Genomic DNA, 72,089 nt, shown 5'->3' with positions numbered 1-72,089 from the left:
TCATTACATCCTTATATTAGTCTGCCTGTATAAAAGTAGCATCTTGTATTCATAAATTGCTGACCTTTAGAGGCAGAGCCCTGTCTGCTAAGTCTCTGACTTGCCAGTTAATAATCATTTGTAAGAGTTTGTCAGCAAAATTGTCAAATTAATGACCGATCCATGTTACCTTAATTTAAACATCCTCCTGTCTGTAAACTCCCTCATTTGTAATGAATTATTTGGGGAGTTAATGGGGAAAGTGAATCAGATATAGCTCAGTGATATGGAGAGTGTTATTCTACTGTCCAGGCCATTCTGTTTACAGTTCAAAAAAGGCTACATGGGTGGATGGGTGGGGGTGTATCAGTGGCATGGCATGAGGAAAAAGGGCAGGCTGATAAAGGATATATCAGTGCTAGGTTGAATCACAGTCACTGGTTTTAATAAAGAATATGAACCAGAAATCTGCCAAGTACTTGGGCAGCGTCTTCCCTGATATTTTCTCTGTTGTGCCTTCAGATTACTGAGCAGTAGCTAATCCAGCTCTTCAGACCATCAGGAGAAAGGACATCCTCTTGTCTGGGTGGTCAGTGCCCAAGACATTTTCTTAACAGATTAGGGTTTAGCCATGATGTGCAAAGGATCCTCTGAGCTCCAAACCTCCTTCCCATGTCACAACATTTTTCTGGAGTCTATAGAGGATGTTGTGAAGGGACAGAAATCCCTGACAAGGTCAGAGCCAAAGGGAATGAGAGAATGTTTCTTGTCACTGCTGTTGTACAAATAAAGAGCCCTGTAACTCCAGTGTCCTCATTAGTGGTGCAGAATATCAGAAGGATCCCAGCTGCTTCCTCATGAGCCTTGGCACTGCCCTCCTCAAATGACAGGGGATGTTTTCTCCTGTTGTTTATTTGTGAAAGGCCTCAGCTCTCTCTGCTGGATGGCAGCCTCGCTCTGTTTTGATGTTGTTTTTGTCATTACTTCTTTCTTCTTGGCAACCATTCCTGACACACAGACTCTGAGTGGTGCTAGGAAAAGAACATAGGTAAGACAGAGCAGAAATAAGACTCAATTTTTGATAATCAGGGGAAAATGGAAGAGGAGAGTCTATATTTTTGGTACCTCCTATGGGTTATATATGCTGACAGCATTTTTCATATGTTAACTAGTCTTTATAATAGTTATTATTTATCCCAATATTGTGAGCAAATAAGTACCATGGTAAGTACTTTGTCAATGAACTTACAACCCCAGGTCTTTCTGACTGTGAAGCCCCTACTTACTTACTGTTTCCTGCCATTTCTATGCTCATGTTTCATGCAATCTCAAGTAGAGGGATTCCCTGCCAGATTTGCAGGCAGCTTTGTGGTGGGAAGATTTGTGTTGTAGTGAGCAGCAGATGGGACCTAGAATTAGAAGACTTGGTTGGAATTCCAGCTCTGGCACTTACTAACTTTGTGGCATTGGATAAGATAAAGCAAGATAAATCTGAAAGCAATGGATGCATATAAGATAATCAGTAATTTAAAACAAGGTGCCTTGAATAAGTGAGTTAACATCCTTAGTTTCAGTACCATCACTTGGAAGTTTTATTCCTGAGCAAACTGAGGTTCAGAGATGCTCATGTACTCATGTACTCAGCCCTTAGCCTTCAGCAGAACTGTCCAGAGAGAAAAATTTAAAGTTGACTTTCTCATTCTCCTTCCTTAATGGTGACATGCTCCTAAGGACCCAAAGACTCTTGTCTTTCTTTTCTCTTACAAGATTTTAATTTTAGTTCTTTAATTTCCATTGAAATTTGACTTCTTCCAAGGATTATGTATTTTAAAAAGGGTTATTGTAAGGAAAGACCTTAGTCTTTAGTCAGCGGGGAAGATGCTGTTAGGAGCAGCAGGCCCTTCTTAGTTTCCCCAAATCATTCCAGGGAATTCAGTACAATGTGAAGACTGAATCTTAATGGCCACTATTTTGATGTCATGCTGAGAACCACTGTCAGCTGAATAATGATAGTATCTAACACTTTTGTGGTGCTCACCATGCACCAGGGATTATTCTTGTGTGACACGTGTGAACTCATTTAATTTGCAGACAGTCCCATGATATGGGTACCAGTATTTATTCTCATTTTACAGAAGATGAAACTTAAGAATAGATAGGTTTAATAACTTGCTTAAAGTTGTGGAGCTAACAAGGGACAGAGGTAGGACTTTACCCAAGTAGCCCCAGTGTATACTGTTCACTGTCTACTCCTCAGTCTTAGAATAAACCAGGATAAATCATTGTATTGCAGTGTTTTATTTTTTATTTTTATCATCAACAGATAATAGAGATAGAAGCATTGAAGAAAACGATACTTGAAGGTGGGTAATCTCCCTTGAAAGAAACTGTAATACAGTATTAATTTATCCCTTTGTTCAACATCCATTCCAAAGAATATTAAGAATAAATATGTGGGGCTTCCCTGGTGGCACAGTGGTTAAGAATCCGCCTGCCGATGCAGGAGACACGGGTTCAAGCCCTGGTCCAGGAAGATCCCACATGCCGTGGAGCAACTAAGCCCATGTGCCACAACTACTGAAGCCTGTGCTCTAGAGCCCACGAGCCACAACTACTGAGCCCGTGTGCCCCAACTACTGCAGCCCGCATGCCTAGAGCTCATGCTCCACAACAAGAGAGGCCACTGCAATGAGAAGCCTGCACACTGCTATGAAGAGTAGCCCCCAGTTGCCGCAACTAGAGGAAGCCCACGCACAGCAACGAAGACCCAATGAAGCCAAAAATAAATAAATAATAAATAAATAAATAAAATTTAAAAAGAAAGAATAAATATGTGGTCCACAATCTCTTATTCATGACGACAAAATCCAAAATACTCCCAAACCCCAAAGTTTTCTTAAATTTGTGACAAAATGGTTTGATAGCCAAACCAGACCTGAACTTTAATGTGACTATTCATAGTTTTTATACCACTTAGTGTAAATATGTATATGTTTCACTGTAGAAAAAATTAATATGTTTGATTATGAGTTACTGTCCCAAATCAAACTTGGTATACTATGTAATATATAGTATATACAAAATACTGTCTTTCTAAAATTGAAAAACAGCCTTTGAAACATAAGTGACCAAAGCTCTTCAGGAAAGGGCCAGTGGATTTGTATAATATAGCATAAAAAATACTGATTAACAGAGCTAATTTCTTCCTGTGTGGTGCGGAGGAGGTTACAGTGTATTTTGTCCTTGCCTACAATGGAATGGGCTGGCTTGGAATCCCTAACTAGCTCTGATTAGAGAATGATGCTTACTCTCTACCATACCCAAATTCCCTGCATACCACAGTTCTTTCACGGGGCTGCAGCTTGAGATGGTAGATTGAAAACTTTGATAGCATCTATAGTAAAGTTGGCAAGATTCCCCTTCTTTGTAGCATAAAGCCATCTGTAAATCATCTGTTCTAGAAATATACTAGGGGTTGATGTCCATCTTGAGAATGTATAATTTGGACTTTTCCTTTTTGAAAATTGCTACATTTACCTCTACTTCCTGAGTTATTTCCTCTTTATTACTTTCATTTTTCCTTACTCCCTCTTTGTGTCTTACCCCCTGCTTCCTACTCCTTCCTTCTCCCCACAATCTAGAAGGATGGGAAGAGATACTTGTCTCTAAGGAAGTCAGATAAAACCTGGAACACAAAGGTAAGGGGAGTCTAATGCCAGGACAGACCAGGGGCAGAAGGTAGGAGAAGAAGTTGCAACTAGGACATAAAAGGAGAGAGCATCATCCTTACCCCAGACTCCCTCTTAGCCTCCTATCATTTGAGCTTGTACCCCCATTCTCTTCCAGCAGAATGGAGACATAGACCTGGAATCACAGACACAGAAGCTGATCAGAGAAGTGGTATGAGCACAGGAGAGTTTGGCAGCTGCATGTTTGAGGGAAATTACTCACAGGTAATCATGGATGAAGAAACTTTCTGAATTTCCATGGAGAAAGAAGGATCCTGGTCAGAGGCAGAAAGCTGAGCACGATGCTTCTCTGGAATCCTCAAATCTGGTGTTCTTGAGGGGGCATATTCAACCCTTCCTCCACTGCCCTTCTTTATATTTCTGCATAAGCAACTTCCCAGAGAACCCCTCACTTATATGCATGTAGTTTCTTTATAGGTCTTGGTATACTTACTTCAATCATGTTGGCATTCAATGCCTTGCTTCATGCACAGGCAAGCATGTAGACATGTGTAGGTAAGTCTTGATTTTTATATCTGGCTTGTATAAAGCAGGGGCCACAGTTAGGAGAATGCATCTAGGTTATGAGCTCAGATATGCTTTTTCTGTGTAAGTTTGGGAAAAGTGAGTGGACTTTTTTTTGTTTTGTTTTTCAGGAGTACTCATGTGTTTAATGGCCTGTTTGCTTCATGTGTGGGTCTTCTTTTTGATAAGTACAACTTCTACTTAGGGATCATGGTCTGAAGAATGAGAGTGAGTAGTAAGCTAGAAATATGATATTTTAGTCTGTTTTTTTTTTTTCAGATGAACATGATAAGGAGACAGACAATGCCATAACATTATGGGTATAGATTGGCTTCCCTTATCAGCTGCAGTGATTTGGAAACCTGGATCCCAGGCTCTTAGCTGAAGTAACAGTACAAAAAAATATTTTGATATTTGCCATTTTACAATTCTTCAATTATTAATAAAGTTTTTCTTCTTTCAGTTTTATTTGTAAAATGGAAAAAGATATTTAACCTCCAAAAATTTGTTTTTCTTCTAATATTCTGAAATAAAGATCTTAGAACCTGATCTGTCAGTCATCTGGCAAGATTAGAACAAACCTCTACTCAATGTCTTCATCACTGTGGTGACCATATGCCTTGATTTGTTTGGGGGCAGTCCTGATTGATGTCTTTTGAGCTGGAATAATTATTAATTGATCCCCTTTTACTCTCCAAGAAGTCTCATTTTAAATGACAACTTACATGGTCATCCTACTGGTAGCAGACTTTGTTCCTAGTCAGACTCTTTTGTATTCTTCACAAATATTATTCCCTAAAAAAAGGCAAATTGTGGATGCTTTACTGAGTCCTATATCCAATTTGGCTCCCTTTTCCTTCCTGCCAAGACAGGTGATAAATAAAACAAATGGCCTCTCAGGATCTGTTGTCAACTTTGCTCCTATCCAGCCCCATTTTGAGGTATTTTTTTTATTCCTATCCCCATCACTCAGGCCTTGAAAGCTGATAGATTGCTGATTTCTTCCTTGAAACATGACATGATGAATAAGACTGCATACCGCAAGGGCCAAGGGAGAACTATAAGAAGGGACTGTCTTATACAATGGGAAATTATTTAACAAAGTTTGCATGAAGGAGAAATAGGGACCTTCATATAATATGATTTCAGAAGTTCAGGAAAATTATCTTCTCCACAGTTCTGATGGATGGATAGCTTTGAACATTTTTTTTTTTTTTCCGGTACGCGGGCCTCTCACTGTTGTGGCCTCTCCCGTTGCGGAGCACAGGCTCCGGACGCGCAGGCTCAGCGGCCATGTCTCACAGGCCTAGTCGCTCCGCGGCATGTGGGATCTTCCCGGACTGGGACACGAACTCGTGTCCCCTGCATCGGCAGGCGGACTCTCAACCACTGCGCCACCAAGGAAGCCCCATTTGAACATTTTTTGAACTGAGGACAAAACATTTACTTTGACAAAAAGAGAACTGGCTTAAATTATAAATGATTCTGTTGGAGAGAATTCAGTGACATCCAAATTGAACCTTTACCCACAGCAACCTAGGTCCCATAAACAGAAATAGAGGACTCATATCTGGGGAGGGCACAACTCCCCTGATAAAGAGACACATCTGAAGTATTGTGACCAACTCTGGGTTTATCATTATCCAGAAATACTAAAAATTCCAGCACAAATTTGGTACTGTTTAAAATATCATCTCTTTGTTAAGGTTTGTTTGTTTTAGTTTTCTAGTTTAGTAGTTAGGTTGCTTCCCTCTCATCACATAGCAGATCTCAGTAGAGTTTTGAAGCTCTTTCAGAGTTTTGAAGAAACAGTGAGAAGGTTTAGGGAAAGGAGGACTGAGAGAGGGTTGCCTCAGTTATGCTTTAGCGACAGATTTGGGTGGCCTAGGAGCAACAGTAGTGCCCAATCCAGTACACAGAACCTCCCACAATCACCTTGATGTGTTTTGCGTCTATCCACTTTTCTCTGTATTCTCAATCCTAATAATAAATTTATTGAGCATTTTACATGTAATAACATTTAATTCTCATAAAAACTCTAGGAGGGAAATTCTATCCACATTTTATAGATTATGAAAGTGAAGCTTGGACAGGTTAAGCAAATTGAGCAAGATCACACAGCTAGGGCTGGAGAGCCAGGATTCAAGCCCACGCTTATGCATTCCAAGTCCACACTCTTTTGTTTTTCTGCCTTTTGTTATTATTTATTTATTTTTCTATTAACTCTTTATTTTTACCTAGTTTCAGGCTTAAAAGTTGTAAGGAAAAAAATATCCTGTATGCCTTTCACCCAGGTTTCCCAAATGCTAACATTTTGGCATACCTATATTTGACTTACCATTTTTGTTCTCTCCATGTATTGCAGACATAATACCTCTTTTTCTAAATATTTTAGTGTGTTTTCTAAAAATAAGGAATTTGCTTATATAGCCATAGTACAATCATTAAAATCAGGACATTCATATTGTTACAATAATATTATCTAATCTGTAAACCTTACTCAGATTTTACTTTTTGTCTCAATAATGTCCTTTGTAGTTAAAGAAAATCCTGGATCATGTTTCACATTCAATTCTCGTATTTTTTCAGTTTCCTTTAATTTGGATCAGTTCCACAGTCTTTCTTTTTATTTCATGACATTAACTATTTAAAACTAATACAGGCCAGTTTATTTTGTAGAACGTCCTCCAATTTGGGTTTGTTTGATGTTTTCTCACAATTAAATTTAGGTTATGCATTTTGGACAGAAATAACACAGAAGTGATCTTGTGTTCTTAGTGTGTTACATCAGGAGACACCTGACATGGATCTGTCTTACCATTTTTGCCTGTATAATCAATAAATATCTTGTCAGAAGACACTTTGAGGCTCTAAAATTTTCTGACATTCCTCAAATTTCAATTGGGTAAAATTATTAGCATTCATTTATGAGTCTTGCCAGAATCAATTATTATCATGATGGATTCCAAATGTAAATTTTATAATTCCAGCATTCTTTCTAAATTTGTTAGTCATTCTACTATGAAAAGGAACCTTCTTTCACTTTCTCTTTCTTTTCTTCCCCTTCCTTTCTTCTGTCAGGGAGGAAGAAATTTTTCTTTATCCTTCTATGTTCTCTGGCTGGACCACAAGACATTAACAGGAGAAAAACAAATTTAATTTTGTATATATGGGACACCATAAGAATCTAAGGCTCAAAGGACAGTCAAGAAATTGAGGCTTATAAGCTCTTCTGAGTTTAGGAGAAGGGGGTGGGAGTCTAGAACTTCAAAGGGGACAAAAGATAATTCACAAGGAGATGAGGAAGCAAATGTTTGGTAAACAAATGTTTTCCATGCCATGTGGCGAGGTCCTTCTTATGTAAAACAAAGTTATATTTGGTAATAGCTCACTATCTGAATGCTTTTAGGCAGTTAAAGGGATGGTAAAAAGAAAAATTTCCCAAGTCTTCTGTCTCTTAAGAATAAGCAGCCTAAAATAATACTCATGCCAAAGAGACACATCTTTGGGTTGAAATTTTGTTCTCCTACACTTCCTTCTTCTCTTCTTTCCTCCCTTCTCTCCTTCCTTCCTTCCTTAATATTAAGATTATACTCATGAATTCTTATTTTATTTGAGTTACAATCCTTTTATATTCTTAAAAAAAATTTTGTTTGATGCTCAAATTGTCCCAGATTTGGTCAGAGCCCATTCAAGCCCATTCATAGTTTGTTGAAGCTCAGTGCAATGGAATAGGTGTTTTTGTCAAATCCCTATCCCTCTTTTGAGCACTTCCTTACTTTCAAGACATTCTAAGCTCATCTTGCATTTTCGCAGCCCCAGCCCTAAAATCTACCATTCTGCAGGAGGCCCTTGTTCTTATTGGAGAATGTATTTGAAACCTGTATTTGAGCATTAGGTTTGTAGAGTCTGGACTCATAACCATTGTGATGACTAAGCTCTCTTGTCTCTCTTCTATACTCTGATAGAACACTGAGGATGTCCTTGCCTCCACCCTACTCCACTCCAAGTTGTCTTACATGCTGTAGCATTAGTGTTGTTATTTTTGTTTTTTGGTCTTTTGTTTTGTTGTTTTCAAAATGCTGCTATGATCTTGTAAACTGTGTGCTTATAAGACCTTTTCATGGCATCCCATTGCAATGGAAACTTGAAAAATCCTTAACATGCCTCAGAAAACCAGCCTCTTCTCACACTGCTCTCTTCCTTACTGTCCATCTTTTAGGCTCTTTGTCTTTCTTTAAGTTCCCTGAAACTCCCATGTTACTTCCAGTTCAGGATTTGCCTGTGCTCATACCTCTGTCTGAAATGCTTCTACTCCCAACTCTCCACCTAATCTCTAGTCCTCAGATCCCAGCTTAACTGTCAGTTCTTGTGACTTCAGTCACTCACCAGGCCCTGTTTCTTTATCTCAGTTTGTAATTATGTGATTAATACTGTGATGCTTTAATTAAAATCTCTTCTCTACTCTCCATTGTAAACTCCATCCTTACCACTGCATCCCTAAACACTGGCACAGGGTCTGCCATGTAATAAGAGTTTCATATAAATTTGGTGATGAAGTATGTACTATCCACATAGAGGCATGGCTTGATTTAAGTATTTCTACATTGGAAATGCCCAAGTTTAGTTTATTTTTATTAATTTTTTGTAATTGTCTTGAAATAACCATGTAGCTGTTATAATGAGTAGTTTCAGAAATATTTAAAAAATGTAATTTTAAAATTAATAAATAGAGGGAAATCTGATGTTGTGTGTTTTCAGTAATAAGGCAAAAGGAATTTAGCTTAAACAGGCTTTTGATTTGAAAGAGATTAATATTTTAAGTAACAGATCTTTGAGGAAACAATGAGTGGTTCTAAAATAAGGTTTGTAACGGACATAACTTCTCTCTCTCTCTTTTTGAAACATAGTCGATGATACTACTTTATCTGTCATTGATATTAGATTTTCAGAATTATTGTTAGAAAGATCCTAGTATTATTTTAAATCAGTAGCACTGTAAAATGGTATAATATTCTAAGCAACATCAGTGTCCAAAAATCATTGTGATCTCTCTAGCTGAATCATTTTTCCAATGAAAAAATGGTTATCAAGCTATGTCCATACTCTAAGACTCATTTGTTCATTCAGTCTGCTACCTTGCCCAGCATTACGACACAGGGTTGCTGTCAGTTCAGTTTTACCTTAAAACTATAGGAAGGGTAGGTAGTATGTTTGCACTACACTTTAAAAGACTTTTTAAAAAACATCTTATTCCAACACTATCCCTTTCTAAGGCTTTTTAATTTTCTTCTAGGCTAATTTTTAATAGACTAGCAATTCACAGGTGAGAAATAAAAACCCATATAAGAAGTGATTAAAATACAACAGAACATTATTCATTTTCACAATTATCCTGAATTCCCACGGCAAATTACCAAATTTTACAGTTTTGAAAAAGAGAAATGGAGATGAAGTGAGTAAAGAAAAATTTGCATTAGTGATGAAAGTCATACATGTGCATAATATCCATAAGAAATATAATTACTGTAGCCTTACTCATTGGCCAGTGGACATTTGTCTGCTATGCACACAGGTTCTGTGAAAAACCTGGATCATTAGCCAAATGAGGACATTTTATGGATTAGGAGTGTGCTGAGGCATTTGTTTCTAGGCATTGTGACTTCAGTCTTTAAAAAAGTTGGAATAAATTCACCCTGGGACTTGGATCTTTGAAGGAAGCCCTAAAGCGAAGATGGGGATGAATGTGGATTTTACTCAGTTCCTGGCTTAGAATTACTGTTACTTTCAGACACTTTTAAAAGAATTGTAGCAAAACAGTATGTGCTATGCATAGTAAAGTCCATAAAGTACACTAATATTATGAATAAAGCTCAATGAATTTTTACATATATACACTCAGGTATCTATAACCAGAAGAAGATAAGGAACATTTCTAATGCCCCAGAAGGCTCTTCATGCTCCCTTCCTTTTAGTAGCCCTCTTACCCTACCCCATTCCTATCCATAACTACTACTTTTTTTTCATATAATAAAATCATGCATTATACATCTTTTGTGTCCAGCTTCTTTCATTCAGTACACTGCCTATAAAATTGATTCATGTTGTTGAATGTATCAGTTTTTTTATTGTTATACAATATTCCATTTTATGGAAATATTACCATTTGTCCATTTTCTTATTGATTGACATTTGTATAACTTCCTGGTTTTTGGTTATTTAAAATAAAGCTATTATGAACATTATTGTACATGCATTTTGGTGGCCAAATGTATTCATTTCTCTTGGATATATATCTAGGAGTAGAATTTCTATGACAAAGTATAAGTTAATATTTAGTTCAATAGATACTGAGGGTCTATAAAAATATATTTATACCATTTTACATACATGTAGACAATATGTGTAGTAATTCTAGTTACTACAATCCTTGACAGTATTTGGTATTGACAGTCATTTTAATTTTAGCCATTTGGTGTATAGATAAAGGGTTTTGGGGGGTAACTTTTGGCTTTGGATTTTAACATAGTCTATGACTCTCTCATTTTAATCCTCAGATGTAGCATATTATTTAGCTATCTTCATGTCTGGTCCTGGCCACCCTCTTTTATGGCAGTTTTCCTAATGTGCTCCAGTGTATGTTTATTTGGAACTTCATTCTACCTACAACACCACCCTGGCTTTATTTTTCTTATTATCTTTCTATGTACAAAAAGATTTTAGTTATTTGGATATACCTAAAAAATAAGGTAGGACAACTAAAATGTATAATAATCATAAACATTATCACTGCTCACTTCTTTAATTAAAAGGTCATGTAATTTTCATAGTTAAAAAACAGTCATTCCTCAGTATCTGTTGGTTCCATGATCCCCACAGATACCAAAATTAACAGATACTCAAGAACTTTATATAAAATGGCATAGTATTTGCATATCCTATGTGCAAAGTATAATTAAAGTATACGGGAGGATGTGCATAACCCGTGCACATCCTCCCGTATACTTTAAATCATTTCTAGATGATTTACTTATGATACCTAATACAATGTAAATAGTTGTAAATACAATGTAAATGCAAGTTAAATCATTGCTGAGGCACAGCAAGTTCAAGTTTTGCTTCTTGGAACTTTCTGGATTTTTAAAAAATATTTAAAATCCACAGCTGGTTAAATTCCCAGTTGCAGAACCTGTGGATATGGAGGGTCAACTGTGTACAGAAAAAACACATAGAGAAAAAAAAGTGCTGCTCCATGCCATTACCACCTGCTCTTGACATGGTCAATTTGAGACAACTAGTAAGAATTAGGCTGATATTATTTATGCAGAGCTAAGTGGAATAGGAGATGGTCCTGAGATGATGGCTAGGCTTTGTGTTACTGATCCAAATGCTTACCCCATGAAAGGAGGTGGGAATATTTGTTATTTTCAGCTTTGGTAGTCAAGTTAGAAAAAAAAATAGAAATTACAGTAAGAACTAAGTTAATTAGGATGTATAGGGAGTGGGAAATTTAATCAATTATAGTTCATGGGGAATCAAAAATTTTAACCAGATTAACACACTTTTGTCAAACTTTCCTGTGGGGCATTGCCTTTGTGTTCACATTTGTTTTCTGTCTCAGGAAGAAGAGCCTATTGAACGTGATTAATTTTGTCTCTGCAGACTGGGGAAATTAAAAGAGCCTTGGCGACATCTTAATGGCCATGAATTTTCAGTGTTCTGTACAAAAGATAGAGACAGAAAATGAAGAGTTCACACAGAATCTATAATGACTTGAGGATTTGCACTGGCTTTATGAAGTAAAATTGCTCCATTTGGTTTTCTTGCCTTCTGCTTCTTTCTCTAAACCTGCTGAATTGAAGAAAATACCAAGTCTGTTCACTCTGGTTATTACAGTTCTAATTAATTGAGGCTTTGCCATCACTTGCTAATAACTGTATTTTCCCAAAGTGGAAGGTAGACTGGAAAAAACATAGATGAAAATAATAAATATTACACACAAGAATACACAAAACTGCTACCTTATCATGACTTACTGAAGTTCACTTTATTAAGTAAAATCAACAAGTTTTGAACTAATCTTATCCTGGAACTAAAAGAATTGGTTTGACCAATGAAGTATATTGTTAAGAAAAAAAAAATAGATATAGCCTCATCCACCAGAAGGCAGACAGCAGAAGCAAGAAGAACTACAATCCTGCAGCCGGTGGAACAAAAACCACATTCACAGAAAGATAGAAAATGTGAAAATGCAGAGGGCTATGTACCAGATGAAGAAACAAGATAAAACCCCAGAGAAACAACTAAAGGAAGGGGAGATAGGCAACCTTCCAGAAAAAATAATTCAGAATAATGATAGTGAACATGATCCAGGACCTCGGAAAAAGAATGAAGGCAAAGATCGAGAAGATGGAAGAAATGATTCACAAAGACCTAGAAGAATTAAAGAACAAATAAACAGAGATGAACAATACAATAACTGAAATGAAAACTACACTAGAAGGAATCAATAGGAGAATAACTGAGGCAGAAGAACAAATAAGTGACCTGGAAGACAGAATGGTGGAATTCACTGCTACAAAACAGAATAAAGAAAAAAGAATGAAAAGAAATGAAGACAGCCTAAGAGATCTATGGGACAATATTAAACACAAGAACATTTGCATTATAGGGGTCCCAGAAGGAGAAGAGAGAGAGAAAGGACCCAAGAAAATATTTGAAGAGATTATAGTTGAAAACTTCCCTAAGATGGGAAAGGAAATAGCCACCCAAGTCCAGGAAGTACACAGAGTCCCATACAGGATAAACCCAAGGAGAAACACACTGAGACACATAGTAATCAAACTGGCAAAAATTAAAGACAAAGAAAAACTTTTAAAAGCAGCGAGGGAAAAATGACCAATAACATATAAGGGAACTCCCATAAGGTTAACAGCTGATTTCTCAGCAGAAATTATACAAGCCAGAATAGAGTGGTATGGTATACTTAAAGTGATGAAAGGGAAGAACCTACAACCAAGATTACTCTAACTGGCAAAGATCTCATTCAGATAAAATGGAGAAGTAAAAGTTTACAGACAAGCAAAAGCTAAGAGAATTCAACACCATGAAACCAGCTCTACAACAAATGCTAAAGGAACTTCTCTAAGTGGGAAACACAAGAGAAGAAAAGAACTGACAAAAACAAACCCAAAACAATTAAGAAAATGGTCATAGGAATATACATATCGATAATTACCCTAAACGTGAATGGATTAAATGCTCCAACCAAAGGACACAGGCTTGCTGAATGGATCCAAAAACAGGACCCATATATATGCTGTCTACAAGAGACCCACTTCAGACCTACGGACACATTCAGACTGAATGTGAGGGGATGGAAAAAGATATTCCATTCAAATGGAAATCAAAATAAAGCTGGAGTAGTAATACTCATATCAGATAAAATAGAGTTTAAAATAAAGAATGTTACAAGAGACAAGGAAGGACACTACATAATGATCAGGGGACAAATCCAAGAAAAATATATAACAATTATAAATATATATGCACCCAACATAAGAGCACCTCAGTACATAAGCCAATTGCTAACAGCTATAAAAGAGGAAATTAACAGTAACACAATAACAGTGGGGGACTTTAACACCTCACTTACACCAATGGACAGATCATCCAAGATGAAAATAAATAAGGAAACAGAAACTTTAAAGGACACAATAGACCAGATACATTTAATTGATATTTGTAGGACATTCCATCGAAAAACAGCAGATTACACTTTCTTCTCAAGTGTGCACGGAACATTCTCCAGGATAGATCACATCTTGATTCACAAATCAAGCCACAGTAAATTTAAGAAAATTGAAGTCATATCAAGTATCTTTTCTGATCACAATGCTATGAGATTAGAAATGAATTACAGGGGGAAAAAAACATAAAAAGCACAAACACATGGAGGCTAAACAATACATTACTAAATAACCAAGAGATCACTGAAGAAATCAAAGAGGAAATCAAAAATACCTAGAGATAAATGACAATGAAAAAACAATGATCCAAAACCTATGGGATGCAGCAAAAACAGTTCTAAGAGGGAAGTTTATAGCTATACAAGCCTACCTCAAGAAACAAGAAAAATCTCAAATAAACAATTTAACCTTACACCTAAAGGAACTAGAGTAAGAAGAACAAACAAAACCCAAAGTTAGTGAAAGAAATCATAAAGATCAGAGCAGAAATAAATGAAATAGAAACAAAGAAAACATTAGCAAAGATCAATAAAACTAAAAACTGGTTCATTGAGAAGATAAAATTGATAAACCATTAGCCAGACTCACCAAGAAAAAGACGGAGAAGACTCAAATCAATAAAATTAGAAATGAAAAAGGACAAGTTACAGCAGACACTGCAGAAATACAAAGCATCCTAAGAGACTATGACAAGCAACTCTATGCCAATAAAATGGACAACCTGGAAGAAATGGACTAATACTTAGAAAGGTATAAACTTCCAAGACTGAACAAGGAAGAAATAGAAAATATGAATAGGCCAATTACAAGCAATGAACTTGAAGCTATGATTAAAAATTTTCCAACAAACAAAAGTCCAGGACCAGATGGCTTCACAGGTGAATTCTATCAAACATTTAGAGAAGAGCTAACACCCATCCTTCTCAAACTCTTCCAAAAACTTGCAGAGGCCACCATCACCCTGCTACCAAAATCAAAGACTAAAAAAAAATGAAAATTACAGACCAATATCACTGATGAATATAGATGCCAAAATCCTCAACAGAATACTAGCAAACAGTATCCAACAACACATTAAAAGGATTATACACCATGATCAAGTGGGATTTATCCCAGGGATGCAAGGATTGTTCAATATATACAAATCAATCAATGTGATACACCATATTAACAGATTGAAGAATAGAAACCATATGATCATCTCAATAGATGCAGAAAAACTTTTGACCAAATTCAACACCCATTTATGATAAAAACTCTCTAGAAAGTGGGCATAGAGGGAACTTACCTCAACATAATAAAAGCCATATATGAAAAACCCACAGCATACATCATTCTCGATGGTGAAAAACTGAATGCATTTCCTCTAAGATCAGGACAAAGAAAAGGATGTTCACTCTCACCACTATTATTCAACATAGTTTTGGAAGTCTTAGCCATGGCAATCAAGAAAAAAAAGAAATAAAAGTAATACAAATTGGAAAAGAAGAAGTAAAACGTTCACTCTTTGTAGATGACATGATACTATACATAGAGAATCCTAAAAATGCCACCAGAAAACTACTAGAGCTAATCCATGAATTTGGTAAAATAGCAGGATACAAAATTAATGCACATAAATCTCTTGCATTCCTGTACACTAATGATGAAAAATCTGAAAGAGAAATTAAGGACACACTCCCATTTACCATTGCAACAAAAAGAATAAAATACCTAGGAATAAACCTACCTAGGGAGACAAAAGATCTGTATGCAGAAAACTATAAGACACTCATGAAATAAATTAAAGATCATACCAACAGATGGAGAGATATACCATGTTCTTGGATTGGAAGAATCAATATTGTGAAAATGACTATCCTACCCAAAGTAATCTATAGATTCAATGTAATCCCTATCAAATTACCAATGGCATATTTTATGGAAGTAGAACAAAAAAATCTTAAAATTTGTATGGAGACACAAAAGACCCCAAATATCCAAAGCAGTATTGAAGGAAAAAAATGGATGAGGAGGAATCAGACTCCAAGGCTCAGACTATACTATAAAGCTACAGCAATCAAAATAATATGGTACTGGCACAAAAACAGAATTTAGATCAATCGACCAAGATAGAAAGCCCAGAGATAAACCCATGCACCTATGGTCAACTAATCTATGACAAAGGAGGCAAGGATATACAATGGAGAAAAGACAGTCTCTTCAATAAGTGGTGCTAGGAAAACTGGACTGCTACATATAAAGAATGAAATTAAAACACTCCCTAACACCATACACAAAAATAAACTCAAAATGGATTAGAGACCTAAATGTAAGACTGGACACTGTAAAACTCTTAGAGGAAAACATAAGAAGGACACTCTTTGACATAAATCACAGCAAGATCCTTTTTGATCCACATCCTAGAGAAATTGAAATAGAAACAAAAATAAACAAATGAGACCTAATGAAACATCAAAGCTTTTGCACAGCAAAGGAAACCATAAACAAGATGAAAAGACAGCCCTCACAATGGGAGAAAATATTTGCAAATGAATCAATGGAAAAAGGATTAATCTCCAAAACATATAAACAGCTCATGCAGCTCAATATTAAGAAAAACAAACAACCCATTCCAAAAATGGGCAGAAGACCTAAATAGACATTTCTCCAAGAAGACATACAGATGGTCAAGAAGCACATGAAAAGCTGATCAACATCACTAATTATTAGAGAAAAGCAAATCAAAACTACAGTGAGGTATCACTGCACACCAGTTAGAATGGGCATTATCAGAAAATCTACAAACAACAAATGCTGGAGCATGTGTGGAGAAAAGGGAACCTTCTTGCACTGTTGGTAGGAATGTACATTGATACAGCCACTATCGAGAACAGTATGGAGGTTCCTTAAAAAAACTAAAAATAGAATTACCATATGATCCAGCAATCCCACTACTGGGCATATACCCAGAGAAAACCATAATTCATAAAGACACATGCACCACAATTTTTATTGCAACCCTATTTACAATAGCCAGGTCATGGAAGCAACCTAAATGCCCTTTGACAGACGAATGGATAAAACATATGTGGTACATATATGCAATGGAATATTACTCAGACAAAAAAAGGAACGAAAATGAGTCATTTGTTGAGACGTGGATGGATCTAGAGACTGTCATGCAGAGTGAAGTAAGTCAGAAAGAGAAAAACAAATATCGCATATTAACACATATATGTGGAACCTAGTAAAATGGTACAGATGAACTGGTTTGCAGGGCAGAAATTGAGACACAGACGTAGAGAACAAATGTATGGACACCAAACGGGGAAAGCGGCAGGGTGGTGGGAGTGGTGGTGTGATGAATTTGGTGATTGGGATTGACATGTATACACTGATGTGTATAAAATTGATGACTAATAAAAACCTGTTGTAAAAAAAAATAAAAAAAAATGATAAGTAAGTACTAGAGAGGTAATATACACCATGAGTAATATAATTAACACTGTTGTATGTTATATATGAAAGGTGTTAAGAGAGTAAATCCTAAGAGTTCTCATTACAAGGAAAACATTTTTTCTTTTTACTTTAGATGATGGAATGTTTACTAAACTTACTTTGGCAATAATTCCATGATGTATGTAAGTCAAATAATTATGCTGTGTAACTTAAACTTAAAACTTGTATGTCAATTATATCTCTATAAAAGTAGAAGGAAAAAAACAAATAAAAAACAAGAAGAAACAGGCAAAATCTCAAAAAAAAAAAAAAAAAGAGAAAATAACATGAGATTTGAAGTCCAAAAGTCAGAGTCCAAATTCCAGAATGTGACATTGAGTATGATATTAACTTGTTTTGTGAACCAGTTTCTTCAGCCTCAATATGAGAAATAGTAACAATACTACTTATTTTAAAGATTATTGTGATAATCAAATTGGACGATATACATAAAATTGTGTGTGACCTGTGAAACCCTATGACAACAAGAGACGTCATTATCGGGGTATAAAATGTAAAGAAACAGGAGTGCAAGTGGAGGTGGAATGGGATGGGGTTAGGGCACAGTGTCCTTACTGTGCTCATTTGACTGATCATATGTACAGAAATGAGATGATGTATCTTTTAGTAACTAGTGAGATGCTTAAAGTTTCCTTAAGCTATTTGATAGGAAGCAGTTGGGCTCATCTTCCCGATTTTATCCTAATTGTTTTTGTTATAATAAATAAACTGAAACTCACCAGTTTTATCTGATGAGGGAAATATTATCTTTAAGTTATCTGGTTAAATATAATTCAGGTGAGAAAAACTGTCCATCAGTGACTTGTTCCAAGGGCTGGGGGAAGTACCTCTATTATGCTTATAGCCTGAAACAGATTATCTGAGCTGTGCAGATTTCCAGAAGTAGAGAGAGGAGGATTTGGTTCACTGAGGAAAAAAACTGACCTGAAAGTCTCAAAATCTGGCCTCTCTTCTTTGGACCTCATTCTTATGTGTGAAATAGGTGGGTGGTCCTCACATTCTCCACCCTTGTTTACTCCCCCAGTACATAGCCCTTATGATGTCATTGCTCTCCATTAAAATCTTCCAAGAAGGAATTTAAAGCCATTCACACTAAGTTACAACTAACTGATGGGATTTCCCCTATAAAGGGGATGGAGGTTTTAAGCTTAAGGAATGAAGCACTAGCGGTAGATTTCCAGACATTAACCAAAAGGTGGGGGGATTATTTTGGAAGCTAAGAGGAACTTTCCAACATCTTACAATCATAACTTGTTGGTAGCTATGCTTTCTTCCTGTGTTGTCATGTGGCACAAGTGGAAAGACGAACAATAAGGTGGGAGAAGCAATGAGCCTGGGTAGCTAATCATAGTGTGCAGGACCTGTAGAGATGCCAAAAAAGGCAGATGAACACTAGGGAGAAAGAGCTCATCTTCCTGCCCTCCTTGTCTAGCTTGAGCCCCAAATCCCTCTCTATGCATTCCAGGATAGTTTATTTAGTCTAAATATCCCATATTTGAAGCTTACTGCACTTTGTAATTAAGCAGAATTATACAGTTCTGAAAGAGAAAAGGCTTGACTAAGTATGTTTAGTCTCTGGACCACTGGGGAGCTTGCTAGAAATGCAGAATCTCAGGCTCATTTCAGACCCACTGTATGAGAATCTGCATTTTAACAAGTTTCCTAGGTGATTTGTGTGGATATGAAGTCTTGAGGAAACACTGAATCCATATATTGTTACATTTATTCCCCAGTAATTAAAATTGCTGGTGTCATCAAAGGCTCTTTTCCCTAATTTAAGCGGTTCTTTTTGCAATGCTATTTTCATCCTCTAACTTCTAATATACAGTTGTCAGATCCCCCAGGCCTGCTCTGAATCTCTCTGGAGCCCAGCTATACATATTTAGTTCTTTTAATGTTTGCTTGTAAATCAAGCCCTGCATTCCCTTAATCAATCCAGCAACTCTCCCCTGAATTTGCAGCAATTTGTCAACATCTTTTGATATCTGAGGATCTCTAGACCTGAATGTAATTTTCTATGAGGGTACACAGATGTTTTTTACAGTATTTAAAAGTCCTTTAAGATATGTGACCAAGGCTAATAATCAAACAAAGTGAAGGCAGTGTATGTGCAAAGACTAAATCAATTAGAAACCCATTTGACAGTAGCATCATCATCATTATCATCATCGTCCTAACTACAACTCAAAAGATAGACAGTTCTTAAGCTCTTATCATGTGTATATTAGGTACTAAGGATATGAAGAGGTGTAAGACAGGAACCCATTCCATGGAAAGGTGTGAGTCTAGTTGGAGAAAAATATTTTTTCAATAAAATAAATAATAGAAATCTACAAAAGAGTATATACCATGTGCAAAATAAGTGGATGAGAAACAGTGGAGGAAGAGGAATTACTGTGCCCCAACACCCTTAGGAAACATTTCAGAGAGGCCTTAAGAACATGCAAATATCTAGATTAATGGAGAAAGGTAGAAAGGACAGCTGACAAGAGTAAATAAAGCAAAAGTATGATTCTAAACAAAACTTTGACTTTTTTTTTTTGTAGACTCTCCACTTGCTGTGTTCTGAGACTGAACATTTCTTTTCCTCTCTACATTTCCTGTATTCTCCAAGTGTTTTAGTAATCATATATTGTTTTAAAAGATAAAATAAATGATATGTATTTTATGAAGAAGAGGAGAAAATACATGGTTTATATTTCTTTACATCATACTATCTCTTTCATCCAAAAGAAGAAAAAAAACTCAGCAAAATAGTGTGCACAGAGGAAAAAATGAAGTCTCCTTAAGCTTCCCTTCCATCCTGTTCAGTCTGGCTGCAGGAAGGGAGAGGAGAACAAATGGCCTCCAATGATGTTTTCTAGTAAAAGAATTTGAAATAATATTCAGGATACCTCAGTTCTATAGCTGGTCCTGCTATGACCAAATTATATGATGTTACATGTCACTTACTCTCTCAGATGCCAAATGGGGGTTGCATTATGATTGTCCCATATTCCCTAAAGACCTTTTTTGGGTGATAAGACCTTCATATGGACTTCCAATATCCCTGATTTAAATCTGTGATATACTGTTATCAAATGACCATATAATTTATTGTTCAAATCCAGACACCTAAGAATGAAAGGGGCTTTTGTTAATATTTACACCAGAAAAACTGTTATCAACTGGGGCTGTACTGGCCCATCAAGCCTCTTAGTCACCCCAGCTGGTGCAGACCAGACCAGCACTAGAACTCTGTTTTGGGGGAAAGAGAAGGAATTCTTTGTCTACAAAGGAACAGATTGTTTGGCTTTGTGAAACAAATAATTTTATTCTCCAGTTTAAGCTCTTCTCTCCAAAAGCTGTGTTTTGTGTGAAAGACACATTAGTGCATGGAGTGAAACACGAGGATTTGCTAGATATAATGATTTTCTGGTCTCTCCTTCTCACCTCTGCTCTGGCAGGTTGAGTTAGAAATGTTCTCAAGGCCACCAAATAGATTGATGCATATTCTAATTCCTAATGCCTGCAGGGCAATAACTCAGGCCTTGTTCCTTCAGCTATAATAACAAGGTTTATTTTACTGCAGTTTGAAGGCTGTTCAGGACTGCAGTAGGAGAGCATGTCCCCTGACTCAAATAGGCTAAACATCTGTTAAGTTATTCCCCAACTTTCCCCTTAACTTTGCTTTATTGTTATTACCCTCAGGAGGCCACTAAGCAGGAATTTGTGAGAGGAAGAATGTGACATTTGTATCATTATTCACACATTTAGGCAGTTTATTATCTGGAATCTCATCACCCCACACTTCCCAAGGAACTTAATATGAAATAATATTAACATATTAAGCACATAATGTGAGGCTGCATTAATTAATATAATGTTCAGCTCTCCTGCAAATTGTGGTCCAACTGTGCTTCTTTTACTGAAATCAAACAGTATGAGAGGTAACATGGTTGTCCAGAGAGTGACTAGGCATAGAAGATGCCTAAAACAACCTTGCTCAGTGTGAAGAAAAACAGGAATGTGAAAGTTATCTTCTAGAATCAGAAATTCTCCCATGGAGAAAAGGAGTGCATTTGTATGAGTGATGATACAGAAGATAGAATGAAAGGAATATAAAACGTAACTTCCAGGCTAGTAGGCCTGAGGCCAGCCTATGCATATGGAGAGATGTTTCAGAAGAGGCTGTTTATTAGGATGTAGGAGTTTTGCACTGGGTTAGTGCAGATCTGTAAGGAATCTCTAAGTCTAGGATTCTGTAGTGATTTATATACTAACCTTAAGTTATCTAGTTCTCCTCAACTGGAAATGCACTTAAACCTATAGCACTTCCTTGTTACAATGTTAGGTTACTATTCTTACTCTCTACTGTGTAAAGTAGTACTTCATTTTAAATATTCAACAGTGATCCTTTTCAACTTTCAATAGTATTTCTTCTAGTTATAATTATAATGAGTTTTTGCTTGCCTCCAAAACATTCCTTTCCTTTTTCCTGAAAGAGATCTGATTTTACTCAGGTTTCTATCTCTTCTGTATTCAGCTATATTACTCAAGAAAATCTAACTCTACACTCTGTTTCAAAGATGAGCTCTGCTTAAAATAATCATGGTGATCTCTTGCCAGTCATTGGTCTAACAATGTACATATGACTCAGTTCTGGCCTGTGAGATTCAAGGAGAAAATGGTTGGAGACCTTTGTGAAGATTCTTGATCTTATGAGGAAGGAAAACAAGAGTTAGTTTCTCTCTCAGAAAGCAAATGAGGAAGCTTGGTCTCAGTGACTTCTGGCATCCATTATAAGGCCATGAAGAAATCTAGCTTGAAGAGAGTTCATATTGAGAGAAGGAAAGAATAACAGAAGTGCAGCTGAAGCCCCAGTTAGGCCAAATCAGAAGGCCACCTACCTCCGAACTTTCAGGAAGCCAATAAAGTTACTGTTTAAGCTAATTTCTACTGCTTGCATCTGAAAGCATCCTAACTGATAATCTGATCCTCTGGGATGAACAGTCGACCAGATCTTTTCCCTAGCTTCCCCTTCAGTAATCTCCCAAACAAACTGTGTGACCAAACTGTATGAACAAGATAGCATCTAGAGGAAGATTAGAGGAGTTGACAACAAGGCACACAAGCCTGCACACAGTGGGAGATGGTGATGACTCAGACATTCTATCTCAATGATTAACTGAGATGACCTCCCTTCTCTTCAAAAGTTTCGCAGTTGATCAGAATCTTCAGAGGTGTTTTTTTGGGGATGCTGAGTCCACCATCTCCCCAGACTGCTGGCATTCAGATTAAAGACACCTTTCTTTTCTACCATTTATGAGTATGATTTTGTAAGCAGTGAGCAACATGTCCCAATTCATTCAATAACATACAGACCTTATTTGAATTCTATCAGTTTTTTCACTAATGTCTGTTTTTCTGTTCCAGGATCTTACCCAAGATTACACACTTCATTTAGTTACAATTTTTCTTTAGTTTCTTCCAATCTTGAAGAGTTCTTTAGTCTCTTTGTCTTTTAATATCCTAACATTTTTGGAAAGTGGTGATATTTATTTTTCATGATCATTGATCAAAGCTCTACTCAGTCTTGCCATTTTTGGTGTATTCATGAATGTAAGTTGTTCAGTATTCTTGATGTCTTTAGTAGTAATCTCTCCTGGAAACATTTTTCTTTACAAAAGGATGGCAATCATCACAGTATAAGAGTTCACTTAGAGAATATTTTTAGTGTTATAAACAAAAGGGATGCTGTCTTAATTAATTTTTAAGTCTTATTTCCAATGGTCTTTTTGAAGGTTTTCAGGATTTTTTTTAAAATTTTAGGCCACAAATGTCACACTCAGAGAATATATCTTAAACATTTACTATGAGCAAGGAATTGTACTTTTTGTGAAGACACAAAGGTGGTATGACATAGTCTCTGCTCTCAAGAAAAACAAAACATTGGGCTACATCTTCAGAGGACAGTAAACAGTGATCCTTAGGTTCCTTTTATTTGTTGTGGTCAAACCTACAAACTATTTTCTTAATCAATATACATATCTGGGCCAGTTTTTTAGGGAAGAAATATTAGCTCAGAAAAGGGGAAGGGTGTCTTTCACCTCATTCTCGAAAAATATATAAAACAGAATAAGTATCTCCTGTGTCACCAGAACCAAGAAAAATTTGCCTATCATGGAAGATTTAAACAGATGAAAATTTCTCCATATATACTCTCCAAGGTTTGAAAAATGTAGTGTCTAATGGCTAGACTGTCAGATTTTCTTTAATGACCATTTACTATGTCATCCTCAAATTGTTGAAATAAGTATGGAATCAACATCATTATAGCCTTTGTAGAGCAAGATGTTAATGAAATATAACATGAAATAATGTTGAGCATTCTAATGAATTCTAATTAAAATGAATATGCTATTTTCCTAGAAATAATTGTCAGTTTCTGAAGTTCAAAAAATATTGTAGTTACAGAAATTATAATTTGTTATGAAATAGCAAAAAATGTGTGTTCTTAATCTATAATGCCTTGTAGCCAATGGAGACAGTTTGGGTTGCTGCCATTAATTAAATGTAGGAGCATAGCTGAAGCATTTAATCAATCATAAAGCCACTTTAATGCACTGTATCACTTCAAAGCTGGAGCAGTTAGAGAAGCTGCACTGTAGGCCAGAATACAAATGTGGAACAATAAAAGGAGAAGCAAAAAAGAATGACTTCTTTCTGTGTCAGAGTCTTCATGTTTCAAAATGTATGAAATGGATAAAATTTTACATGCATTATATGAATCATTTTGGCTGCACAGATGTGAAAAAACAACTATCACTTGCAATATGTAGAGCTATGGCCACACGTGTAAGTGAGCATAAACAAGTGTAGTAGTTTGAGATAGAAAATAATAATAATGGATTTTTGAAGAACATTATTTTTAATGAATATTTTATGGTATGTCACTTCTCTTGAAAGTTACTTAATTCTTGCCCAAATGAGCATTTCTAATATCACTAATGTCACAGCTACAGCAAAGGAAAGAAGCTAGTGCCAGAAGAAGAAGGAAGAGGAGGAAAAGAAAGGAAGGCAGGGAAGAGAAGGAAAGGAAGAGGAAGAGGAAGGACTGAGGTGCTATGTAATTGGTATTTCAGATTTGATGTAAGAAAATGGTCAGTCCTGTGAATCACCATGTGACATGGAATGATCTGGGACCAAGAGAAGTAATGATGACATAGAATCATATGACCAAAGAAGATAGAGGGTTCATCTATTTGGATAGCTGGATGAAGGCTTTTCTTGGTCCATTCTAAGGAAGAATTATAGTTAATGTCATAACCATGTGGTATGCATCAATGATACTTTGTATTACATACATATATAACGTTTGTCTCTCTATCTCTCTATCTTTCTATCTCTCTATATATAACTTTAGTTAAGAATTAAATTGTTTATATCACAATGTGTTCAATTAATTCCTTTGTCATCTTTGTAAAGTCTGGACCTACAAGAATCATTGAAGAGTTGCTGAGGAGACAATTTTGAAAGAGCTGGATCCAAATGACATCTGAAGTGGAAACTGTGGGTTCCAGAACTGGAAGAACAGGGAACTGTTACCCCTGATAATGGTCCCTTCTGTATCATCCTGCAGTATTTACTGCCAAAGTGTCTACCCATCTGTAGAACCAAACTGAAGGTAAGTCTGCGTTCTTAGTGCTTACGTGGAATCTTCTTACCTCCAGTTCTTCTTGCTCATCTTTTAGCCTTAGTGTTTTAGGATATATTTTAGTTCTTGATTAGTTTTAAACCACTTTATTGAGGTATTATTGACATACAAAAAGCTGTACATATACACGTATAAAACTTGATGAGTTTGGACAAAAGTACACATCTGTGAAACCATCACTACAATCTATTCCATAAACATACCCATCATCTCCAAAAGTTCCTTATTATTTTTCATGGATATTAGTTTCGATTGTTCAATGTTAGTCATAAAATAAGCACCTTTAAAATACTTAAAAAATCAACTCATCTGGTTTGAAGTTTTGAGCTGGTACTGAACATGATAAATGGCCACTGTTTTCAAGGAATTGATAGAAGGCAATGTTAATACATATGACATTACCTGATGTGAATGAATTGTGTAAGAGAGCATATAAGTGTAAATTGTGGGATAAAATTACTTTAACAGCTGAGAGAAGTTTGAAGGGAACATAGTCAATGAAACCTCAGGTGGTCAGGGGAAACTTCAGGGGAGAGGTAGGATTAAACCTGGGCCATCACGATTGGTTTGATTAATTAAAATAAATGGAAAGATTGACTGAGAGAATCCATAGAGATATCATGAGCTACAGAAGTTTCCCAAAGTTTCCTGTGAAACAACAGAGGGAATAGAGACTTTTAGGGGTGATAAGGAATGTTAAAGAAGATAATAATCTGAGCATAATTGCCACAGAGGCTACTCTTTTCTGAAAAATTTTAGATGAGTACTCATGGTATAGTGTCTGTTAATACATTTCTCTTGATGACACAGGGTAGTTATGCTGAAGAAAATTCCAACAGAATGGGACTGGGGGGACTGTTTTTTTAAGGCAAATTAAGGAATGGCTCTGAAGGCAAACAGTGTTTGAAGACAGTTGGGGTCACGGGGTTGGGCAAGGAGAAGGACTCAGACTGTAGAAGATGGACCCCTTCCTTTATGACAGGCTCTGGCCATCCACATGTATGTTGGCGATGGCTGTCTGTCTCCCAGTTTCTATCGTCTATCTTTTCCTTTTAGAATTAGAACCTCTAAATTTTAGCTGAATATGTGGCTGCCTAAATTAAAGACTAAAATTTCCAGATTTCCTTGCACTTAGGCATAGTCATTTGTATCAGTTTTGGACAACAAGTGTGAGAAAATTCACGTGTTAAATTTCTAGGTCATTCCCTTAATAGAGAGTGAGAGTAACCTCTATGTCCTCTTGTTCCCCTTTCCTATGGGCTGGAATGGGGTGTGATGATGAGCTCTCTTGGACCATGAGGACAAGGCAAAACCCTAGAAAGGGCAGAGCCACAAGGGTCTCCAACTATATTTTGGGGGTCTCTTTCACTTAGTGATTTCTGACAAGAAGTCTATATTTTGGTATGTGCTTACTAAAGACCTCTTGATTACTTGAGTAAATTAGAGAAAGATTTTTCAATATGCATGCATACATTGTGATCTGATCACATATTCTTGTGAAGAATTTGATTTTTTTCTTGGCCTCAGACATAATTCACTCTGCATGAAGGATGGCAGCTTCATGATTCCATTTATATTTTTACCTTATTTATTCATGTTGATAGTGGAATAAGGTACAATAAATATATGGCTTGCTGCTTCATAGTGTTGTGTGTCACTGCTGTAGTTACTAGAGGAATATAGCTGCTTATTTTATAATCCTTATTTTGGAAGTTCTTTTGAAATTGGGTGTTAAAACATAGAAACACATAACTTCTTTACAAGGGTTATCATGTCTCTACTTTGAACTTTCAAAAGACCAGGAGAAAAGAAGTAATCATTTGCCAGTAGCTGTTGTGTGAGGTCATTCAAGTCAGCCAGGTCATCACAAATGGAGACACAAAGGTTTGTTCTCTGTTGGGTTTCATAATTTAATTTCTCTGAATTCACTGACACCAAATAACTGATGAGCACAACATTTTACAAGCTGTGGCACTGAAGTCAGAGAAGTTACAGGCCAGGGGTTCTCAAGGGAAAAAAGTACTTCTCAAAAGTGAGTTAGTGTTCACTCCTGCTTGGTTTCTTCTGCTTCTGCCACACTCCAATTCCAGAGTCATTTCTGACTGAGGCAAAGGATTAGCAACGGTGCAACCGTGTCCTTCCAGGTCAGCAGGGAAAGATTTTATGACAGCCCTGGACTCTGCAGAAGAGAAGTGTGGTCTCACTCAGCCACATAAAACCACAGTCTTTGAGCTAGTCAGGAGAGAAGAATGTCTGAGAAGGCAGTTCCTGGGTCATCAAATTTTATCAGAAGCAAGAGAAATGGCTATAAAAATAGTTTAATATTTAAAAAAGCAAAATTTCTAGAGTAAAACATTTTTCTTTTCCACTTTCATTCACTGAGTTAATAAATACAATTCTGCTTCTGTTTATTCCTTAACCTTTCTTCCTTTTCTATCTTCCACCATTTCTTCTTCCTCTTTCTGGAGAAATAGCACTTTTAAGGTCATAAGGGTTAAAATAATATGATATGAAGAAATCTAAATTCAGTAACTCAAGAGTGCCGTGGGTTAGAGGAGATAGGCAAGCTTGTCCAGGGAGCAGCTATCCTTTTAGAAGCAGCCCTGCTCAGTCATGACACCAGCAAGATTCCCAGCAAATATTCAGTGACATGCAAATATATCAAGCAGATCTACTAATTTATGTCCATGGGATTTGCAAATTTCACTATAATGTATTCTGAAAATTTTGCATTCTTTCCACAAGATATATTGAACCTCAGGCCCTGGGCTGTGATTGCTCCTAATACTAGGGTAATATATTAGACTGTCACACAGTATCTGACAGGCTTTTATTATGCATTTTAAAAGGTTAGCATCCTGGATGAAAATCCTCAAAGGTCATTCCTGGAAAAATAATTTAGGCTTTGAAATTTGATGTGAAATTGAGAGTTGTTTCCACTCACAGTGTGGGAAATATCAAATACAAGGTGTTGGCTCCAGCTGTCTGCTTCAAGATTTGGGGTATCTGTTTGGAAAGAACTGCCCCAACTCAAGGTCATGAGATTCATTCCCAAGTGGGAGACATTGATTTTCTTATTCCTGATCTATAGTTTTAGAGTGCTTGTAACCTAGGCCAGCTTACTCCAAATAAATATCCTTGGAACCAAGAGGACTCCAGAGGAGTGTTGATATACCATATCACCATAGACATTCCTTTGAAAAATTAGGATGTCAGCAAAACTCTTAGATTTTCCCCATATTTCTACCCAATTCCTTCTTCTCTCAGGTCTTTATCAGATGTCCCAATCTTAGAAATTTCTGCAAAGGATACTGGTAATAACACAACTCTGACTGCTAATAGAGGTTTAATCAATGTCTTGAGGATTAAAAGTCCCAAACCTCAAAGGAATAAAACTGCAATGACTGAATAAAAGCTTATTTGGTTAATGTTTTGGGAGAGAAACCAGGACATGGGCCCCATAAATCAAATTGTTGACAGGCTTACATCTAGCCTGGTTGACCTATTTCCTCCCTTGGGGTAAAGAAAACAAAACACTGATAGAAGATTAAGAGTGCCAGCTGCATGAAGGGATATCCTATGTGTTAAAGTATACTTGGATGGCTATCCTGGGCCTCTTCTCAGAATAGTTGAGTTACTTTAGAAATAATATTTCCTTGTTGATTCAAAGGGGACATTAGGGTGGGTGATTTCATGTAGCACTTCAAAGTTGATCTTGTTTGCTTTGGTGTCCTATGGCATATAGAGAAATAAGTTTGGGAATGAGAATGATAGTAAACATAAAAGCCCTGGTGAACTTTCCCTAGTGTAAGCAACTGCATGAGAGAAAAGAAGATGTCTTATTCATGGATAGTTACAGGGAGATGTTGTCCACAACACGGTTGAAGTGATGACACTCTTCACTCAGTATTTTGGGCAGAGCTGATTCTAACTTTGTTCACTGGATATGGTTTTGTGGAACTGCTACGAAGTGTCATTCTTTGCAACAGACGACACTCCAGGTATATGGCAAAATTACACTGTTTTATTTGGGCATCATCCAAATTTTAGGAGGGTGAAATGAAATGATTTGGAAAAAATTAGATATTTTCCCCCACTCCATCAGGTACAAACTTATAAAAATAAAGTTGTTTGTTGGAAAATATATGTATCAGTGTCTTAGAATACTATTAGGAAACTTTTCAAATTATATATTGTCAACTTCAGTAAGAGAGAACTAACAGAAAACTAAGCAGCAATATTATCATTTCATCTAGAAGGGGAGAACGCCAGAGCCTACAGCTAGAGCTACCACTTTTAAGGTATAAAGGAAACCAGGCTCTCCTTCTGTGGTATGACATGAGAGGTGAAGGTAAGATCTCTTTTGGACCATAAGAATTTGTGAGTTACAGGATGTTAAGATTATAAGGATCCAACTGAGTTTCAATCATAGGATATTGGCATGACATTAAACACATGGAAATAAACCAGGAACACAGCTAGACACATTCAATCCATTTTTAACTTCCATTATTATTATTGTTACATCAACAAGATTTCTCTGTGCACATCTCATCCTTTGCAATTGCCATAATATTTTGTCATTATTTACTTATGTACCCTTCTCCTTACTTGACTGCAGATCCCTAAATGTAGGGACTGATCTTGAATAAGATAGCTCTTATCATTCTGTACTTATGTAAATTTGGATATTGGATATAAACAGGTAAGGCAAGTTTTATTTTGTATATGGAAATTTTCATCTGCAGATGTTTTTCTCCTTTCAGAGAAAGGTAGCAGTCATGGTAAACCTAATACTCCAGGTAAAATAGTAAGTAGGTTTTATCTCAAAACTAATCAAAACATCACTGCATACAGGTAAATGTGACTGTGGCAGCTCCTGAGATAGGTGCACCACTCCTTGTACCATGTGTTTCCTGAAGCTAAATGCTTCATTTGTTGGACTCCCTGTAGCTCAGATTGTTGTGATCTGATTCAGCCAAGCAGGTGCACATGGATGAATCCTGGAAGGCAGATGTAAGCATCAGAACACAATGATGTGCAATTTTTTGTAAAGTACATTGGTGGAGTCCCTCATTTTTCTTGTTGTTGTTGTTTGTTTGTTTTGCAGTAGTTGTAGTGGAGGTTCTAGAGTTTTGGGTGTTAAGCAGTAGGTGGCACTATCAGTGGGATTCTCACTGAATACCTCTGTGATGTGGATGGGTATCTCTTTTTATTAAATTAAGGTATGAATAGATTCTGTCACCTGAAAGTAAGAACACTGACTCACAGAGTAATTGGGACCAGAAGTGGTTGCAGACAGCAGATTTACAAAGGAAAGGCAGTCTGGAATGAGCTCTCTGATTTAGATGGGGAAGGAGCCAGTTACTGTTATAGGGTGGGGCACTAGTATTATTCTGTGTCACCCAGTACAAAGTGTTATACTTGTTATCATTTGTGGCCACCAGAAATAAAAGAATGATTTGAACAGATTGAAAGAACCCTGCAATAAAACATAATAGAGAGCACAATTATAGTGGAAAATACTGTCTACTTCTAACTACATTGAAGAGGTTCAAGAGAAAAAAATTGTAGATTCAAGGTTTAAAATTCTAGACCAGTTAGAGAATCAGGGCATTTAAAAGCCCTACTTAAAACAATCTCCTATAGTCCCAGGGCTGATGTGTGCAAAAACAGTCACAGAATCTTATCATGTGGGTTGCTGAATTAAAACATAGATTAAATTCACAACTTCACTAGATCCTCAGATAAAAGGTAAAGCATTGGTTGGTAAAGAGTTGGACCCTGAAGGACTGGAATTGGAACATTTGGGAGAATTTGAACACCTCTGACTCCTCCAAATAGACTAAGCTATCAGAAATATTCCCTCTCTTCTGTTAGGTGAGGCCAACTGTGGTGCATGAAGACATTGTGTTGACTTCAACAGAAAATGATGCCAGGTCTCCTCCCGCCCCACTGGACTGCTCCATGTGGCATCTGGAGTTAGGTCCCCGTATGCTCTTGGGGATCAATTAAAAATCTAACCTAGATGTTGACTTACACATTTCCATATTTTACATCCACAAAAAATCTTGGGATATACATATGGGAATTGGTCGCAAGGGTGTTAGACAAGGGAAGGAGCAAAGCATTTTAGATCACGTTGAATTTGTCAATTTTGGTGTACATACAAGAGATTATGGATTTAATATACTAGAACAGACTAGCTCAAGTAACTGAAAGTGGATTTAATTATTTTCTTGGACTGTTGACTAAAACTGGATTCAGTAGTAACCTAAGCCAAAAGAAGCAAAGATGCCAGAAATGCCTTGTTTTAATGTACAGCAAGGAATCCAAAATCTTAAGAAGTCATGAAATTTTGGAGTGGCTTTATCATGTATGACTGGTCATTCTTCCAAAACATGTCCTGCAAGACAGCCTACATGATGTTTGTTATTGATGAGGGACACACCAGAGACTTTAAAGTACTTCACTGGTTGTCCTCTGTAAACTGGGATAAAAGTGGAAAATACAACCATTTAAATGGATTCCTGATTTCAGTGAGAATTCTGGGTACTCAGAGTAGCAGAGGCAAATTATTAGCTATTAATACACGGGAGCAAGATTACCATTGAAAGCAGCAAGGCCATAATCAGTAATCAGAATAATTTGATCCATGTGGAATTTTGACAATGGCTAATTGATCATGGGTTTCCTAGAAATGAAACAGGTAGACATTCTACTTGATCTGTACACCTGAAAAAAATAGTTCAGGGCTTAATGAATAGAAGCCTGACTTGAATCACACTGTAGACAGTTGCAGCCCTTCAACCAGCTTACAAACATGATCTAACACCATTTTAGTGAAGGGGAAGCTGGACATGCTTAAAGAAGATTCCTGTATATACATTCCAAGTATTTACTTCAAATTTTTCTCCTAACCGTCCTCAAATAGACCTGTGGCAAATTCAAAGTTAACTATACCTTGACTAGGAAATACCTACTATTTGGTATTATTAACACTGGCTCTATGAAAATACTACTCTCTAGTAACTCTGAACTGTACTGTGGTCTGGAGGTCAGAGTTGAGACTTATGACTATCAGGTGGTAAATAGAACTTAGACCTGACATTATCCCAGAGTAGGCCCAGGGTGTCCACAAACCCAATGTGTCAGAATAGCCTTCCTGCCCTTCATCCCACTTTGTCACTTATCCATCTTGCTTCTCATGCATCGTGATAGTTTGTCTTCAGATCAAACAACTTTTCTTCTCAGAAGTTGCCAGTCTAACTTCATTGTCATCTTTCTTACACTTTGATCCTGTTACCCTTTGTTGCCTTGATTTCTGACCTTTATATAATTTACATCATAAAATTCCAGAATTCAGGGGATTAGGGAACTGAAGGAAGATACAAAGAAATGTTAAGCAGACAAAATCTGAATGATAAGATTATGAGACTATAGAGAATAATAATTTTTATCCTGAAACAATAGTCCTTTAAATATCTGAAGACAGCTTTCATTTTCCTGAGTCTTCTTTCCCCAGGTTGAACTGCCTCAATTGTTCCAAAGAGTCTTTGTAAGGCCAAGTTTTGATTTATTTTTATTAATCTATTACTCCTTTTGTGGGTGGGCACCCATTTTTTATGTGAACAAGTTTACCAGTTATGCTAACATCAGCATGGAAAAAAAAACAAGATTATTCTCTCCCTGTTCTAATCTCTATATTTTTATTGAGTGTCCAGCTTTTTTTTTTTTTTTTTTCGGTATGAGGGCCTCTCACTGTTGCAGCCTCTCCCATTGCAGGCTCCAGACGTGCAGGCCCAGCGGCCATGGCTTACGGGCCTAGCTGCTCCATGGCATGTGGGATCTTCCCGGACCGGGGCATGAACCCATGTCCCCTGCATCGGCAGGCGGACTCTCAACCATTGCGCCACCAGGGAAGCCTGAGAGTCCAGCTTTATATTACCTTTTCTTCTTTTTTTCAGTAATGTTACACTTTGTACCTATTTTGTCCAGATGAAACTTCTAATGCTTTTTTACCTATATCTTCCTTTAGCATCCTTGTGTGGTTTTGAATTCCTTCTGCCCAACTAATATTGTTATCATCCATAGTTTTGCTTTAATCTATGGGATATACCCTTTATCAGAGTTAGTGGTAAATTCCCCCTACTCTGACCTCTCCTCCAGTTCTGGAATTATACCATGATTACTGGTTTACAACCTGAACTTGGCTCAATCTTCTGTCCACACCTGTATGATTCTGCTTTGCCTCTCTTCTGTCTGCACTCTATCTGCAATCTTACTTTACACCTATATCTTGGTACTAACATATACTTATTTTAGTTTTCTTGGGAAGATGTTTAGTTCCTCCTGATCCTGTCTGAACACTAACAAGAGAGTTCCCTGCCTTTTTCACCCCATAACTTTCAGAGAGTTATTTCGACATTTGACAGCTATTATGTTGGTAGTGTGTTTCTTTTATTTCTTCCTTTGACTTAGGTAGAACTCTATAGAGCATTTGAGACCCCTGAATCAATGGTCCAGATCTTAATTTTTCACTAACCTTGACAACCGTCTCATATTTTCCCTTCCTCATCTGGCCCAGAGCTAACATGCTTCTCCTTTTGCTGGAACATGAGGAACCTTGGTATTCTGTAGGCTGACAAGGTGAGACAAAAGTGAATACAGTCTGGCCTGATAGGGATGTTGTCAGATGCAATCAGCCCCACTAGAAGTATATTTGCTCAGAGAAGTGTGGTCCTGAATGCTCCTCCAGCTGCTGTCTTTCAGTCCCACAGCTGTACACTGGCTGCTCCAGGCTGGTGGTAGGGCTAGCAGAGCTTGGCTGTCATGGATATCTCAAGATAATTCAGAGAAAAAGCCCAGCAATCATTTAGCAGAGGGTATTATACATGCAGACTTTCCCAACACCATAAAGCTGTAAACATAGTAGAAAATTAACAAATATGTATTGGAGGTCAGACAGGAGGCATTATGCCTTTGGAAAATTACCAAAATGTTGAATTATAGTTGCCCTATTTCTAAAAAAGGAGTGAGCAGTGTAAATGATTATTTATTTTGCAACATTATAACTTTAAAGCCCTTGTGTTGTGGAATCTGTGACTCACAGCTCCTTAAGGCCTATAGTATCAATGCTAAAATGGGAGACTATAAAATAATTGTACCAGTTAAACTTACCAGAATTTTCCAAATGCTCCAAAATATTTACTTCAGAAGACTACTCAACTATTTTAGAAAACATTGCTTAACATATCCAACTCCTAGTAAAATCAAAACAAAACAAAATAAAATTTTAGCAAGCATCACTCTACTCATGTCTTCAATGTCCACTCACCACCAAGTTTATAAGTTTACCAATTAAGGCACCTCCCAAGTTAGCCTCAACTCACCTTCCCTCTCTTACTCTTCACTAAGCAGTTTCAGCACAGCGAAGTTAACTCTAACACTGTAGAAAATGTAGAAGCAAAACCTAGTTCTGTCTCTCACTTTTCCATGGCCTTAGAAAAAGTGTCTCATATATTATCATCTATTAAACGGAGATACTGGTATTCTCCTGTTTCACCATTATAAGTATTAAATTTGATAATATGTAATATGTGTGGATTGACACAGTTGACTCCTAACAAGCGTTAGATCACTTTCTTGTGTATTCCTCATACAAATTTCTTACTTCTGCCATACTTACTGCTCCTAGTGTTTGGAACGTTCACCCATTTTCTCTCTGCGTACCAGATTCTAATCAATTTTCAAAGACTAATTTAAGTTAGACTTGCTATGTCCCCTCTGGCCAGAGAAGTCTCTATATATCTTTTATCTCTGACCAGAAAAGTCCTTATATCTCTTTAGCACTTGTAAAACTAATAATTTATTTGCCCTTCACTGACCCATGTTATTAAGTAAAAACAGAATTTCTCATATGTATTTATATTGCCTGTACTTTCTAGTAAGTTTTCATGCCTAAAGGGAGATAGTGCAGTGTAGGTGAAAGAGCAAGAGCTCTGGCATGCAACAGACCTGATTTCTAGCTACAAAGTTCCTGAAAGATGACATGTTTACAGAGATAGACAGGCAGATAGGTAGATAAATGTTCTGCTTCCCCTATTACATACATATCTGGTTATTAATTGTAGATATGCAGTTTTCTTTATGTGTATAGGTAAGATTGAATAAAGAAGGTTATAGGTAAATCAAAAAGTTCTTGTAAAAATCAAAAATGAACTAAGAAGAGGAAGTACTAGCTGCACCAGTAGTCCTTCAGAATAAGTGAGATGGTGTTTAATATGATGGATCAAACAAGAATCCCAAGAAAAGAACTGACTGCAGAAATTATTTCTTGAATCCTTTGGGTAGGTATCATCCTCTCCTGCCCTCACTCTTTGTATCTAATTCCACACCCAAAATATGTTCTAAATCTACTTTTCTCCATTTCCTCAGCCACCACTCTAAATGAAGCTGCTCCCTCAATCACCAGAATTATTGTGTAATCTCTTGTCTGATCTTTCCATTTCTATTCATTTCCCCATAGAATACATTTTCAACACAGTGACTTTTAAAAAATATAAATCAAATTGTGTCACTACCCTAATAAATGCCTAATGGCTTCCCTTTGAAATAAAATACTTTAATCCTTCCATACAAATCTTTTTTTTAATAAAAGATAGTACTGGATGTGGATGTCTGGCACATAATTCTCTGGTAGAACAGGTCAGTGCTTGCGATTTAAGACATGTCCAGGGGGACAGTGGGAGGTTAGCCGATACTGCATTTTGCATTAAAAAAGAAGTGACATTCTAGGCACTCAACATGGAGGAAATTTTGTTTGAACATAAGCCATATGTGAATAGTTACCAAACCAGAATGACAAAGGGATTTCCACAAGCAGCCCTTTAACTTGGATATCCTGTCTCAAGTCCTTCCCACTCTGTCCCTCAGTCATGACTAGAAAGAAAGAAGCTGAGATTTTATTTATGTCTCGAAAAGGCAGGAATGAAAAAATAATGCAGTTTAGTGAAACTTTCGGGGGAATGTGTATTGCTTTACCTTGTTTGTATAAAGCTTTCTATTAATTTCCCAGGGGAAAAGAAACCCTGTGAGAGCTGAAACCCTTTGGCTTGCTGAGTTTATAAATTGCTTTTATTTAACTTAAATAATCCCTGATAACATGCTAATGGTATCAGTTTGGATTCTGTGCACGCTTGTATCCCTCTCCCACTCTCCAAACAAGAAAAATCTTCTTTTTTAAATTTCATTTTTTAAATTTTTAACTTTTTATTTTAAATAATTTAAAAATGAGATGAAAATTTCAGTAACTATTCAGACAACTTCTATTTACCCTTTCTTTTTTTAATTTTTGAATTTTATTTAATTTATTTTTTTATACAGCAGGTTCTTATTAGTCATCAATTTTATACACATCAGTGTATACATGTCAATCCAAATCGCCCAAATCATCACACCACCAACACAAACCCCCAAGGCTTTCCCCCTTGGTGTCCATACATTTGTTCTCTACATCTGTGTCTCAACTTCTGCCCTGCAAACTGGTTCATCTGTAACATTTTTCTAGGTTCCACATACATGCATTAATATATATTTGTTTTTCTCTTTTTGACTTACTTCACTCTGTATGACAGTCTCTAGATCCATCCACGTCTCAACAAATGACCCAATTTCATTCCTTTTTATGGCTGAGTAATATTACATTGTATATATGTACCACAGCTTCTTTATCCATTCGTCTGTCAATGGGCATTTAGGTTGCTTCCATGACCTGGCTATTGTAAATAGTGCTGCAATGAACATAGCAGTGCATGTGTCTTTCTGAATTATGGTTTTCTCTGGGTATATGCCCAGTAGTAGGATTGCTGGATCATATGGTAATTCTATTATTATTTTTTTAAGGAACCTCCATACCGTTCTCCATAGTGGCTGTATCAATTTACATTCCTACCAACAGTGCAAGAGGGTTCCCTTTTCTCCACACCCTCTCCAGCATTTGTTGTTTGTAGATTTTCTGATGAGGCCCATTCTAACTGGTGTGAGGTGATACCTCACTGTAGTTTTGATTTACATTTCTCTAAGAGCAGCTTTTCATGTGCTTCTTGGCCATATGTATGTCTTCCTTGGAGAAATGTCTATTTAGGTCTTCTGCACATTTTTAGATTGGGCTGTTTGTTTCTTTAATACTGAAATGCATGTGCTGTTTATATATTTTAGAGATTAATCCTTTGTCCGTTGATTCATATGCAAACATTTTCTCCCATTGTGAGAGTTGTCTTTTCGTCTTGTTTATGGTTTCCTTTGCTGTGCAAAAGCTTTTAAGTTTCATTAGGTCCCATTTGTTTATTTTTGTTTTTATCTCCATTACTCTAGGAGGTGGATCAAAGAAGATCTTGCTGTGATTTATGTCAGAGAGTGTTCTTCCTATGTTTTCCTCTAAGAGTTTTATAGTGTCCAGTCTTACATTTAGGTCTCTAATCCATTTTGAGTTTATTTTTGTGTATGGTGTTAGGGAGTGTTCTAATTTCATTCTTTTACATGTAGCTGTCCAGTTTTCTGAACACCACTTATTGAAGAGGCTGTCTTTTCTCCATTGTATAACCATGCCTCCTTTGTCATAGATTAGTTGACCATAGGTCTGTGGTTTTATCTCTGGGCTTTCTATCTTGTTCCATTGATCTATGTTTCTGTTTTTGTGCCAGCACCATAATGTCTTGATTACTGTAGCTTTGTAGTATAGTCTGAAGTCAGGGATTCTGATTCCTCTAGCTCCATTTTTTCCCCTGCTTTGGCTATTCAGAGTCTTTTGTGTCTCCATACAAATTTTAAGATTATTTGTTCTAGTTCCGTAAAAAAATGCCATTGGTAATTTGATAAGGATTGCATTGAATCAGTAGATTGCTTTGGGTAGTATAGTCATTTTCACAATATTGATTCTTCCAATACAAGAACATGGTATATCTCTCCATCTTTTGGTATCATCTTTAATTTCTTTCATCAGTGTCTTTTAGTTTGCTGCATACAGGTCTTTTGTATCCCCAGGTAGGTTTATTCCTAGGTATTTTATTCTTTTTGTTGTGATGGTAAATGGGAGTGTTTCCCTAATTTCTCTTACAGATTTTTCATCATTAGTGTCTAGGAATGCAAGAGATTTCTGTGCATTAATTTTGTATCCTGAAACTTTATTAAATTCATTGATTAGCTCTAGTAGTTTTCTGGTGGCATCTTTAGGATTCTGTATGTATAGTATCATGTCATCTGCAAACGAACATATGTTTTGATTGTCTCCTTCATTTTTTGATGGGTGAGGCTGTGTTCCTGTCCTACTGGTTGTTTTGTCTGAGGTATCCAGCACTGGGGTTTGCAGGCAGTTGGGTAGAGCTGTGTCTTCGTGCCGAGATGTTAATCTCCAGGAGACCTCACTCCAATTAATATTCCCTGGTATCTGAAGTTCTCTGTTAGTCCAGTGGTTTCATCTTGGTGCTCCCACCACAGGAGCTCAGGCCTGACCCATGTCTGTGTACCTAAATCCCTCAAGCCGCACAGCAAGGCAAAAAAAAAAAAAAAAAAAAAGAGCCAAACAATAACAAAGAATAAAAAATAAAATAAAATTAGAAAAATAAAAATTATATTAGAAAAAATATAAATGAAACAAGAACAACAATAAAACAGAACCACAATAGCAAAGCAAAAAAAAAGGGCTGGAAAAGTCCTTGACTGTGTGAGACAGTTTTAGGTGGTGATGGGGCTTAAGTGGGGTCAGTGCCTGCGGGGGGGCAGGGCCTAGGCTCAGGATCCTTGCTGCTCGAAAATGCAGTGGGGAAGGACCTAGTCAAGGGCAAGTTTTAGGTGGTGAGGGTTGGCTAGGCTCAGGACTCAGGCAGGCAGATAAGGCCTTGGGGGTTGTCGGGCAGGGCTTTGGCTCAGAGTGGCCAAAGGGGGCCTCAGAGTTTGGAGCATCAGTCCCAGGACCCCAGCAGGTTCACTGGGACCTGAGTGGGTGGAAGAAATGCCGGCTGAGTTCCCTTCCGATCCTCTGATCCTCCAAAGGTCTCTTCCTGTCCCCGTTGATCCCCTAGTGGTGAGTGGGCCCCTCTGGGTGTGGGAAGCCCTCCCCTCCCCCAGTTTCCCCTCAGGGCCTCTGGTCCCATCTCTCCTCCACTTCTCCTCTGCACTCCTCCCCATGTCCTACCTGTTTCTTAGGGTTTCCTCCTGTCCCCTTAGGTGTCCGAGATCCCCCACCAGTGCCTGGTAGGTGTCCTAGTTGTGAGGATATGCGAACTCTGTGTCCTCCTAATCCCCAAAATTCTTTCCTTGACAGAAATCCAGAATTCTTGGGATCTCAGTGACCCAACAATCCTACCAGGTCCCTTTCTAGGCCTTATTATCATTCACATTTAAAAATGGCTTCTCTTCTAGCCAGAACCTGTAACTTGGAATATCAACACAATATTTTATGGATGCACTATAATAAATAATGAGGGGAAAATGCAAGCACAGAGCTACCCTTCAAAGACCACAGGGTATAGGTAAACAAGCTGACTTATAGAAAGAGAGAAAAATGGATATAAAAAGAGAGAATTTCTTAATGAAATGTGCTCATGAGACCAGAATCACCAACTATATATTATTGAATGAATCCAACATTTCCTAATTAATTGTGTATATCTTTTTAAAGAAGTATAATTAAGAAATGAAGCATGAAAATAGTGTAGAACTGTCACTGTTGAAATAATCTTCCTTTTAAAAAAATTACAGAATACTTTTGTACAATTTGTTTCATAAAGTTGACTAAATCATGTTGAAAGCAAAGCATATCAATAAATACTTTGAACTTGTATTATGTTTCCAATTCTGGGATAGAAAATAGAGTAAATAGAAGAGGAATAAAGGTATTTTCTTTGCTTTGCAGGAATTTGTTGTCTTGGAAAGAAAATATGTCTATAAAACAAGACAGGGTAGCATCAAATGCTAGAGTTTTCAGAATAGCCTTCAAATGCTCAGCATTTTACATTTGTTGGGAGTCATATTTATCTCAAATAACTTTCAAGGTCTTAGAAAAACACTAAGGTAGGAATGATGTTACTGTGGTGTTGTATCAAAATGTACCAGTCTGCTTCTGTTCAAGGACAGGTACAGTATGGCTCCTACAGCTATGGGTCCAGGCTCCTAAAAGGATCACACAGTTCCTTTCCACCATTTGCATCTAAAAGTATCTGTTCTGAAATATGTTGATTTGGAAGATTTATGCAATCATCTGATTTAAAAAATTGCAAATGTTTTTCATTTTCAGTGGGCTTTTAAAAAAGAATGTCAACTGAAAATTATTTTCATCCTATCTCCAGCAATTTTACTCACTATATCTAACTCTGATGGGAACCCCCAAGATGTGGTGTGAATGAAAACTTGACCTAGTTACATTATCATCTGTCTTTATGTCCCTTGTTCAGAAAAAGAAGGGATTTATAGCAGACAATATCTAAATTCCCTTCCTAATCCAAATTCCTCTCTTAAAATATCACATATTTGGGGCTTTCTCCAAATGTCTTAATGTTTTTTCATGTTTTTTTCATCCATTAATGTATTTTATAGTTATGGATATTCTCATCATTCCCTGTCTCTTAGACATAAAATTCTGAAAGATTCAGAAGATAGCAAGTGTGGTAACAAACTAACCATTCAGAGTTCAAAATAACACTAAAACATAAATCCAAATTCAAAACTCAAAAGGACTCTGTTTTTTAAATGAATAAGATAGAATCAATCAACCTATCATCTATCTATCTATCTATCTATCCACCTATATGACATACATACATATATCTTATGATTCTTACTTGCCTATATAAGAAAATTAACATTTTAAAAAATCTGAAGCAATTTGTCATTAAATATTTGGCTCCCCATCCCCCAATTTTCTGGTCATCTGTCTTCTTAACCTTCTCCCATATTTTTCAGCACATATACTCATTTCCTTAAATTTTTCCTTTCACTTAATGACATCATGCATGATCTACCAGTCTTTCATGCTAGAAATGTTCTAGCTTACTTTGATTACTTACTTTCTTGTTCAATTGCCATCAGATTCCACTGATTTTAGATCAGATCATCATTATCAGTGAAATCTTCTATATTCATAAGTAAATTCCACTACTAAGTAGTTCTAGGCCTTGCAAAATTGCTTAACTTCTCAGTGCACTGGCTTCCTCACTCTAAAATGTGGAAGGTTTTAGTATCTGTTCCATTAGATTAGGATGAAGAAAAGATGAGATGATGCAATAATATAGTTAGCAATGTCTCTGGCACATATTAAGGTCAATGCTAGCTATGATCATGTTACCATCATTTGCTGGACTATTTAAAATACCTTCCTTTATCATCTTCTTGGGATCAATGTTTGAATTGCAACTTTTCTTCCTGAGGGAAACCAGAATTATCTTTGTAAAATCAGTTTCTAATCAGCTACTATGATTTAAAATATTCAGCACTTTTCATTGTGTATAGAATAAACACTACACTCCTCACCAAGGTGTGGAGACTAATGGAAATGATGTAAACTAATGTTCCAGCATTACCTTCAGGTAAGGCTTTGCACCATAGATGATGCTGACTTGGACACATGACAGGCAAGACTCATAGTCTCTAAGGAACCCACACTCTGTGCTGTGACAGCACTGAGTCCTGATGTACCTTCTTGCCTCTGCTTTTTGCTCAGTCTTCCTTCTTCTTGTAACATCCACTTGCCTCCTTTGCATGTCTAGTGAATGTGAACTTGTCCTTCTAATGAGTTCCACTTATTCCATCCTTCCTTCTTTCCACCTATGCATGTGACCTCTTCATTTTGAAGCCTTTCCTATGATCCAAGTGTATGCAGTCTTTTGCCTATTAATGTTCCCACAGCACTTTATGTAGGTTTCTAATATGACACCGAACACACTGAAATGTTCTTGGTTGGTTATTTATGCATATGCTCTCCACCCTCCACTCGGCATTATAAAGTCACTGAGAACAATGGTATTGGCTAAGAGTGGGGTGAGAGTTGGGAGGGGATGGATCTAGGCTAAATACTGTTCCAAGTGTTTTACTTATGCTCTCATTTAATCCTTACCATGAGGCTATAAGGATTAATGAGCCTGAAGTAACTTTAGGAGGCAAAGTTACTTGTCACAATTATGGACTTTAAAAATGCAACATAGCTCTCAACTGAGGGTAATTGTGCTTTCAAAATCACTGAATGTACTAAACAAGTAAATATAGCTGTCTTTTGTTTTAATACTGATAATTTTGTTTATTTCTTATCTATTTTTTCCAGTCTTATTGAGATATAATTGGCATTCCATCTATAGATTCAATACAATTCTATAAAAATTCCAATGATATTTTTTACAGAAACTGAAAAAAATTCTAAAATTTGTATGAAACAACAAAAGACCCTGAATAGCCAGAGCAATCCTGAGAAAGAAGAGCTGGAGGCTTCATGTGTTCTGATTTCAAACTATATTACAAAGCTATAGTCATAAAAATATAGTCTATTTTTATGGTACTGGCATAAAAATAGACACACAGATCAATGGCACAGAATCAAGAGCCCAGAAAAAACCCTCACATATGTGGTCAATTAATATTTGATAAGGGAGCCAAGATTATTCAAATAAGAAAGGGTAGTCTCCAATAAATGGTGTTGGGAGAACTGAATAGAAAAGCCTTTTGGATGATTCACATCCCTATTTGTCTCCACCAAGAATTGGCCTCTTTATCCTGATGATGAAAACTTACATTTAGAGTAACCCTCTGAACAGGGCAATGTTTCTCTATATCATCCCCAGAGGTCCAAGATTGCATATATCTTGGCTCTGGGCTACTTTGGAGGAAGACGTTAAAAATCTTTTATCATTAACCCCCTTTAACCAGAGAAGTTATACTTTTGTTTGTCATATGGATTGAGGTTCCTTGGGATTTAAAAAATAAACAAACTAAGCAGCTTAAAATGTTTTAAATTTGCTGATCTACAGCATCTTTAAACCCTAACATATTCCCCAGAGTAAACTTTCACCAAAAGCCTCCCACAAATAAGCAGTAGTTCAATTTTTACTTTAGCTCAAATTTAATTTGTCATGCCAAACTATTGTGAAAAGCAGAGAGGATAAAATCAAAGTGTTGCAGGATGAAGAACTTTTCCGAATTCCAGTTTCACTGCAGGTTGGCCTTGGAGCTCTGAAAACAATATCTGCAGGGCTGAGAGGAAGAAAACCCATTCACCCAGACCACAATTTTGATTTGAGAGATAACTGCATCTCAAACCCCATGACTTTCTCCTAAGTGGGGCCACAACTGAATGCAGCCCTTGTAGCTTTCATGATGAAGAGGACCCACTCTCTGGGTCTATTTTTATGGTTTCCACTCCCTTTGCTGTGGAAAGTTTTTCTTCTTAATAAATCTGAATAAGTGTGCTATTTCCCATCCTAGATCTGAGGCTTGGTTCAGAAAGGAATTTTACCTGTCTATGGGGCTGAGTTGCCCTGCAGACAGTGTCAGTAGGAAATGTCACCTGCTGATACCCTGCTGAGAAGCTAGTTCAGGCCAAAATGTGTTCAGCCCCTCCTCAGGGGCAGAGACATTGAAGTTAAAAGCTACAGCTGTGAAGAGATGGCGGTGAGCATGTTGGGCTTTCAAAAGAGCTCTGGCTGGGGATGAAAATCCTGCCTATGGTGACAGAATTTATTTTCTGAGCAAAAGGAGTTTTTAAGGACAAATAGAAAAGGAAATTGGAGTTGAAACTCCCCTGCCTCTATAATCCAACCCTATCTTACATGTCTAACCTTATTTTTCTTAATGTGTATCCTCATCTCTGATCTTTGCCCTGAGAGTCTGTATACATTTCATTCCTGTTTGAAGGGCCCCCACTCTTCCAACCTTTCTACCAGTAAGCTAAAGACTTGGTGGATATTTGTGCCTTGATTTTGTTGTTGGTGTTGTTTAGTTTAGTTTTTTTTTTTTTTTTTTTTGCTTTCAGAGGCAAGGTTATTGATTTGTTCTGCTTTTAAACATCTACCGTCTTCAGGTCTTTCCTTTATTATTAATATTATTGTTTATGTTTTAATGTGAATGTTTATGGAGTCACATGGCCTAGGAGATATGAAACTACACAGTTCATGAAATTCATATTGTAGGACCCACTAGGTCCCTAAGTTGAAAATATAGCTGATAATGCACAATTGCTTGTTTGTTCCAGAGAACTGGTAGTTTATAGAATCTTCTTGTCAGCGTGGAAGAGACAGTTATTATTTTTCCAACTCCCTGAGATGATTAATGAATAAACTCTTTTGTATTTAAAAAAAGACTATCTTCACTTTATTAATGGGTGCAGATTTTGCTATTTTTTATGGCTGCATAATCTTCCATTGTGTATGTATACTACAATTTCTTTATTCATTCATCCACTGATAGACACATATGTTGTTCCCATATCTTGGCTATTGTAAGCAATGCTGCAATGAACGTGGGGGTTCATATATCTTTTAGAGTTAGTGTCTTTGCTTTATTCAAATAAATGCTCAGAAGTGGAATTGCTGGATCATATGGTAGTTTTAGTCTTACTTATTTGAGGAACTTCCATATTGTCTTCCATAGTTACTGCACCAATTACATTTCCACCAACAGTGCACAAGGGTTCTCTTTCCTCTACATCTTCACCAACACTTGTTATCTCTTATCTATTTGATACTAGTCATTCTAATAGATGTGAGGAGATATCTCATTGTGGTTTGATTTGTATTTATCCGATGATTAACTATGTAGAGCATCTTTTCTTGTACCTGTTGGCCATCTGTATATCTTCTTTGGAAAAATGTCTATTCAGATCCTCTGCATATTTTTAAATTGGTTTGTTTGGTTTTTGCTATTAAGTTGCATGAGTTCTTTCTATATTTTGGATATTACCCTCTTATCAGATATACAAAAATTCTCCCATTCAGTAGGTTTCCTTTTCATTTTGTTGATGGTTTTCTTCGCAGTGCAGAAGCTATTTAGTTTGATGTAGTTCTACTTGTTTATTTTTGTTTTTGCAGATTTGAGTTGATTTTCTAATAATGGAGATGGTTAAATGTCTTTTAAGGAAGACTCAGTCTCTCACCCAGTTCTTTTTGTAATCAATACCTTAAATTTAACTGAGTGACTGGAATTTGCCAAAAAATGGGCAAAAGTAGAGAGGGGTATAGTGATGAATCTGAACCAATCTTGGTTAGGGTTCCAACAGTAAACATTCAGAGAAAGTCTCCACAGATAAATAGTGAGTACCAAGGACTTTGAGGAGCATGCAACACGGACTTAGTCAGAATGATTGGTGTTGCCAGCAGGACTCATGTTCTTGGAAGAAGGCATGAGAACAAGGATGGGATCCAGTTCCAAAGAAGTGAGGGTACATTTAGGGCCTCACAATAAGTACATATGCCCAGGGTAATGAAACAGAGACACATTTTTTAGGGCTAAAGTATAAGAAAGATTGTCATCACGTTAGGAGTTTCCACATACTCACTACTTCTTCGTATGTTGGCATTGTACAGTCCTAGAGAATACATGGTACAGTGACATATTTAATCTCACAAAAAAGAAAAATATTACAATTTGACTTTGATTAAACTAGTATTTCCTAGACTCATCTTTAGCCATGGATGCTGTGTGTGTGTGTGTGTGTGTGTGTGTGTGTATGAGATATAAATATTAACAGCTCATAAAATTAATATGCAACTGAGTATATTATGGAAATGCTGATCTAGAAGATCTGTGTTTTACCTGCATTGTGGTCTGGACCTAAAATTCTCGCCCCTTAAGGGGATCTGAAAGTCTTCAGCTATTGCAGTGCTCAAGGGGCAAGAGACTTGTTACATAATTTGAGTTAAAGTTCAGAGATTGCAGTGTTCAAGGGGCAAGAGACTTGTTACATAACTTGAGTTAAAGTTCACATACAAGGTATTGACATACACTGAGAAAATATGAATAAGGGAATTAAAGGGTGATGGAGAGAAGGCAATATTTCTCTATTAATACATTGAATGGGGAAAGTTAGCAATTATAGTTGGATGTTGTAGGAAAGAGGAAACATGATTTTGAGCATGGAATGATGAGTATAAAATTGTACCACTTGTAATGCCACATAGGATGGACTGGAAGAATAGGAGGTGGTAGGTTGAGCAGCCAAATGATACACTATTGCACTTATGAAGCATGGGATGATATTGGTCTAAACTTGGGTGATCATATTGTGAGTGGAACTGAATATAAGAAGGAATGAATATAAGACCGGATATTTTATCTATCATGACAGTTGAAAGAAAAAGAGAAATTAAAGACTATTTTGAGATATGGAGCCCCAGTGCTGGGAGAATTGTGGAGGTTTTCTAACAGAAATGATACTGTTCAATGGGCTCCCAGGACATGAAAAGTCATATGTAAGGGATAAAAGGGCTGGTGGTGGAAACTTCTGTAAGAAGATCAGCAGAGATAAATAAGAATCTTATTAAATAAGTTCAGCATCACAAGCAAAATTAAATGTGTGTGCCATCTATATAAAAGTCACTTATAAATGATATTTGTTGGTTTAGATTTTTCAAGTTTATTTTTTTCTATGAGAAATTATTTGTGTTGGCCACATGTCTATATCATGGAGTGAGAACTTAATCAGCTTCTTCTTTTGTATTTTAAAGTAAATATCTTTTTCTTTTATATCTTGGTAAAGGCCAAAGAAGAAATTTGGAAATTGTTTTCAGAAATTCCTTCTACTTTTCTGGGGGTATGGTTTCAAATATTTTAAAGGAATGTGCCATCTTACAGATCTTTAAACAACTAATGATTTTTTAATATAATTACATCCTACTTGCATAATTAATAAACTTAAAACTTATGAATATAACAAATTAGATTTTCCCAAATATTCAAACATTAATTGAGAACATAATTGTTCCAAATCTTAGTACATCAGATTTTCTTAAATGCTTTAAACTGCTTAAAATATTAAAAAAATGACTAGATAAAATATTTGAAAACCAATTTTAGAGGTGATAATGGAAATATAGCCATTTGATTTATTTGTCACAGAGTTTTGACAAGAGGGGCATCTATCAGATGAGTGGGGATTCTGTTCTACTGAAATACGTAGGGGCTTCCCAGGCACTGGCCAGAAAATCTGCACTCCAATGTCTTCTCCACACTGATAGTAGGCTCCAGAGGATATATTAAGTGAAATTTGTGCTATAAGAAGTCCCAAAAGTAGGGTGAAGATTTTTTTTTTGAATTGAATTTAGTCAAATAATTGGCTAGTTAAGAGTTAACTTTTTCTGAACTGCTAAATATCTGATTATTTGCAGGTATACAGGTATTTCATTTTTTGTTAAAAGCAAATGGTCATTTGATTCACTGTTATTTAATTTATTTTTTTCCAGTTTTATTAAGATATAATTGACATATAGCACTATATAAATTTAAGGTGTACAGCATGATTTGGCTTATGTACATCATGAAATGATTATCACAATAAGTTTAGTGACCATCCTTCGTCTCATATAGATATAAAATTAAGGAAATAGAAAAAATATGTTTTCCTTGTGAGGAGAATTCTTAGGATTTATTCTCTTAACTTTCACATATAACATACACCAGTGTTAATTATATATCATGTTTCACATTACATTCCTAGTACTTTTTTATCTTGTAACTGGAAGTTTGTACCTTTTGACTACCTTCCTTCAAGTCCCCCTACCCCCACCTCTGGTAACCACAAATCTGATCTCTATTTTTTTTTTTAATATATCTTTACTGGAGTATAATTGCTTTACAAAGTTGTGTTAGTTTCTGCTGTACAACAAAGTGAATCAGCTATATGGATACATATATCCTCATATCCTCTCCCTCTTAAGCCTTCCTATCCCACACCTCTAGGTTGTCACAAAGCATCGAGTTGATCTCCCTGTGCTATGCAGCAGCTTCCTACTAGCCATCCATTTTATATTTGGTAGTGCATATATGTCAATGTTACTCTCTCAGTTCTTCCAGATTCCGCTTCCCCGCTGTGTCCTTGAGTCCATTCTCTACGTCTGCGTCTTTATTCCTGCCCTGACACTAGGTTAATCAGTACCATTTTTTTAGATTCCACATATATGCGTTGACATACGGTATTTGTTTTTCTCTTTCCAACTTACTTCACTCTGTATGACAGATTCTAGGTCCATCCACCTCATTACAAATAACTCAATTTTGCCCTTATTATGACTGAGTAATATTCCATTGTATATATGTGCCACATCTTCTTTATCCATTCATCTGTTGATGGATAGTTAGGTTGCTTCTATGTACTGGCTATTGTAAATAGTGCTGCAAGGAACATTGTGGTACATGTCTTTTTTTGAAATATGTTTTTCTCAGGGTATATGCCCGGTAGTGGGATTGCTGGGTCATATGGTAGTTCTATTTTTAGTTTTTTATGGAACCTCCATACTGTTCTCCATAGTGGCTGTATCAATGTATATTCCCACCAACAGTGCAGGAGGGTTCCCTTTTCTTCACAGCCCCTCCAGCATTTATAGTTTCTAGATTTTTTGATGATGGCCATTCTGACTGGTGTGAGGTGATACCTCAGTGTGGTTTTGAATTGCATTTTTCTAATGATTATTGATGCTGAGCACCTTTTCTTGTGCCTCTTGGACATCAGTATGTCTTCTTTGGAGAAATGTCTATTTAGGTCTTCTACCCATTTCTTAACTGGATTGTTTGGGTTCTTTTGATATTGAACTTCATGAGCTGCTTGTATATTTGGAGATAAATCCTTTGTGAGTTGATTCATTTGCAAATATTTTCTCCCATTCTGAGGGTTGTCTTTTCATCTTGTTTATCATTTCCTTTGCTGTGCAAAAGCTTTTAAGTTTCATTAGGTCCCATATGTTTATTTTTGTTTTTAATTCCATTACTCTAGGAGGTGGGTCAGAAAGGATTTTGCTATGATTTATGTCATAGAGTGTTCTGCCTATGTTTTCCTGTAAGACTTTTATAATGTCTGGCCTTACATTTAGGTCTTTAAACCATTTTGAGTTTATTTTCATGTATGGTGTTCGGTGGTGTTCTAATTTCATTGTTTTACATGTAGCTATCCAGTTTTCCAAGCACCACTTATTGAAGAGGCTGTCTTTTCTCCATTGTACATTCTTGCCTCCTTTGTCAAAGATAAGGTGGCCATATGTGGGTGGGTTTATCTGTGGGCTTTCTATCCTGTTCCACTGATCTATATTTCTGTTTTTGTACCAGTACCATACTGTCTTGATTACTGTAGCTTTGTGGTGTGGTCTGAAGACAGGGAGCCTGATTCCTCCAGCTCTGTTTTTCTTGCTCAAGATTGCTTTGACTCTTAGGGGTCTTTTGTGTTTCCATACAAATTGTAAAATATTTTGTTCTAGTTCTGTAAAAAATGTCATTGGTAATTTGATAGGGATTTCATTGACTCTGTAGGTTGCATTGGGTAGTATAGTCATTTTCACAATGTTGATTTTTCCAATCCAAGAACATGGTATATCTCTCCATCTGTTTGTATCATCTTTGATTTCTTTCATCAGTGTCTTATAATTTTCTGCATACAGGTCTTTTGTCTCCTTAGGTAGGTTTATTCCTAGGTATTTTATTCTTTTTGTTGCAATGGTAAATGGGAGTATTTCCTTAATTTCTCTTTCAGATTTTTCATCATTAGTGTATAGGAATGAAAGAAATTTCTGTGCATTAATTTTGTATCCTGCTACTTTACCAAATTCATTGATTAACTCTACTAGTTTTATGGTGACATCTTTAGGATTTTCTATGTATAGTATCATGTTATCTGTAAACAGTGACAGTTTTACTTCTTCTTTTCCAGTTCGGAATCTTTTCTTTCTTTTTCTTCTCTGATTGCCATGGCTAAAACTTCCAAAACTATGTTGAATAATAGTGATGAGGGTGGGCACCCTTTTCTTCTTCCTGATTTTAGAGGAAATACTTTCAGTTTTTCACCATGGAGAATAATGTTTGCTGTGGGTTTCTCATATATGGCTTTTATTATGTTGGAGTAGGTTCCCTCTATAGCCACTTTCTGGAGGGTTTTTTATCATAAATGGGTGTTGAATTTTGTCAAAAGCTTTTCTACATCTATTGAGATTATCAAATGGTTTTTATTCTTCAATTTGTTAATATGATGTATCACATTGATTGATTTGCATTTATTGAAGAATCCTTGCATTCCTAGGATAAACCCCACTTGATCATGGTGTATGATCTGTTTAATGTGCTGTTGGATTCTGTTTGCTAGTATTTTTTTGAGGGTTTTTGCATCTATGTTCATGAGTGATATTGGCCTGTAGTTTTATTTCTTTGTCACATCTTTGTCTGGTTTTGATATCAGGGTGATGCTGGCCTTGTAGAATGTGTTTGGGAGTGTTCCTCCCTCTGCTATATTTTGGAAGAGTTTGAGTAGGATAGGTGTTAGCTCTTCTCTAAATGTTTGATAGAATTTGCCTATGAAGCCATCTGACTCTGGGCTTTTGTTTGTTGGAAGATTTTTAATCGCAGTTTCAACTTCAGTACTTGTGATTAGTCTGTTCATATTTTCTATTCCTTCCTGGTTCAGTCTTGGAAGGTTGTACTTTTCTAAGAAGTTGTCCATTTCTTCCAGGTTGTCCATTTTATTAGCATATAATTGCTTGTAGTAGTCTCTCATGATCATTTGTATTTCTGTGGTGTCAGTTGTTTCTTCTCCTTTTTCATTTCTAAACCTGTTGGTTTGAGTCTCCTCCCTTTTTTTCCTGATGAGTCTGGCTAATGGTTTATCAATTTTGCTTATCTCTTCAAAGAACCAGCTTTTAGTTTTATTCATCTTTGCTATTGTTTTCTTCATTACTTTTCATTTATTTCTTATCTAATCTTCAAGATTTCTTTTCTTCTGTTAACTTTGGGGTGTTTTTGGTTCTTCTTTCTCTAATTGCTTTAGGTATAAGGTTAGTTTGTTTATTTGATATTTTTCTTGTTTCTTAAGGTAGGATTTTATTGCTATAAACTTCCCTCTGAGAACTGCTTTTTTTGCATCCACTAGGTTTGGGGTCATCGTGTTTTCATTGTCATTTGTTTCTAGGTATTTTCGATTTCCTCTTTGATTTCTTCAATGATCTCTTGGTTGTTTAGTAGCATATTGTTTAGCCTCCATGTGGTTGTATTTTTTACAGTTTTTTTTTTCTGTAATTGATATCTAGTCTCATAGTGTTGTCAGAAAAGACACTTGATATGATTTCAATTTTCTTTAATTTACTTAGGATTGATTTGTGACCCTAGATTGGTCTATCCTGGAGAATATTCCATGGGTACTTGAGCAGAATGTGTATTCTGTTGTTTTGGGATGGAATGTCTTATAAATATCAGTTAGATCCATCTGGTCTAATGTGTCATTTAAAGCTTGTGTTTCTTTATTTATTTTCCACTTGGATGATCTGTCCATTGGTGTAAGTGGGATGTTAAAGTTGCCTACTATTTTTGTGTTACTTTTGATTTCTCCTTTTTTGGCTGTTAGCATTTACCTTATGTGTTGAGGTACCGCTATGTTGGGTCAATAGATATTGACAATTGTTTTATCTTCTTCTGGGATCGATCCCTTGATCATTATGTAGTGTTCTTCCTTGCCTCTTGTAATAGTCTTTATTTTAAAGTCTATTTTGTCTGATATGAGTATTGCTACTCCAATTTTCTTTTGATTTCCATTTGCATGGAATACCTTTTTCCATCCCCTCACTTTCAGTCTGTATGTGTCCCTAGGTCTGAAGTGCATCTCTTGTAGACAGCATATATATGGGTCTTGTTTTTATATCCATTCAGGCAGTTTGTGTCTTTTGGTTTGAACAATTAATCCATTTACATTCAATGTAATTATCAATATGTATGTTCCTATGACAATTTTCTTAATTGTTTTGGGTTGTTTTTGTAGGTGTTTTCTCCTAGTGTTTCCTGCCTAGCAAATTTCCTGTAGCATTTGTTGTAAAGCTGGTTTGGTGGTGCTGAATTCTCTTAGCTTTTGCTTGTCTGTAAAGTTTTGGATTTCCTTGTCGAACATGAATGAGATCCTTGCTGAGTAGAGTGGTCTTGGTTGTAGGTTTTTCCCTTTTTTCACTTTAAATATATATTGTCATTCCCTTCTGGCCTGTAGAGTTATTGCTGAAAGATCAGTTGTTAACCTTATGGGGATTCCTTTGTATGTTAGTTGTTGCTTTTCCCTTGCTGCTTTTAACAATTTTTTCTCTGTGTTTTATTTTTGTTAGTTTGATTAATATGTGTCTTGGCATGTTTCTCCTTGGCTTTATGCTGTATGGGACTCTCTCTTCTTCCTGGACATGATTGTTTCCTTTCCCATGTTGGGGAAGTTTTCAACTATAATCTCTTGAAATATTTTCTCAGACCCTCTCTTTTTTTCTTCTTCTTCTTGAGTGCCTATAATTTGAATGTTGGTGCACTTAGTGTTGTCCCAGAGTTATCTGAGACTGTCCTCCATTCTTTTCATTCTTTTTTCTTTATTCTGCTCTGTGGCAGTTATTTCCACCATTCTATCTTCCAGCTCACTTATCTGTTCTTCTGCCTCAGTCATTCTGCTATTGATTCCTTCTAGAGTAGTTTTAATTTCAGTTATTATGTTGTTCATTACTGTTTGTTTGCTCTTTAGTTCTTCTGTGTCCTTGTTAAACATTTCTTGTATTTATTCTATTTCTGAGATTTTGGATCATTTTTACTGTAATTACTCTGAATTCTTTTTCAGGTAGTTTGCCTATTTCCTCTTCATTTATTTGGTCTTGTGGGGTTTTATCCTGCTCCTTTGCCTGTAAGATATTTCTCTCTCTTTTCATTTTGTCTAATTTTCCGTATTTGTGGCCTCCTTTCCCCAGGCTGCATTGTCGTAGTTCTTCTTGCTTCTGTTCTTTACCACTGGTGGTGCGGTTGGTCCAGTGGCTTGTGTAGGCTTCCTGATGGGTGGTACTAGTGCCTGGCTTCTGGTAGGTGGAGCTGAGTCTTTTCCTGTTGAGCAGGGCCATGTTGAGTGGTATGTTTTGGGTTGTCTGTGAGCTTAGTAAGACTTTAAGTAGTCTGTGTGCTGATGGGTGGGTTTGTGTTCCTGTCTTGTTTGTTGTTTTGTGTGAGGCATCCAGCACAGGGAGCTGCTGGGAGTTGGGTGGAGCCAAGCCTTGGATTCAGATTGAGGTCTCCATGAGAGCCCTAAGTGATTAATCTTCCCTGATGCTAGGAATTCTCCAGTGGTCCAGAGTCCTGGACTTGGTGCTCACACCCCAGAACCTCAGGCCTGGCTTTCCACTGAGGACCCAAGACCCCCAAGTCTCTCATCTCAGCAGTAAAAGGGATTAAGAAAAATAAACTAACAAAACCCCAGCCAAATGGTAAAAATTTAAATAAAACAAACACAAACAGAAACAACGAAACACACACACACACAGCAAAGAAGCAAAAACAGAACCAAATAAAAAAGCAAGAGAACAACCACACAAACAAAAGAACCCAAGAACAAAATTTAAAAGAAAACTGACAAAGCCAAAATGCAAAACAAATGAGAGTGCCAACTGAAGAATGGAGCAAAGAAACAAAATAAAACAACAAAAATGATAAAAAGAAAAGAAAAAGAATAAGCAGAAAGAAGATAGAACAGAAAAGCAATATAGAAATAGACATAAAAAATAAAATAGAAAATATATTAAAGAAAAGGCAAAACTCCAGAGAAATGGTAAAAAAAAATCAAACAAACAAAAACAGAAACAAGGAAACACACACACATGTAAAAGAAGCAAAAACAGAACCAAATAAGACAGAAAGCAAGAGAACAACCAGATAAATAGAAGAACTCAAAAACGAAATCAATTAGGATTTCAACTAACAAAAACACATAACAAATACAAAACCAAAGCAGTGTGCCAACTGAAGTATAAAACAAGGAAACAGAAGAAACCAATAAAAATGGTTAAAGAAAATTAATAATAAAATAACATAAAAAGGGAAAAATCACAGAGGAACTGAAAGCAAAGTAAAAATAGAAATATAAAAAAAGATATATTAAAGAAAAAGAAGAAGGCTTCCCTGGTGGCGCAGTGGTTGAGAGTCCGCCTGCCGATGCAGGAGACACGGGTTCGTGCCCCGGTCCGGGAAGATCCCACACGTAGCAGAGCGGCTAGGCCCGTGAGCCATTTGTGAGCCTGTGCTCCACAATGGGAGAGGCCACAACAGTGAGAGGCCTGCGTACCGTGTACCGCAAAAAAAAAAAAAAAAAAAAAAAAAAAAGGGAAAAGAACACAGCAAAACAGAAAAGCAAAGTAAAAACATAAATATTTAAAAAACTAAAAAATATGTTATAAAATACAGGGATCCTAAAAGACTAAATTTAAAAAAAATTACTAAAACTAGAACAAACAAACAAATAAAAAAAGAAAGACAAAAAGGCAGAACCAAGAACAGAATTAATAAAAACATAATAAAATTAATAGTAATAATTATGTTTCCCTAGGGTCTCTGCTGAAAGTGTCCTTGCACACACTGTGAGTCACAGCCCACTTCTGCCTCCCCAAGAAGGTCTCCTCTGCCTCTGGGCTGGTCTCTGGACCTGCTGTGTGCCTTGTGGGGACCCCTCAGACTCTGATCTGGCCCATTTCCTATGTGTACTTGTCCCCAAAGTCCACAGCTGTCAGAGCTACACCGTTTTCATTTGTGGAAACACTCATTGTCTACTCAGATATTCCATAGATCCGGGGTATACCTAGCTGATCATGGGGATTTAATCTGCAGCTTGTACAGCTGATGGAAAGATTTTCAATCTTCTTCCTTAGTCACCCCACCCCTGGGGTTCAACTTTGGTTTTATCACCACCTCTGCATGTGGTCCACCCACAGGAGTCTGTTCCTGAGGTTGCCTTGGAACTCTTGGTTCTGTCCCAGTGATGAGAGGGCACAGAGGTAGTATGACTGCTTGGATTGTGGGAGCCGTGGTGACACCAAATGTGCAGGGAAGCTGGCAATCATGGGTGCGAGAGAGATGGCCCTAGTGAGGGCCTTTTCTGGTGCATGGTATAAGGCACATGAGGGCAAGCCCTTGCTGGGCTTTTTTTAAATTACCCTGCAGCTGGTGCATTAGGGCCCACTCTGAGGGGGCTTTTTTTATTGCTTGGCAGCCAGTACCATTGTGTGGGGAGAGAGAGGCTACAGTAGTGGCTCCTCCCCTGCGTGTGACTCAGCAGTAGCACCCTGCTTCCATGGCAGTCTGGTCTTCCTCTGTAGGCATTCCCTGCTGTGTATTTCCTCCCTCCCATCCCCTTAGTCTATCTCTCCACAGCCAACAGCAGTTCTTGCTCTGGGCCTGTTCTCCAATCCCCATGCTCCAGCTCCCAGCCCCCTTGCACACCTCTGAACACACATCCCAGTCTGGGACACATAGGGCCACGGTACAGACCATCTGTGTATTTCTAATTCTGTCCCATCTGCCACAGATTGGCCACTTCACTCTCTTCCAACAGCTTCAAGTGCTTCCCTTCTGTACCAATCAATTCCCCCATCAGAGAGAGCATTTCCCTGAATTTAGGAATCTCTCCTCTGCTTCAGCTCCCCCACCCCAGGGTTCAGATCTCATCCCACTTCCTCTCCTCCTCCTTCTCCCTTCTTTTTTCTGTCCTACCAAGTTATGCAGGGATCTTTATAGTCCTTTCCAATGTCCAAGGTCTTCTGCTAATTTTCAACTGGTGTTCTGTGAGAATTTTTGCATCTATAGATGTATTCCTGATGCATCCGTGGAGAGAGATGAACTCCACATCCTCCTACTCCTTCCATCTTGAATCTTCTTCAGTTATTTTAAAACATACTTGAATATGCTTAGAATGGGTCTGTGATTACAAATTGTATAAATTATGAATAGTAAGTTAGAGAATAGTTAAAAGTCTCCCTTCCAACAGAAGCATAGTTAAAATAATTTAAAGATTGAAGTTCAGTATATATTCTTGCTTTGCTTACCATCAAAAGCCAAAGTCTATGGGATTCTCCCACATTTAGAGATTGGAAAAATTAGGAGAAACCAACAGAGGAAACAGAGGAGTAGCCAGTATAGTACCAACATGAGGTAAACCAAGAGAGAGTGATGTCTTAGGAACTAAGTGAAGAAAGTGCTTCCACAAAGAAGGAATGAGGCACTGTGACAAATGCCACAGAGAAGTTATGTAAGATGAGAACTAAGAACTGAAGATGAAATTAAGCAACATGAAGATCATTGGCACAGTTGGCAGGATCTATTTCTGTGAAGGGGTGGAGATGAAAATCGGACTGAGGATGGTTCAAGAGAATATCAAGAAGAGGAAATAAAACAATGTATAGACCTCCCTTTCAAGGAGTTTTACTAAAGGAGAGAAGAGAACTCAGGCATAAAGAGAGAGATGTAGGATCAGGAGAAGGTTTTTGGTGTCATAATGAGCATGTTGAATTACTGATGGAAACAATCCAGTAGAAGGGTAAACATTGTTGATATAGTAGAGAGAGGGAGTGATTTCAGGAGCTAAGCCCCTGAACACCTGAGTTGGCTTAAGATAGAAAGCACAGACGATCTGCTCACTGTTTCCTCAAGGCAGCATGCATGGGCACAGGTGTAGAAAGACTCGTAATTTCAAGGGGGGTATGTATGGAAATTTTTTTCTTATTGCTTGTTTTGTTTGTTTGTTTGGGATTTTCCCCCACTGAAATAAAGTCAACAGCTAAGATTGAGATGTGGAAATGTTATTAAAGAGACATCAGAAGAAAGAAAATATGTTAAATGATTATTTAGGAAAATGAGTCAATTCCCAGCTTTACCAGACTCTTCTCTTGATCCTTTAGGCATCTCAGAGTAGTGTGCAATATCTTGCTGGCCCAGGAAAAGCCTCCTCTTTTTGTCTTTGGCTACTGTGCTATAAGGAATAACTTTCTCTTACAACAATCTGTATAGGGGTTAGATTGAGAGATGTGGATACCCTGGGTAGGCTAGTATCTGGGTGTCCTTTCAAAATGATTTTATCTAAGTAGTGAAGGTGAGACAGAACTTTAATGCATCATATAAATTGGCTCCTGGCAGCTGGCTAGATGGTTCACTCCTCAACTGAGATCTGACCAGAATGAATGCTCATAGTGAGAGATGGTAAAAGTAGCATATTGGGCACATGAAAGTTGGAAGTAGCAGTGCGGCAGGAATCAAGTGATGTGGATTCCGGCTTGAGCCCTGCTATTACTCATCCTTCTACCTGCATAATGTGAGAAAGTTACTTGTTCTTATGGGCAATTCTGTCTCATCTAGAGTTGGATTAGATCATCTTTAATAGAAGTCTAAATTCTAAAATAGGTAAGTAATTCACATTACCTAAAGAGATTAACTAAAGGAAGAGGGAAAATAACACATTGTGGAACAATGTTGCTTATCATTTCTATCTGAAATAAATGTTGAGATCATTTATCAGACTGCCTGCTCAGAACACCCCTGATACACTAGCTCATTTAGCAGATCCAGATCCTTTAGGTAGCCTTCAGGTGTCAATGGCCAATCCCCTCTGAGATCTATCTAGCAGAAATGGGAGAGAGGAAAATCTCATCTGTCCCTACGTTATTCTTTCCCAGAAGGACAGTTTTAATCTTATATTCTTGACCTTTGCCAGATTCAGCACTCTCTGGTTTCTCTGACTATCCATGGAATTAGGTATGTACATACACACACACACATACACACACACACACACACACACACACACACACATCTGTTTCCTGTGCATCTGCCTCTGTCCCCTCAGTGTACCTTTCAAAGGGTATATAATACTGGTATCATTAACATGTTACACTGTAATGAATTGGATTGAATTTATTAGAATTCATAATGTTCCTCAGGACCAGGCATGTTCTGGTTAATGAGTAATAGTAACATAAGTGACCTTGCCAGACCCTAGCACAAGTAGAAATTAACAAATGCGTGCCACTTGACCTGGATTTTTGCCACTGAGCCATATTTTATATCTTTACTGGCTCAAAATGAGTGTCCTGCCTAATAGTCCAGGTAAAGGTTCTGTGTTAATGTACCCTTTTCCTTACGCCCCGTCCTACCCAAACATAATGATTCTTGAACAGCACATTTTAGCAAATAAGGGAATAGACTATCTTTAATTGTTTGGGCATTCAGGAGAATGTTGTTAAAGACCAAATTTGAGGGCAGGCAGAGCTAATTCCTTAGTGATTTTTCTGCAAATGAACATTGGCTAAGTTACAACAGATTAATGTAAAATTAAATATTACAGTAAGTCTATTATCAAAAGAGATCGCGATGATGAATGGCCTATTTAAATGAGACCCCCAGAAGGAATTAGAGCTGAAACCTATTAATCCCAGTCAGTTTGCAAGCTTCCATTTTTATGCAGATTAAACTATATTTCAGGTTGATAAATCAGCATGATGAACTCTGTGACAAGAACCAAATTTCTTTTCCGTTCTTTATTTTATTTCCATGTGGTCAGTGCCACAGCTGAGTGGATGCAGCTCAGAGAGAATATCCAGCAATGGGCAGCAATGATTAAGGCTACAGTGGCAGATGATTGTTTGGTTCACATTGCTTGTCTGACTTACTTTTCTTTAAGAATGACAGCCAGTGAATTTAGGCCTGCTAATAATTATAGTATTATGTGCTCATTGTGTTGGCACCTCATGCTCTCTTTGTTCCTGCTGCTTTTACTTAGGAATCTACTTGTCTTTCCAAGATTTTTTTTTTCTCTTTGTAAAAGTCCTGGTGTCACTAATGTATTTTTTTCCTCCATAAATTAAGCAAAATCCAATTAAATATTTCTGGAAAAATCCATGTGTTTTATGTAGAGTTTCATTAAAACAGTTGTGAACCTAAAGCACATAAATTCTTTTATTTGCCCAGCTGAAAATGGTTGACCCTCGAACATGTGATGGACTGGAAGGATGGATAATGCAGCCAAGAGTAAGGGCAGCTAGTGTAGCCCTACACTAACCAGTTCTCTGGCCTTAGACAAATCACTAAAATTAAAACATATAACACAGTGCATCGTTCATGATAGGCTCTCAATGAATATTTAGTATTCAGTGGAGTGAACTTAACTTCTCTGATCCCAGACTTCCTTCTAAATTAGGCAGCATATCTTGCATGGATGAAAAAGTGTGACAACTGCAATTGGCCTACTTGCCTTGGAAAATAAGCCTGTTTGCTCTCAGTGGTGTCAATAAATGTTCTGGATGGACAGCTACTTGGCTTAATTCAATATAATTTAGTGTTTTAAAGTTTTTGAAAATGTTTTTATCTCTCCAATAGCTGGGTATTCCTTGCAGACTAGGAAGAGTAAGAATCCTTATTTGCTTGATGAGGAAACACAAGGGCAAATATGACTGGATTCTCCAAAGTGACAGTTGATCCTTATACCCTCAGGACTAGATCTCAGATCTCCCATGACTAGAACCACATTCTGTCCTGCACCACTACTAACACAAGTTGTAACTGTTTCCTTGCACAACAACTTAGAGGGTGATACTATTTCATGAAAAAAACAAAAACAAAAACAAGAGAACGTGGCCAAGCAGAATTACCCTGTAGGTCTGAAGGTCATGGACACCTGGAAGTTGAAATCCAGGTTTGCCATGGTGCCCCTCACCTCATTGTTGCTTGGCTGCACTCCTTGTCACTTACTGTATTGCTGACTGACCCACTGAGCAGTGAATGTGTTGGGGAGGGAAGGAAATTGGCTTAGTCCCCAGAAGTATCACGTTGTGGTGTGGCATGACCCAATTATGTCATGAGCAGTAAGTCTCACAGAGGGAAATACCCTGGAACATGGCCGGGACAGGGAAGAAACCACATGGTTTGTGAGTACTGGATGCTCTCACTGCAGCAAGAAGTAGCCTCCTAGCTGTGTGCCATCTTGGGAGCTGACATTATTGCCAAAGCTAAGAGCAGGCCTGCTTGTATGCATAGGAGGTGACTCTCTGAGGACTATTATAACTCTTCCCACTAAATATACTACATCCATGTGACGTGGGTAGCTGAGAGTCCTTTATCAGGGAACAAAGACTCGATTTTATAGCTGGAAGTTAGGCTTAAAGTGCAAGATCCCTGTATGGAAAATATGTGGGGTTTATACTCATTTATATCAGGCAATTTACATAACTGATTATACTTACTTCAGAAGGAAGGTGAATATTGGGATTCCCATGCACACAAATGCACACATGCATTCACCCCCACCACCACACACACAGGCACATACTTTTACGTATTCCCTTAACTTCTCTTGAATTGTTTCTTCTGCCTAGAATCTTACCATAGATAATTTCTAGGCACTTTTCAAGACAGGGATCCACGCTTACCCATTTTGTACAGCCTTCCTTGATTCCCTGCCTGAGTTAAGTTTATCTTCCTCCTCTGGGTAGAATACCCCACACGTGCTGCCACTGTGGCATATATGACACTATATTTTAATATACCATTCTTCTCAGGCATGCTTATAAGAGATACCATTATGGGAGCATAAGTTTATTTTTAGGTTTTGAACATTTGTTTTTAATTTATTAAATTTATTATTGTTAAATATTGTTACCAGAACAACATTTTTAAGGCTAATGATAAAGGGATATAAGACATCTTTATATTAATTAATTGATATTGTTTTTATTCTACATTTATTTCACAATGAGGTTTTTATAACATTGTTCTGAGTATTGATGAGATTGAGGTCCAAGTGCTGTCATGCTACTCTGAGCCATTTCCATAATGCAAGGAAAATATCTCAAACAAAAGGAACTCATGAAAACTTATCAGTGGGATAGAAGGACTCTAAACTGAGAGCAAAGTTTTCCTTTTTCCCCTGGGTCAGAGGTTGTCTGGATCCCTTCAGAGATTCATCCAGACTTCCTGATGGCCTGCAAAAGCCAGATTTAAATTAAAAATATTCATAGTATAGCTATTGCAGTGATAAGTACAGGGAAGAGACAGCTCTTGAGCTGTGTATAGATGGGGTAGACATTCCAGTATAAGGGCAAGGAAAAGGAATGGCCACTGGAAGGGAAGGGAGATAAGCTCATCCTCCCAAATAAGTCATTATCCTGTCCCTTGGCAGTTGTATCTATGATACCCACTATCTTAGTGGCCCCCTTCTTCCTAAGATAGCTGGATCTATGTCCTGCAGGTACAAAGATTCGGCTGGTCTTATACCTGGGTACCAGTTCCTTCCCAAATTGTAATTCTGAAATTCCTAGGCGTTCAATGTCTAAACCTGACCACATTGCCAATGCTAAAGTAACTAGTCATAATTGATTTTCCTAGTCCTCTGACCTTACTCCAAACCTGCTAATCTATTAGCCAGCTCATTACACTGCCATCCTCACTCTTCTCTGGATAGTAAGGCACTGTTATCCATACTTCATGCATATTGTCCTAGAATGGATGTGTGAAATAAGGTCAAATGTAGTGTCGATGAAAAAAAAAAAAAAACTCAGTAGTTGATTTGAGAAAGAAATGGAACATTTTATTCAAGCCAACCAGAGGATTATAACCTGGAAGATAGTCTTTCAGAAAGCTTTGAGGACTGTTCCACCCATTAGAGGTCAAAGCACACTTATATAGTTTTTGAAACAAAGGGTTATACGTCAATGGTGTATTATTTACAGTTTACACAATCCAAATCTATGCTTACAAAGCAAGTAGTTGGTTATGGGTTATCATGGCTCCTTAAGAAGGAAGATTAAGAAGGAAGATTATTTCCTAAGGAGGTCTGATTAATGTAGATGAACAACGCACACTAAAGGAGAGGGAGGAAGCCCAGATGGGCAAAGAAAAAATTATATTTCAACCTTTCTTGTCTTATTATAAAATATGAATTTTACTTTATCAGTAGTAACCCAAAAATCCCATTCCTGGTACTCATGTCACTTGACTGTACATGCACATAGATTTTGGAAACCCAAATCCCACCTGGTTCTGAGTTTTTGTTTTCTCACCTCCTTCACTGAGTTTCTGATCCATGCCTTAGCCCACCTTTCTGAACATCATGCCTGGTCTATCAACATACATGTTTTTTCTTAGAAACCAATCTAAGTACTATAACAACCAGTGAAGGAGAGAATGAGAACTGGTGAGAAGGATGGGACTCAGAGTATGAGAACTAATTTAGAATTGACTATGACTGTTTCCTAGATGCTGAAAAACATATACTTGTTTTCTGCATTTTTTATATTTCTGAAATCAATGTATCCTATAATTAATAATTATATCTAATATATAATTTTTTTTCCTGAAAAACTTTTATTGAATCAGTATGTTGAATCAGTACTGGGTTTTAAGAATGAAGGAGTATGATATTTCTGCAAATATTTTGGTTACATTGATTCTCTAGCCCTAAGGAGTATGTTGTACAGCTGGGAAAGCTGAAATGAGTAGAAACTAAGAAAATCAGGGGTCAGTCAGGTAGCCTGGGGCCCAGTTTTGGTTTTGACCTCCAATTCTTTCATAACTATTTACCCTGAGCATCTGGGTCTCCTTCCTGGAGGAGCATCTTGCATGCCCCAGGCTGCTTCTTTGTGTTTGAAGTTGGGGTTAGTGTAAGCTATGTTTGAATTCAATATCCTGCTTTCTTATGGGGAGCTGAGCCTTTCTAAGCACAGGTAATTGAGCACCAATTGTTATATTATTTGCATTTTTTTTCTTACTTCCAATATGCCAGAGTAAGCACTTTGTATACATTTTATATTCTAGTTCTCACAACAAACATGAAGTAGTAACCATGATTTTTCTCAGTTTTACAGACAAGGCAGCACGTCATGAGGTCTAGAGATGCTCAGTAAATTACCTTTTTGCAGAAGAAATTTGTAAGGAATTTAACTATATCAGTCTGTGAACTATATCAGTCCACCTTATTGAATGGTTTCTACTCACAATAGATTTTATACTACCTAAATTGAATATTGTTAAGATGGATATACTCTCAATCACTCTCGTATATGCTTGCTATGTATAATATTTATCAGCGACTTCACTGAGGCAAGCTGAGATTAGGAAACAGGAGGAGAGGAGACAATAGCACCTGGGGGATGGGGAGCAAATATTAGACCAAGGGGAAGGGTTCATTCCAGAGAGCCTACACCCTTCAGTACTGGCTCACAAGCCATAGTACATACAGAGAGGAGACAGAAGCCCCTAGTGCCTAAAACAGAGGAACAGGGAGGGATTCTGGGAGGTCATCTAACAGTTTTCTTGTCTTGAGACAGCTCCAGATTTAAGCTATTCTGAAAGCATTTATGTGGAATTGGAAATGAAAATGTAGCTTCTTAGTCTTTAGTAGAAGACAAATAAAATGGGAGTCTGTGGGTCAATTCTGAGCAAAGTGTCTTTTTAAAAATGCATCACACCAGGGGGTGAACACATAGTTGAAATGGTTTAGAATGCACACAGAGGCTCTGTACTTTGACCTTGACTAATACCAGAGAATGCAAATCTCCATGGCAAGAAAACTACACCCAAATCGACAATAAAATAAAAGGAAAATGAGAAATAAATGAACCACATTTTGGTATTTTTGTAATAGATCCCTGAGATTGATGAGAGAAAAAAACATATGAATTCATCCTGGAATGCTGAGATCCATAGCATATGTACAAAATGTAAATGCCATTCTTCCTCACATTTTTTTATGGGCTGTTCCACCATTGTGCTTCATAAAAGAAAATGTGTTTGGGGAGAAAGAAAAAAGCACCACTCTAGGATCTTAGCTGTGCAACACTTTAATTCCGTATTACAGTGACAAACAGAGACTACAGCTGATGCTTTTGAAGTTACGTTTAATCTAAGAAAAGATTCATAATCTTTTAAGAAGACTTCTGGATGGAAAACCTGTATCAGATTTTTTTTTAATCTTCTGAACTTCACTGCATAACACATTTGGAGACAAGGGAAATGGAGAGCATTATTAACTGGAGAAAAAGTGATGACTTCTTTTTTGTTTATTCTTAATAAATCATGTGCTTTCAGCTAAAATAAATGGTGGTCCGTGTTCATAACTGTTTCACACTTCATGTTAATTCTTTTTGTTGTTCCTCAGCTCCATGTGGGCCAGGTTCTTTATGAACATTAACTTTTATTTTTCCATGAGGTGATCTAGAGTTCTGGATAATGAAAATTATCCCCTTAAACCGGGGTTGAGAAAATGGTTACAGGTGAGGTGCTTTTCCTCTGGCACTCTGAATATGTAATAATTATAGTTGACACTGGTCTGAATTGCAACTATATTTGTGGGGAGACTTTGCCCAGTTGTGTATTGGTAAATGTTTAACAATGAGTTTTCCACAAAAACCAAAACCAAACAAACAAATAAAACCCTGATTATTGGGTTTGCCAATTCCATCGCTGATTTCAACCTACCACTCTTTTAACGATTGGCCCAAAATTTCCCCAAATTTTACCAACTGGCAGCTATGTGAGTTGGCGTTGACACATCACTGACTTTACCTCTTTTAATTAGCCTTTCCTCTCTAAAGCTTGTCAATCAAAATTGGGTTAGTCGTTCTAATAAGCAGCAGTCATCACCACTACCACAAAAATACATTAAGCATTCAGGACTGAATATTGAGCCCTGCAACACATCACAAGAGATTCTACCCTAGGCTTACTGTTTATGTCCATTTGAGGTTCACAGAGAAGAGCGTGTATCAAAACTGTAAGTCAGTTCTCATTCCTGGATGGCTGTGAATACTATTCAATTTATTCCCTTCCCTTTCATTAGTTTGTCAAAAAGAAAAAAAAAAATCCAACCAACTTTCATTTAAACAAAAGTGATTTATTACTTTTAAGCAAATGTCTCTGTACTTTGGCAGAAATACTGAATGTGTCCATCATTGTACGGTTCTAGCCTCTGAGTGTCTGCTTTCTTCATGAAATGCTTTATCACACTTTTCACCTGTCACTGATGCCTCTCCTTCCTGGTCAGCAGCCAAAGAACACAAGGTTTATACTCAGCTGGCGAAGGAATCTGTAGATTTTAGCTATGATGTTTCAGACCCCAGTTAGTCTTTATTATTTGGTTTGTTTAGGAATGAAACTCATGTGCTCAATGGCCACTCAGTGATCAACTAGGGTAAATAATATTGATGCTCTTCTAATTGCTAGGCAGTGCAGAGGGAAGTGACAAGTCTGTTCATGGCTGGACTTTAGGCAGCTTGAGGAGGTGAGTGCAGTTTGGGAATGGTGGCTGCTTGGTCGGTGTCAGTACTATAATCAGGAAGAGAAAAATTTAGGGAGAAATTGGAGGGTTAAGATTGCATATATTAGCCAAAGATAATGTAGTCAAGGCAAAAACTGCATCTCTAGTCCTAATTATTATTTGACACACTTTCCCATTATCTCTTAGCCTTGGAATCGGGGTTATTTCCCTGGTAAAGAGCCAAAATACCAGGGTATATGTAAGCACGGTGTATACATATCATCCTGGTAAAGTGACAAACTTGTCTTGGTTTGTTCAGGGTTTTAGAACTCTGGATACCATGTCCTTGGAACCTCCTCAGTTCTGGTCTCTGAGTATCCAGAAAATAACACTCTCATTGTAAGTTTGTGTGTGTATGTGTGAGTTTATTGAATTAGGTCTTCCAAACTACTATACTAGATATCCATTAATTGACATGTTGGAGTGTACAAATGTTTAATCACATATTCTCCATCTGGTTATGCTCTCAAGTCTAGATATTTTAATCCACAAAAAAGTCACAAGAGGCTGGTTTCCTGAAATCAAAGTATAATAGACCACTATGTTGTTTTGTACATCTTAACAGACACATCAAAAATAACATAAAATGTCATGAAGTGACAGTTCTTGGAATTTTGACAGAAATAGATATTAAATGTACTGTTCAATAAAATAAAGAGATTTGCCTTTTCATTTTTCATTCATCACTTTTTCATTTTACGATCAGTTTAGTGATTTTTTGAAAAAGAGTATGCAACTGCAATTAGACAGATTGGGTCTTAAATTTTTCATCTTCTACTTGCCCAAGTCATTTACACACTTAAACTTCCATTTCTGCTATAAAACCATTCTTTGCAGGGATTTTATAATATTTCAGTGAGGTAATATGTGTAAAAAATCTGATCCATAGTAGATGCTCAATAAATATTGGTTCACTTCCCTGATTTTTTTTTTATTAGTACTATTTTGACCATATCCAGTATTCTAGTCTCCCTCTCACAATTTGTTCATAATGATTAATGATGGTTTTGTAATCACATGTGTCAGCAACTGCTGTGGGAATTTGGCTTATGACAAAGAACAGCAATTCATACGGTAAAGCTTCCATTCCCACAACACTGATACACGATGTGCTCATGAACAAATGTATCTGGTTACTGTCTCATATGAGGCTGAAGATGAATGCTCATGTAGTGCTTAATATAAATGAAAATATATTTACTTGAGATATAAACAAAACTTTGATGAGGATAATGAATCCTTTCATGTTCATTCCACACTGTTTTTGAATAGTATTTAGATATCTATACTTCTTTAAAAATTGACTCTAATCATAGTAAACTAAGTCAAGCTGCCAGTCCTGATTGATTGGTCATTTGACTGAAGCTAGCTTGAATTAACTCTCAGCACATGTAGAGTCAGTAATGGAAATTAGGGAATAACTAAATATAAATACTAAATATAAAGAGGATTTTGAAAATATGTTTAAGTTCATACAAAGCTCTCATTTTGCAGATGAAAAAATTAGTGTCAGAGTGGTGGTCTCAAAATCACACAGAGAATTAGCAACAATTAGGGAAAAGATTAAGACTCCTGACCTCCCAGTCAAGACTCTGTCTACCACATTGACTATTTTAAGAGAAAGATTCAGAGAGGGGCTTGAAAGCAACGTCTTTTTCCAACATTCAGGACACATTGATTTTTTTAGAGAAAATATATTTTATTTTATTTATTTATATTTAAGAATTATTAAATATAGGGACACTGATGAGCCAAATGGAGGGAAAGCTCTCACATTCCATCTTGAACAATTCCACTGGAAATTTACTCTGCTAATCATTTTTCAGGGGCTGTTACCCTGGTCAATTGGCTGCTCACTCCTTAAATGGCATGATTGGGTGATGGATGTCTCTCTTAAATCTTGACCTGTTACCCTAATTGTCAGCTGTTGATAACTGTTTATATAAACACATCCAGAGAAATGGGAAATGGCCTATTGAGAAACATCAGGATAAGAGCACTTTCCTGAAGAGAACCAAGAGGATCACAGCTATAATGACATCTGTCATTATCTTAAAAAGTGACTCTGTCATGAATATTGCTCTTGGACTTACTACCAAATTACAGGAAAATAATTTTACAAACTTAATTATAAAGGAGATTGTCCCACATCTCCTCAATGTTAGGTATGACAAAATTGCAATGATACATGAGAAAATGTAGCGAAAGGATGAAGGATTCATTTCTGAAGCACTCGATAGGAAAAATAGACCAATGTGGACTTTAGAACTGGTCAGGTACTGTTTTCTCTTCTGTTCTTCTTTTTATTTTCTTCAGGTACAGAACTCCAGAGTGATTTTAAATCTACTAATACTGAAGGATGTCTAAGGCTTGTAGATGTTTAGGGTCTGTATGATTTGGAATGTCAAGCTCAGATAAGGTGAAAAGGAGAGCTGTCTGCTTAGAAAAGGCTTAGGAAATCAAGGTTTAAAGGAACTAGTTAAAGGGTTTTTTAGGTTCTCATTAGTTTGTTATGGAGCATTTACTGTGTACCATATACTTTGCTAGGCACAGGGTTGGAATATTATATAAGTTAGCTATTACTGCTAAGCCATTCCCAAACTCAGTAGCTTTAAACAATTATTTATTATAGCTCATATGTCTTCAGGTCAAGAAGAGGTTGGTTAATCTGCTTGGGCTCAGCTGAGCAGCAATTCTTCCAGCCACAGACGTGTCTGGGCTTGCTCCACACTATACTCTTGGCTGAGGGACCCCTCCCTCTATATTTATTCTTGGGCTCAAGTTGAGGGTGCAGTGTGACTGCCTGACAAATCTCTTCTCATGATGCCAGATGCACAAGAGGGCAAGCAGAAACACAGAAGACATCTTAATAGACATTGAAACATGCACAAATCACCTCCATCTCATTTTATTGTCTAAAATAATAACTTTGGCTAAGTCCAAAATGAAGGGTCTTAGCTGTAACTCTATGGGAAGAACTGCAAAGTCACATGACCAAGTTAGGGAGACAGAGATCAAGAGTTGGTGCCAATAATGTCACCTACTACAAATTATCTGAAGATACAAAGATGAGTAATATGTAGTACCTATATTCAAGGAAATCATAATATTGTAAGAGATAGAGAAGCACACAAGTAATAATTATATAGATTGTCAGGTGCCTCAGAGGTGTATACAAGATATGTGGGCCAGATATCTAGTGTAGAAAATGTACTGTATATGTGTTTGACCACTGGGTAAATAAATGAATAACAGAGATCCAGAGATCCAAGATCTGTTTGTATTACTCAGCCATAAAAAGAAATGAAACTGAGTTATTTGTAGTGAGGTGGATAGACCTAGAGACTATCATACAGAGTGAAGTAAGTCAGAAAGAGAAAAATAAGTACCGTATGCTAACACATATATATGGAATCTAAAAAAAAGAAAAATGGTTCTGAAGAACCTAGGGGCAGGACAGGAATAAAGACGCAGACATAGAGAATGGACTTGAGGACACGGGGAAGGGGAAGGGGAAGCAGGGACGAAGTCAGAGAGTGGCATGGACTTATATACACTACCAAATATAAAATAGATAGCTAGTGGAAAGCAGCTGCATAGCACAGGGAGATAACCTCGGTGCTTTGTGTCCACCTAGAGGGGTAGGATAGGGAGGGTGGGAGGGAGAGGCAACAGGGAGGAGATATGGGGATATATGTATATGTATATCTGATTCACTTCGCTATAAAGCAGAAACTAACACACCATTGTAAAGCAATTATACTCCAATAAAGATGTTAAAAAAATAATGGTTGTATATTTGGTACAGATTCCTTTCTTTCCTCCCTCCATCCCTTCCTCCCTCCCTCCCTTCCTCCCTTCCTTCCTTCTTTCCTTCTCCATTTCACTTTTATTTCCTCTCTTCCTTCCTTTTTTTCGTCTATTTCTTCTCCTTCTTCTAGTTGATCCACCTCCTCCCCCTGTTCTTCCTCCTCCCCCTCTACCTTCTTTTTCTTCTTCATCTCCTTTTTTTTTCTTCTTCTTTTGCTGTAGATTTTGGAAACCTAAGTATGAGAAATAAGGGGACTTGGGATCCTAATTGACTGCTCCAAATTTTCCTTTTTCCATATGGCCAGTATACATACAAATTATTTGAATGAGCAAATAGTTGAAAAGCACCTTTAAGTCAAGATATATGTATTTAAAGTTCATATGTGATGTATTACAGATATGTTTTCCTTCCTAATTATGATCTGGAAAATTTGCATTCTGCAGAAACTAGACAACATATCATGGGGCAGTTATTCTTGAGTTCTGCCTCTGCTGACCTTTTCCCCAGAAGACACTGAGATGAGTAGAACAAGGATCCCATTGTCTCCTAGATAGTAATTCATCTGTGTTCTCATGGCTCCCTTCAGAGGTTTGAGCTTCTTTGCAATTTATAAGAAAGAAGACTTCACAAACCCCTTTACTGGCCAACCTAAAGGCAGGGCTGACCATCTGTGAGGGAAGAGTGCATGTTTAACTATGTAAAGTAATATAGGAAGTTTTTCCTGATCAAAGCTTTATTCATCACTTGCCTGTCACCAATGTCTAATAAATTCTTCTAAAGAACAGGGGCTGTCAAACTATGACCAATGGGCTGTATGACCCAGTGCCTGTTTTTAAATATAGTTTTAATGGTACACAGTCACATTAATTCATTTGCTTATTGCCTATGTCTATTCTTGTGCTGTGACAGCAGAGTTGAGTACTTGCAACAGAAACTATATAGCCTGCAAAGCCAAAAATATTCAGTATCTGACCATTTACAGACAAAGTCTGTTGACCTCTGTGTTAGAGACACATTCCTTTGAACTTAATTTTATTATCCAGTTGGAACATAAATACTGGAGAAGGGTTTTCATTACTTATGAGTAGGGGAAACTGTAGGGAATACAAACACTCTTAGGAAAGAGTGAGGCACAAAACACTTCTTATTTTTAATATAATTTGACTTTTCCCCTACTATACATTCAAATGTGATATTTCTCACCATTTCCTTGTTGTGCCTATTATTTCTCAGTACCACCATTGTTATTCAAGTGATATCAGGTTGAGGGCTCTCAGCATAAATTGCTTTCACATGAAGGTGGTAAGAAGTGAAAAGAGCTGAGCTTCTTTTGAATTTCAGTAATTTCACTTGACAGTGATGAAAACTTGAGCAAATTACTTAATTCCTCTGAGGGCCAGATTCCTTATATTGTTGTTATTGTCAATTTCACATTGTTTTAGAAATTGTTCTGTGTTAAATACTATAACATATGAAACAAGTAAAGAAATAACTTCATAAAGAATAAGAAAATATATAACAGAATTGAGAAGAAAGAATATTCAAACATAGAGACATGAAAATTAACTGTCAACTTTAGAGATGAAAAATACAATCAGTAAAATTTTAAATCCTTTTAATTGAATATTTGTTAGTATTAAAAATAATTAGCTTCAGATATATAAACATACATGGATTTAAAGAAATATAATGTTGAGTGGAAAAGAATTACTTAATGATATATACTCTATGCTAATTATTTGTATAAAGTTTGATAACAAGCAAAAAATATTATATATTTTAATCTATTAATACATATACGATATAATATTTTCTTACTTAAAAGTAATAAGAGATCTGAATCAATGGCAAAACACTATAATTTCTTAATGTTTTCCTCAAACATTTTATTTTGTCAAGTGGTTAGTGTTGGAGGAATGGATTGCTTATTAATTGGAAAGACTTAGTAGTCTTATTGGAAAGACTGCTGAACTGAATGTGTAGAGACCTGAAGATTTATATCAGTTCTGTCACCAGTGGAAAGTTTGATAGTGGATGGTAGTAATTATGATTCTTAAATGCTTTACTATTTCTAAAGAATTTCATGGATTATCTCAGTTAATCCTCAAAAAAGCCAAATAAAGGGGATATAATTTACCATTTTATTGATAGTAATGCTGAGGCTCAGCTATATTTTGTTCCGAGTCGACATTTGCCAGACTTAGCAAATATAAATGCAGGATGCCCATTGAATGTGAATATCAGATAAACAAATTTTTTTTAGGGTAAATACATATTAGTGATTTATCTGTCAACTCTGTAAGTATCACACAACTGCAAATGACAAAAGTAGTCCTGTCATATTAACCACTGATTGCAGGTCCAGATTCTCTCTACCTTAACAGAACTGTTTCTTTGGTCATCCATTCAATGTTTATTCTTTAATACAATAAATATTTATTGAGCATCTAGTTTTAAGTAGAGAGTGGCATGATTTTATTTAGCTTCAAGAAAGTCACTCAGATGACTAAATGAAGAATGGATCAGAGAGCAAGATGAAGTCTGGGAGACCAATGAGGAGGCTGATGTTGGGTGGATATTAGCACAGATCACCCAGAAAGGGACGGTAGGAAGCAGAACAGGGTTTTCCTAGGGGAATCAGAACATAATAAAAATGAATTTTATGTGTGTTGAACTCATAGAACACAGAATACTGAAGTAGGGAAGTCCAGTAGATAGTGTGAGTAATGAGTATGAAGATTAAGGTAGAGACTTCAATTGGAGGGGTAGATTCAGGAGTCATTAACACTTGGCTGGTATC

The sequence above is a fragment of the Globicephala melas genome, chromosome 13, assembly GCF_963455315.2.
Source record: "Globicephala melas chromosome 13, mGloMel1.2, whole genome shotgun sequence".
Lineage (NCBI taxonomy): Eukaryota > Metazoa > Chordata > Mammalia > Artiodactyla > Delphinidae > Globicephala > Globicephala melas.
This window is presented reverse-complemented; position numbering follows the sequence as displayed.